Source organism: Solanum stenotomum, chromosome 2 (assembly GCF_019186545.1).
Source record: "Solanum stenotomum isolate F172 chromosome 2, ASM1918654v1, whole genome shotgun sequence".
Taxonomy (NCBI): domain Eukaryota; kingdom Viridiplantae; phylum Streptophyta; class Magnoliopsida; order Solanales; family Solanaceae; genus Solanum; species Solanum stenotomum.
Window position 1 is genome coordinate 10,493,769 of NC_064283.1, and position 72,089 is coordinate 10,565,857.

The 72,089-nt window shown below is 30.7% G+C and overlaps 5 protein-coding genes across 6 annotated transcripts; all 5 read right to left on the minus strand.

Moving 5' to 3' along the window:
- Positions 1-6,703: 6,703 nt before the first annotated feature.
- LOC125855544 (peroxidase 12-like) lies at positions 6,704-10,372 on the minus strand. The gene is made up of 3 exons (XM_049535274.1): positions 10,083-10,372; positions 8,717-8,911; positions 6,704-7,517 (listed from the first exon to the last, which is right to left on the minus strand). The coding sequence occupies exons 1-3, from the start codon at positions 10,335-10,337 to the stop codon at positions 6,888-6,890; spliced, it is 1,080 nt and encodes a 359-aa protein (XP_049391231.1). The 5' UTR covers positions 10,338-10,372; the 3' UTR covers positions 6,704-6,887.
- A 7,144-nt stretch (positions 10,373-17,516) lies between these two features.
- Positions 17,517-19,323, minus strand: LOC125855109 (peroxidase 12-like). The gene is made up of 3 exons (XM_049534781.1): positions 19,050-19,323; positions 18,679-18,873; positions 17,517-18,302 (listed from the first exon to the last, which is right to left on the minus strand). The coding sequence occupies exons 1-3, from the start codon at positions 19,275-19,277 to the stop codon at positions 17,679-17,681; spliced, it is 1,047 nt and encodes a 348-aa protein (XP_049390738.1). The 5' UTR covers positions 19,278-19,323; the 3' UTR covers positions 17,517-17,678.
- Positions 19,324-26,757: 7,434 nt separating this feature from the next.
- Positions 26,758-29,290, minus strand: LOC125855188 (peroxidase 12-like). Its single transcript, XM_049534873.1, has 3 exons — positions 29,009-29,290; positions 28,409-28,603; positions 26,758-27,552 (listed from the first exon to the last, which is right to left on the minus strand). Exons 1-3 carry the CDS (start codon positions 29,264-29,266, stop codon positions 26,935-26,937), a joined length of 1,071 nt encoding a protein of 356 aa, XP_049390830.1. The 5' UTR covers positions 29,267-29,290; the 3' UTR covers positions 26,758-26,934.
- A 5,174-nt stretch (positions 29,291-34,464) lies between these two features.
- On the minus strand, positions 34,465-44,534 carry LOC125854572 (pyrophosphate-energized membrane proton pump 3). 2 transcript variants are annotated; one of them, XM_049534154.1, is made up of 15 exons: positions 44,327-44,534; positions 43,442-43,734; positions 41,777-41,980; positions 40,853-41,004; positions 40,619-40,766; positions 40,395-40,527; positions 40,108-40,280; positions 39,448-39,568; positions 38,191-38,378; positions 37,637-38,074; positions 37,373-37,537; positions 37,123-37,278; positions 36,919-37,030; positions 35,073-35,292; positions 34,465-34,773 (listed from the first exon to the last, which is right to left on the minus strand). In XM_049534154.1, exons 2-15 carry the CDS (start codon positions 43,532-43,534, stop codon positions 34,674-34,676), a joined length of 2,403 nt encoding a protein of 800 aa, XP_049390111.1. In that variant the 5' UTR covers positions 43,535-43,734; positions 44,327-44,534; the 3' UTR covers positions 34,465-34,673. The 2 variants fall into 2 exon arrangements, with proteins under 2 accessions (XP_049390111.1, XP_049390112.1); XM_049534155.1 differs by lacking the exons at positions 43,442-43,734; positions 44,327-44,534 and having other exon boundaries at positions 40,853-40,997.
- Positions 44,535-50,459: 5,925 nt separating this feature from the next.
- On the minus strand, positions 50,460-52,021 carry LOC125856601 (leucine-rich repeat receptor protein kinase EMS1). Its single transcript, XM_049536190.1, has one exon. It carries the CDS (start codon positions 51,829-51,831, stop codon positions 50,686-50,688), a length of 1,146 nt encoding a protein of 381 aa, XP_049392147.1. The 5' UTR covers positions 51,832-52,021; the 3' UTR covers positions 50,460-50,685.
- Positions 52,022-72,089: the final 20,068 nt, after the last annotated feature.

The following is a 72,089-nucleotide window of genomic DNA, read 5'->3' on the forward strand; positions in this document are numbered from 1 at the left end:
ATATTGCTTTGACTAAGATAGATTATTAGTATCTTTGCTACATTTATTACTGGCTAAAATTTCATACTATGTAATTTTCAACAACTTTCCAAACCTCTTTCAAAAAAGGATGTAGACTTAAATGCATTTTACATCAATTGGTATTCAATTATGGTAAGAGTACAATAATGTTTGGCTAATATAGAATATTAGTATCTTTGCTATATTTAACTACTTGCTAAGATTTCATATTTATGTAATTTTGAACAACTTTCCAAACCACTTTCATAAAAGAATCTAAATTTAAATTCATTTTTCATCAATTGGCATTCAACTATGATGAGAGTATAGTATTGTTTAGCTAAGATAGATTATTAGTCTTTGCTACATTTAACTACTTGCTAAAATTCACTTTATTTGCTTCTTAATTAGGCAAATCATCGATCATTGCCACAAGAATTACTTTAATATAGATAAAATTCACATTTGATTTCTTGTCTTGCTAATTATTTGAATAAAAGATGCACAACTTATTTCTACTTTGTCCAGTTCACATGGTAAAATAATACATGAATTATAAAATCATTCATGCTTATTATTAAAAAAAAGGGAAAGGGTCTAAATTGCTCCTAAACTATGCGAAATAGATCATTGATACCCTTCATTATATTTTAGGATAAAAAATGTCCTCGCCGTTATCCTAAGAGACCATAAATTCCCTCAAGAGTTAATAACTCAAATTTTTAGTGACGTGGCAAGCCACGTGGGGCTAATCCCTCCACCTAAACGTTGCTAACTAGGATTCGCTTAAAAAATTTAGACCTTTAGTTTGCGATAAAAGTCGCCACAAAAGCCAGAATATCGCCAATAAAACTTTTCATACAATTTTTTAGCATTAAATTATGATTTTGTGTTTTTTTTTTCATTGTTTTTGAAAAAATAACAAATGATATCGATCAAGGAGGAGTTTGAATACATTATATGTTTTATTTCTATGTCATATGTAAGTACGTAAAATGTACAATAACACATTATGTAGTAGGAGATTTGCATCGAGAAGTAATTTTGATGATTTTCGTAATAATATTGGATGTTCTTAATATTGATAGTAATTAATTATCATATTTTTTTGTTGAAAAAATAGGTTTTACTAGAGAATGGCTATTGCAGCCTTAGTCGCCGCAAAAAATCACTCAAAATCTTTAGAGGCAATATTTTAGGATTTTGTGGCAACTTTAATTTGTCGCCGCTAAACGTCTAGTTTTTTTTTTTTTGTGAATCCTAGTTGGCAACGCTTAGGTGGAAGGATTAGGCTCATGTGGCTTGCCACATCACTAGAAATTTTGGTAGTTAACTCTTGAGGCGTATTTCTGGTCTCTTGGGATAACAACAGAGGTATTTTTTTATCCCAAAATATAATGAAGGGTATAAGTGGTCTATTTCGCATAGTTTAGTGTAATTTTGACCCTTTTCTGTTAAAAAAACTTTTGAAAATATGTAGATTTGCCAATGTGAAGCAATCACTAATTCTCAACAAATCTAGTTGTGAGAATTGCTCGATGGCAGAAGTTGAGAGAAATTGGGGATAATTCATGTTGTATTAAATCGTAAAATATTTTTTTTATGTTAATTTATATGACTTATTTTTTTAGTTAATTGTAAAAAAAAGGACAAATATTTTTATTGGATAAATATCTGATGACACTATCAATATTTTATGTTGGTTCCCACTTATCGGCAAAAATCCGTAAGTGTACTTTTTATATAAGAAAAATATTTATTTTAATAAAAGGGTAATTTTGAAAGTTTGCAAAGTTTTTTCATATTAATTCTTAAACCCCGTCTATTACAATGGGTTAAAAAGTCTCACGTTGGTTGGAGAATAAATTGGTTNAATATAATGAAGGGTATAAGTGGTCTATTTCGCATAGTTTTAGTGTAATTTTGACCCTTTTCCGTTAAAAATACTGTTGAAAATATGTAGATTTGCCAATGTGAAGCAATCACTAATTCTCAACAAATCTAGTTGTGAAAATTGCTTGATGGCAGAAGTTGAGAGAAATTGGGGATAATTCATGTTGTATTAAATCGTAAAATATTTTTTTTTATGTTAATTTATATGACTTATTTTTTTAGTTAATTGTAAAAAAAAGGACAAATATTTTTATTGGATAAATATCTGAAGACACTATCAATATTTTATGTTGGTTCCCACTTATCGGCAAAAATCCGTAGGTGTACTTTTTATATAAGAAAAATATTTATTTTAATTAAAGGGTAATTTTGAAAGTTTGCAAAAGTTTTTCCATATTAATTCTTAAACCCCGTCTATTACAATGTGTTAAAAAGTCTCACGTTGGTTGGAGAATGAATTGGTTGTCTACTTATATGGACTTGTACAATCCTCCCCTCAAAAGCTAACGTGCATCCGTTTACTTGCTAAAATTTCATAATATGTAATTTTCAACAACTTTCCAAACCTCTTTCAAAAAAGGATGTAGACTTAAATGCATTTTACATCAATTGGTATTCAACTATGGTAAGAGTACAATAATGTTTGGCTAATATAGATTATAGTATCTCTGCTATATTTAACTACTTGCTAAGATTTCATATTTATGTAATTTTGAACAACTTTCCAAACCACTTTCATAAAAGAATCTAAATTTAAATTCATTTTTCATCAATTGGCATTCAACTATGATGAGAGTATAGTATTGTTTAGCTAATTAAGATAGATTATTAATGTCTTTGCTACATTTAACTACTTGCTAAAATTCACTTTATTTGCTTCTTAATTTGGCAAATCATCGATCATTGCCACAAGAATTACTTTAATATGGATAAAATTCACATTTGATTTCTTGTCTTGCTAATTATTTGAATAAAAGATGGACAACTTATTTCTACTTTGTCCAGTTCACATGGTAAAATAATGCATGAATTATAAAATCATTCGTGCTTGTTATTAAAAAAAGGGAAAAAGGTCAAAATTGCTCCTAAACTATGCAAAATAGACCATTTATACCCTTTGTTACATTTTAGGATAAAAAATGCCCTCGTCGTTATCCTAAGAGACCACAAATTCCCTCAAGAGTTAACTTAACAACCCAAATTTTTAGTGATGTGGCAAGCCACGTGGGACTAACCCTCCACCTCAGCGTTGCTAACTAGAATTCACTTAAAAAATTTAGACCTTTAGCTTGATAAAAGTCGCCACAAAAGCCTAGCTAGAATATCGCCAATAAAAGTTTTCACAGTTTTTTAGCATTAAATTATGATTTTATGTTTTTTTCTTCATTGTTTTAAAAAAAAAATTACAAATGACATCGATAAAGGCGAGTTTGAATAAATTATATCTTTTATTTTTATGTCATATGTAAATATGTAAAATGTACAATAACTAATTATGTAGTTGGAGATTTGAACCGAGAAGTAATGTTGATGATTTTCGTAATAATATTGGATGTTCTTAATATTGATAGTACATATTATTAATTTTAGAAAATTAGGTTGAAACCAAAAATTAATTATCATATTTTCTTTTGAGAAAAAAATATGTTTTACTAGCGAATGGCTATTGCAACCTTAGTCGCCGCTAAAAATCACTCAAAATCTTTAGTGGCAACGTTTTGGGATTTTATGGCGGCTTTTGTCGCCGCTAAACGTCTAGCTTTTTTTCTTTTCTGAATCCTAGTTTGTAACGCTTAGGTGGAGGGATTAGTCTCATGTGGCTTGCCACATCATTAAAAATTTTAATAGTTAACTCTTGAGGGTATTTGTTGTCTCTTGGGATAACGGGAGTATTTTTTTTATCCCAAAATATAATGGAAGGTATAACTGGTGTATTTCACATAGTTTTAATGTAATTTTGACCCTTTTCCGTTAAAAAACTGTTGAAAATATGTAGATTTGCCAATGTGAAGCAATCACTAATTCTCAACAAATCTAGTTGTGAAAATTGCTCAATGGTAGAAGTTGAGAGAAATTGGGGATAATTCATGTTGTATTAAATCGTAAAATATTTTTTTATGTTAATTTATATGACATATATTTTTTTAGTTAGTTGTAAAAAAAAAGGACATATATTTTTATTGGATAAATATCTAATGACACTATCAATATTTTATGTTGGTTCCCACTTATTGGCAAAAATCCATAAAGTGTACTTTTTATATAAAAAATAATATTTATTTTAATTTAAGAGTATTTTGAAAGTTTGGAAAGTTTTTCCATATTAATTCTTAAACCCATCTATTACAATGGGTTAAAAAGTCTCACGTTAGTTGGAGAATAAATTGGTTGTCTACTTATATGGACTTCTGTAATCCTCCCCTCAAGAGCTAATATTTTGGGGTTGAGTTAGGCCCAAGTGTAGAGATGAACCCACCTAATTTATTAGCGGGGTGCACGTGCATCCGTTTACTTTGAAGTTATAAGTATTTTTTTTTACAAAAATCTTGAATATTATTTGTAGAAAATATAAATTTTTCATATAAGAGGAAAGAGTTATTAGAACTTAGAAGTTTGACAAATCTAAAAAACTATATCTCAATAAAGATCAAATGAATTGGTTATAATAATCTTTAATAAATAAAATAATTGAAAATTAAGGTCTCCATTTGAATTTGGTTGTAGACAACTGATGTGCTAAGCCGCTTCTGATGGGAGTATATACATGTCTAGTTTAACAAAAAGACTAAATTATTCATTAGAGACAGAATTTATGATATACATTAAAAAAAACAGTTTGAAAGTATATAATGAAAATATTAAGGAAAAGAAACATATTGAATGCAGATTTTTCATTCTTTCAAAGCAAATCTACAAGGCAAGGCGTTTAGAACTAGATTTTTATTAATAAATAATAAAGGATCTCAAAGAGAAAAGTACAGGTAATGGGGCTAGGTCTTACCTTACTAATCAAAGAGATTTAATTTTTTCACGAAAAGTAAAACTATTAATATTTCACATTAAGACGATACAAGGTGATAACTTAAATAGATTTCATCATCTTAAAGAAATATAAGCTTTGATGAAGTTGAACTCATGGGGACTCTTAGGTGAAAATATCCTTTATTACCAAGCTCAAATAATTCTCAAAATCCACCTCACTCTCTTTGTCTACACAAAATTCAGGATCCTCCCAAAGTTCCATTATGAGAGACTCCATCTTTGTGACTTTGTTCTCCAACCCCATCTTTGTCAATTCTTCTTTGTTATTGGCAACACTAGCTAAAATACGTTTCAAAAGCTCAAGTTTTGTAGTCATTCTCTTATTATTGTAGACTTAGTACTCAATAATATTTCACCATTTGACATCTCCAAAATAGCATTATTTATAGGTAGACAAAGGCATTCAACAATGGTAGGAAAATAATTTTGCTTATCTAAGATAGATTATTAGTATCTTGCTACATTTACTTACTTGCCAAGTTTACATCAACTTACCAAACTTGTTTCAAAAAAGGATCTAGATAGATTTAAATCAATTGGCATTCAACTATGGTAAGAGTATTAATTATAATGTTGTTTGACTAAGATTATTAGTATCTTTGCTACATTTGACTTCTTTACTTAAGATTTTGTGTAATGTATTTTTCAACAACTTTCCAAACCTCTTTCAAAAAAGGATCTAGATTTAAATTCATTTTACATCAATTGGCATTCAACTATGGTAAGAGTATAATATTGTTTGACTAAGATAGACTATTAGTGTCTTTGCTACATTGAACTACTTGCTATAAAATTGCATATTATGTAATTTTCAACAACTTTCCTTACTATATTAAAAAGAAGTATATAATTTTTTAAGTTCATTCTATATCAATTAGCATTCAACTATATATGGTAACCAAAGGTCACATGTTTAACTTCATTTCTGAAATTTAACTAAGTGGGTTGACAAATTTGCAACCGAGTTAATTAATCATTTGAAAAATAATTATTACAATACCGAAACTAGAAAGAAATCAAATCAAAAGTTTACTTTATAATGGAAAACAAATTAATAAAGGGAACGAAAATTATGGAGAATGAAATGAATGTTTTTTTTTTGTTTTTAAGATCTATTGGATTTAATTATATGATGAATGGTGATGCGATAGGTTTCTACTATGACGATGGTTGGTGGTGACTGTTGGTAGTGGTTGTGGGTAGTACGTAGCTTGTGTTGATGATTGATAGTAGTAGTTAGTAGTGATAACTGATAATTGTGAAGGATGATAGTGATTGCTGATAAAGTGATCGTGATTGATAATAATGGTTATTGACATATAATTATGATTGAAGGCGGTAAATATTGTTAATAAAAATTGTGGTGATAATTATAATTGATGGCTACTGATAGTGTTATGAGGATTGACATGTCTATTGGTTGTGACTTGTGATTGAGGATGATAGTAGTCGTCGGTGATGGTGGTGCTTAGCCGTAGATATAGATGTGGTGAAATATTATTTTTTTAGAAAATTCTTGAATCGATAACATCTTATGATATTAAATTTTCTTGTTAAAGGTATTAATCATTCGTATACAAATTGTTAAAAAAAATACACACTTCAAATGTGACCATTTGAATAATTAAAATTCAAACCGAAAATAAACTCCTTAATTATTGAGGCCTCAAGGATTAAAATTAAAATCTTCATCAAAGTAAACAAATAAAGCTTAAGATTAATAGAGGAATAACATAGGTTTATTCATTATTCACCAACAGACACACATTTCAAACAAAACACTTATGTGTCTACACATACTTGCACAACAAGACGTACACATAAAATTATTAGCTTTTCGATGGGGCCTTTCTATTGCTATAGCCATAAGCTACGATAACTACAAGGGCCCACCACCCTTATATTTTGCTCCAAAAACACAACAAACATATGTAGAAATAACCACAAAAGGGCTATATTTCTGACCAAGTTCCTTGTTTCTCTTGATCTCCAAGAGAAGAAGGAAGTATCAAATTATAATTATTTGAATTCCTGACCGAACAATTTGCCCTAATTTGACCTTGTGTTCCAGTCAACACATTCAATTGTCCCATCTTGATCATGGAATTCACAAATTCCTGAAAGAAAAGAGACTCATTGATAGCAAAACTCGTAACAATCCCTCGAGTCCTTCTATCTGTATACAAATCTTGATCCGATGTGAAAAGCCCTTGTCGATTCATGAGATCAACATAGTACTTGTTATCGAACTTGTTAGGTGATCGTATGTCTAGGACAGTAGTGTTCGTGGAGTTTGTAGTGGGACATGTTATTTTAAGGTTTTTGGCAAAGGTTTTATCCATGGATGGATCTTGATTAGGGTAAAGTCTCTCTGTGAAAGAAGTACAATGACTAATACCAATAGTGTGACCACCAGAAAGTGCAACAACATCTGTTGGGGTGAAGTTTTTAGTAGCAAGTGAAGCTAGAATTAAAGTTGTATTGAATGAAGGTGGTGGAAGATTGGCTAGGGTTTCATTTAATGTTGCAAAAGTGAGTCCATCTCTTCTTCCTAATGGTAGATCATAGTCCGGGCCACCCGACTGCATTTAATTATTTACATAATCAGATCACTTGTAAAATGATATTCAGTATAATTTATTAGTAACCTAATAAAAATAATAACTAATCCTCTATGATAGGTTAAACTACATTCACATAGAAAGTAAAATTATGATGTATTGAATTACTTAATATATATTGGGTTCTAACTTGTTGATAATAATCAAAACTTTGCTTTACTACATTTGTTAGGGAAATCAATAATGTTAGTATTACATTTGACCAAATGGTTGGACAAGAAAACGATTACTCCCTCCCCTCTATCCCAATTTATATGACTCACTTTTCTTTATAGTTAATATCAAAATAAAATGACACGTTTTTATATTCAGTAACACACTTTCTTTTTTAGTTTGTCCCAAAAAGAAGGACACATTTCTATATCCAGTAACAATTTTAACTTTAAAATACTTGTTTTTACCCTAAATGAAATAATTTATAGTCACACAACATCTATTACTTATTTTAAAGCACAAGTTTAAACCATTTTTTTTCTTTTATTCTAACTTTTCATATGACATATTTATCACCAAAAGATTAAAGAACATTTTGACATATTTTATATAAATCAATTTTTTTAAAAAAATTTAAAAAATTCCTTATTTTTAATTTTTTTTATGTCACGAAATACTCCCTCTGTCCCTAATTACTTGTTCACTTTTAAATTGACACACCAATTAAAAAACAATAATTGATATACTGAATTTACCATTTTACCCCTATTAATTATGAAGTAGATGAATTAAAAACTTAAAATTTTCAAAAAGTTCTACCTTTTTCAAAGTAATTAATTGAGGGTATGATAGGTAAAAAAATAATTGTCATTTTCTTGATTTGTCAAAATGGACAAATACAACTAAAAAGAGAAAACAGAGAGTATTTAGAAAATTAAATTAAAACGGACACAATAAGAAAGGACATGTTATTAATTATGGTGTGACAGTTTAGCAAAAACTTGTGGACGTGGTACACTTGAATGCGAACATTATTGAGAAGTGAAAACTTGTTCAATTATTTGAGGCTTTTGTATTATTGCGCACTGAATTATTTGTCATAAATTTGACTTGAAGTAGCCGTTGTTACAGAAAATATGTAAATTAAATCAAGAAAAAGCAGTTATTATAGAAAATATGTGAATTAAATCAATAAATGCATGATATACTAATAAACATAAACTTACAAAGAAAACAGAGTCACGAGCAGCAATAGCAGTAATATCAGCACAAGAAACGACTCTACCGCAGGCCCGGTGGACACGGCGGCGAAGGTCTTCGATGATTCGAAAAGCCTGTTGTCTTAAAGACAAGTTGGGGGGTGCATCTTTCTCACTTGGTCCACTGGCTGAACCATCTAATAGTACTGATCCATCACAACCCTGTGCACATATATATATTAGGCTAGCGTTTGATCATAGATTTCAAAATATTTTTGGCAAATATTATTTGAGTGAAATTTCATCATATGTTTGGTCATAATATTTGAGAACTATATTTCAATTTTTAATAAATATGATTTATATCTATTATGTTTTAAAAACTATCAAAATTAACAATATGTTTGTAATACATAACAAGATAGAAACGTCGTACAAGATTAATGACTTCCGCAAAGAGTCAATTGGATCTTTGTTGCAGCAAATAACAAGTAGCGTCCATGATATTGGAGCAATGTGACAGTTCAGAGTGAGTGCACCAAGCATCATTTCATATACCGTGAAGTAGACGAAGCACATGATTTTATTACCCTAAGCCAATTGTTCGTCATTTTTATCAACAACCATATCATCACTTTCATAGTCACTGAATATTTTATCACTACTTTGATATTCATGTAAAAAATTATGTTATACAGCGCAAATAAATACTATAGAGGACGTTTTTGCAAAAGATAAAAATTTGGTGTAGAATTTGAATTTTTAAAAGCTCCAAATAATAAGATTTGCCCCAAATATTTAGTTTTTTCTAGTATTTGAGAATTTGGGTAATTTATTAAAATATTTGTCAAATAATGACAAATTATATGAATAAACACTGTTTGTCAAATTGTTCCCCAAATTTTACTTGAGAATCTATGGCTCCTAATTGTTTTGTAACAATTTCTTTTTTAAAAAGATGAAATTAAAATTTATTGTTCAAGAAATCAGGATAGTGAATAACATGAATAATAGGATTTGCATCTTATAGTTACTTATAAGTTTATTATTTCTTTTCATTTTACCTTTGCAAAATATATTTTTTGAAAGCCTAAGCAAGTCTATAAGTTCCATATATTTTCTTTTTCAACAGAGTCGATAAAGGATAAATTAGTAAAACTGTCCATTTAATGTATGATTCTTAAGGAGTGTGTAAAGGAGAAAGTGGACAACTGATATGAAACAGATGAAAATACTTGTAATTAGTATTATGGCGCCTAGTATTATTTATCAGTAACGTAATCATTTGATGTTCAGATCTAGCGATAATATCTTGATCATTCATTTATGTTTACTCAAATTCAAATATCTTAATCTTAACGAAAACAAATAAGGCCTTAACTCAGGTCAATACCTGAACAAAGCAATCATGGAAGTGAAGACGAAGAAGGCCGGCGGCCTGACCGATATCCTGCCGGAAAACATTCTGGAGCCGGCTCCTGATGATGGATTCAGCATTGGGACAAATGGAGTCATAAAAAGTCCACGAAAGACCTTTCACAATTGGTTGAGTACCTTGAGCTTTTGTTACTTGAAAATGGATTGAAACAAAAATAGAAAGGATTAGTACAAGTGAAGAAGCCAAAGTATAAAGGGTAGTTGAAGCCATTATGATTAATTGATGAAGGTTCACATTAACTTGCCTCTACATTTATAGCGGGAAGGATGTAATAATTGTTCCATCCGTTCACTTTTATTTGTTCATTTTAAATTTCGTACATATTAGTCGATCATAATGGCTTCAACTACCTTTTCTCCGCCTTATATTAGTTGATTAGTATATTAAATATAGTTGTCATATATTAGTTTATCACCTTACTAAATCAAAAAAGTGTTAATTAATTTTTTTTCCTATATTATCATTATAATTAATTCTTTTTTCAAGTGTTCAGATTTGTTTGTAAAATTTTCAAAAAGTTTTTTAAGGAATAAATTAGTAAAATCATCTTTTTATTTATGATTTTTTAAGCACTGACTAAAATGAAAAGTGATCAACTAATATGAGACGAAGGGAGTATTAATGATTTAGGGACTAAGCAATGAATATACTAAGGGTAAATATGAAAAAAAAAAATCTTCTCTTAAAATGTTAAAAATGAAAATTCATTTTTAACATCAACACTAAGGGATGATTTGGCAGGGGTATATATATAAGAATTCATAACACTGAATCAGATGCATTAGTAATGTTCAAATTGATAATGTTGAATTTATTTATTATCCACTATATGATTTTATGTAGTTAAGGATAATTTTGTTTAATTTTAGCCATAGTTATTCAATGGTATATTAGTAATAATAACTATGATATTACTAATATCATGAATTGTTGTGTATCAATTATACACTCTGTGATACCTAATAGGATGTACACACTCTACTTATTAAGCAATTAATATACAGATTAGTTATAGGTAAATTGAAAATACTATCAAAAAAATATTAAATAATATCAAATTAATATATATTATTATTTTCTCTAATACATCCCATCAAACAATCGGTCAAAGATGTGTTGCGATAGTTCATCACCCTTAAATGGAGGCGTCTAAGTTCTACCTTCTGACAAGTGGCCTTTATTTCTCCAATGGGCATCACGAAAGAGACAAATGAGTCATTGCACTTTTGTTCTTAGTGTTGGTCTTTAATTTTTCTTCCTCGAAATAAATAAAAGAAATTATAAGTAATAATATATATTTTTACGTCATAATATTTCATAAGTTAAATCTCACATTTTTTTAAGAGAAATAAAATTTAAAAATTCAATCAATTTAAAGGGTAAATTGTGCAGTTAAAATGGAGACAAATTCATATACTATAAATAAAGCCTGCCAATTACCGAATGATAACACACTAACGGATTAACTACAAAATCCTTTAATTACTTTGTCCCTTTTAAGTACAAGAGGCTATGAAAAAGATGGCTCATAAAATTACTTTTCTCCTTAATAATAATTTCATTTTTCATTTATTCTGGAGTAGGTTAGCTAATTCTACCAGAACCAGTTGAAAAAATAATTTCATTTAATTTTCGTTAATTTATAATGTTTTTTGAGTCATATATGGGAGGGGTCTCATTTGGTTGAGTCAAAATTTTATGTGAATTAATAAATAAAGGTCGCGTACGTATTTAATTAAATGTCATATAATTGTATCATTAGTAAAGGGCAAGTTTAAGCCTAAAATAATGTTAGAGGCAATTTGATTCATAGGTGGAAAAAAAATATTTTTAACCGTCTTACTTAATAATGATAATTTAAAGTATTTTGATCCACGTACCTCGTTTTCAAAAAAAAATATTGAGAAACATATTCGAAGAAGAACAAGCTAACGAAGGAATTGTAATCTTTTTCATTTTATTTCGTTAATTTTGGCAAAGAACTTAGCCGTTTAAAATTCACACAAATAATTTAATTTACAATCTAGAGATGCCCATTTTTTTACTTCAATTAGAGAAATAATAAGAAAAATATCAAAGAAAATAGTATTAATTAATGCTCGCATGATCTCAACAGAGAACCGTCATGAATCGTGATTTCTAAAAATAGTATATCAAATTATTTATTATTTTAAAAGTTCAAAATAAAATTAACTAATAGTTTCTTATTTTTCTTTAGTAATAATTATTTTTTAAAGACTATAAACACATAAATAAAGTAAATATTTAACTATGAGAGATTACATTTTTAAATATTAATGAAGATAATTAAAAAGAACTTCTTAATAAATATTTTTTTAAGAAATCTTAAGAAAATATAAAAATAAGCACGACAGGGTATTTGGGAGGAGGGGAGGATATGTCAAAGTTAAAGATCGTGAAAGAAGGAACAACTCTTTAGAAAGTTAGCAACTATATTACACCAACCACATCTTTGTTGTCTTTGATTAATTTAATTAATTTTACGTATTCCTAAAGGTCATCGATTTCAAGTTGTAATCTAGTAGTATTTACACTTGCATGTTAGTTAAGGATATTGTATATGAACAAATTAAGTATTACTAATATGAACCAAACTACATAATAGACTTATTATCTTGTGTTTAATTTGAATTTAATATAGAGTAAATGTTGTATTTTGTGTTTTCGTAATGCATGTGGACGGAATTAAGGTTTAACTTGTAATTTTTAGTATTGAATTTATTACTTATATACTAAAAGTTATGGCTTCAGCCTTCATATTTATTCTTATAATAACTTTAATAAATTCTTACATATAAATTTATAATTCACGTCGAAAATTATGAATTCAACTGAACGCATTATAAATATCCATAAAGGCTACGTATGGTACTGATACAAATTATTTAAAATAATGATAACTTGATAGCTATACCTTCTTAAATATAACGAAGATATAATTAACTAATTAATTATTTGACTATCATAATGTCGTGTGGAGACCCAACTCTTCAACAAACACTTCTTTTTTTCTTCTATAGAATCTACGAATTAATCGATGGTGTGATAATTAGCAAAATTAATGCTAGTTTGAACCTCCTGCCTCTGCTATTTTTAATTAATTTTGCTCATTTTTTAATTTTCAAGACAAATACTTGCAATTAAAAGACTACGATCGAGTCAATTAATTAATATTGACTTACAGAAAATAACACTATAAGTAATTAATTTGTACGTATATCATGAGCGTCTTTTAACATATTGTAATGTTTAATTAATTTATTTTTATGAGTAATATTAATTATTTATTATTATACTAATTAAGTGATTAGATAACATTTAGGTAAGCTTTTTCAGTATGGATCGCACTAACTCATAGTAAAATCTATGTCCTTTTCACCATCTTTCTTCCCTCACTTGATTACCTTTTTTTAAAAAAAATTGATCAAATCTTGTCATAAAAAATAAAATAAAGTATTATGTTGATAGATCTAGGAGCCAAATATTCCAAGTATTAGGTTAGAAAACAATGAGCAAATTAAAGAAGCCGACAACAAAGTAATACGAGGAAAGTAGAAAAAAATATTAAACAAAACTGAGGGTAAAACTTTTCCCAAAAAGGGGAAATTATATTTTTATCTCAACCATATTATATTCCCTCATTTATTCTTTCGTAGCAATTTACCAAGACATGTAAAGACAAGAAAGAAAAAGAAAAACGATATGAAATTAGTGAGACAAAAATCTTATACCCCAACAACTCCATAAAAAATATTACATAAAAAAGTACCATGAGTTCTAGGACACTTATATGCTATTCATAAATACACGATTAATTATATTCTAGTTTCTATCAATTATTCAATATATATGTGTATGTATAATTTTTTCTAAAGATGCATGTGCACCCGGGGCAGCTCAAAGTAATTAGAGGCCTAAAACGAAATTTCAATTAGAGGCCTAAAATCTAAATAAACTTCATATATATTTATTTAAAAATTATTTTTCTAACTTTTAGATTTCAATTAGAAGCCTAAAATCTAAATAAACTTCATATGTATTTATTTAAAAATTATTTTTCTAACTTTTTAGATGTAAATTTTGCTTAAAATTTATTTATATATGATTTCTTCAAATATATTTTTTATTATTATTAGTTTTAGGTATTTTATCAATTCAACATTAGAAAACACTCTTTTACTGGGGGCATTGATTTTATCAATTCAACATTAGAAAACACTTTTTTACTGGGGGCATTACTATATGAATTGTTAACATAATTCTTAGTAATAAGTTGACAAATTCTAAATAAAAACAAGAGTTAAATCATAGAATTTGATTCAAGAAGTTGATAACTTGGTATATCCTACTTTAATATGTTTGTTGTATTGCTTGAAAAATTAAGAAGAAATAAAAAAAAGAATTTGTAACTTACTTTGTTCAACATTTTTCGACTATTGATTCATATTTTTGACAGATTATTACTCTACCTTATTAAAGATTTGAAAAAAAAGAGTTCAAACAAATAAATAATATAAGTGTTAGCGAAAAATAATTATTTTTTTCTATTTGAATGGAGTAAAGGAGAACAAAATAATATAATTTTATGTAAAAAAGTTAACAAAAAATTTATGAGGCCCCAATTTTGCTGTATGCAAGAGCCGCCCCTGACCCCATTTATAGGTGGTGTGCATCCGCCTCTGCCCAAGCTAAGGTGATAAAGACAACACCAATTTTTATTTTATTTTTTAATTCTGTTTTTAAAATAAAAATAAAAAAAGTGATAAAGAAACTGAGACGTTATTACAAGTGTGTCTGGTGCTATAAAGGAAAATATCATTTTCTTAATTATTTTGGTATTTAGTAAGCAACTAAAAAAAACTAATTTTAAGAACATTTATATATTAGAAATTAGACATCTAGATGAGAACATCTTTGAGAAAGGTGAGGAGGAGGCTATATATAGGAATTAGGATCATTATTTTGCTAATGTGGTTCTGAAATGTTAATATTTTTTCTAGGCAATACAACACAAACAAAATCATATATATGATAGCGTTAACAATTTAAAATTCAATATTAAAAAGAACTGATGATCTATCACCTATGAAACAATATTGAATAAATTTCAAAAAGAAAACAAGAGAAAATTACTTCGAGTTAATTTGGACGAATAGTCTATCCTTTTTAGTTCATATATTTATTTTGAGAACTTTTATATTCTTACATTATTTAAGCATACTCATTTATAATATCATCATAGATATATTATAAACCATATATATATATATATATATATATATATATATAGAAGAGAACCATAAGACCGCCAATGTGGCGCCACCACAAATTCAGATTCCCTTTTATTTTATTTATTTTCAAAAATAGTTTTTCCTTTCATGAAAAGTTGTGACTTTTATGAAAAATTGTGACTTTTATGAAAAATTATATTTTTTATGAAAAGTTGCGACTTCAATGAATAGTTGCGACTTTTATGAAAAGTTATGATTTTTATGAAAGGTTGTGACCTCTCTGAACGGTTGCAAATTTTTCAAATAGTTGTGACATTTTCGATAAGGCACAACAAACATATGAACTTCTTATTCTTCTTCTNAAAGATATGTTTCATTTCTACCCTCAATCTTATCGCTACATTTATTTGCTATTTGAAATTGAAATTAAAAAGACAAATGACAAATAAGTTTTTATATTAGCTCACTTATGAGCAAAATATATTATAACAATCTTTACTAATTTTATAACAATACATAAACTATACTCCCTCCGTCCCATATTAGATGGACACTTTCAACTTTACACGGTGATTAAGAAATCATTAATACATTGGAAGACTTCACCATTTTGCCTTTTGTTTATATCAATTCACATTGAAATGAGTTACAAAAAATACACATACAATATAGGAATGGTCATATTAATTGTAGGGGTAAAATGGAAAAGAATTAATTAATTTTATCCTAATTTAATAAGTGCTCAAATAATATGAAAAAAATATTTTTAGTAAGATTCTCATCTAATATGGGACGGAGAGAGTAACAATATAACTTTATTAATGTTGGGCCCGGGCAGCGCCCGGGCTTTCTTTACTAGTATATATATATATATACCACCACATATCAAGATTCCCTTTTAATTTATTTATTTCCAAAAATAGTTTTTCCTTTCATAAAATGTTGTGACTTTTATGAAAAATTATATTTTTTATGAAGAGTTGCGACTTTTATGAATAGTTGCGACTTCAATGAATAGTTGCGACTTTTATGAAAAGTTATAATTTTTTGAAAGGTTGTGACCTCTCTGAAGGGTTGCAAATTTTTCAAATAGTTATAGCATTTCCGATAAGGCACAACAAACATCTGAACTTCTTATTCTTCTTCTTCTGCACAATTAAATATTCGTGTATTATGTTCCTGAAAGTCTTTCTTTTATTACTATATTATATTATAGTTGAGTGGGAATAAAACGTTTTTCTATTTATGCTTTGTCCAATTGTGAACATGATCATCAATCTTAATATAATCTTTCATTAGCTCAAAGAAAAGTAGAAAAAAGAGCATCAATCAATCTCAGACCTTAAATAAACTAGCAACTTGCAAATTAATTAATTATATCAACACTATGATCAGAACTAAAGTCTAAAGTTCCACAGCCAAGCAAATCTAGTTAACAATAATGACATCTAGTGGTGCCTATGTACTATAAGCAAAAGGAAACACAGTCTATTTCAAAATATTTCTCATAATTTTCTTTTTGACACGTCAAACAATATGAATTTTGACAAGTTTTTTAGGATTTATCCTTTAATTCGTATTGATATAAAAAAAATTGTAATCTCTACTCCTTTTTTTTTTAATTAATTTATGTTGCACCCTTTTTTTTTAGTTCGTCGCAAAAAGAATATTAACTCATTATAATTAGAAACAATTTAACTTTAAAATATTTATTTTAACCTTTAATGAAAAGATTTTCAATCACACAAATATCTAATGATTATTTTAGACACAAGTTTCAAAAGTCTTCATATTTTTCTTAAATATCATGTTAAGTCAAATAGTGTCACATAAAATGACATAGAGGGGTAATATTTTTCATATAGTTTTTTATATCTAAATTATAATCTTAAAAATTTGAATTGATCTAATCTAGTTTAAATTTGATAATTATTCAAATTGAATCTCGAAAAAAAAAACATGAGAACTGTTTACTTTTGAAAATAAGGAAAAAATGACTGTAGTACTTATTCATTTGTCCAGTTACCAAATCATTACAAGTAATTTAAATTTAAATCTCTAAAGTATCATTAATTAATAATAAGACTAATTTAGAAACATAGAGAGAGAGAGGTTATACTAGTAACACAATTTTCACATCATCATGGAGCTAGAAAACATTTTGAGAAGAGATCCAAAACACCATCTTCTTACATTACATTACATCACAAAACAAAATGTGATTATTATACTATAAGCTAATTAAAACACTCATTATTATTACAACAAAACCAAAACCAAAACACTAATTAATTAAAACTTAGAACAAAGCAGAGAAGGTTTCCTCCAATTCTTCAACAACAGTAGCAATATCAACCTTTTTATCCTTGTTCCTCCTATCACACCTATTCCTAATTTCGCCATTTCCACCAGTCAACACGTTCATTTGTCCCATTTTAATCATACCAATAACAAATTTCTCATAAAACAACGATTGATTCACCGCAAAGCTCGTAACAATCCCTCGAGTTCTTCGATCCGTATACAAATCTTGATCGGACGTAAAAAGTCCTTGTCTATTCATGAGATCAACGTAGTACTTGTTGTCGAAAACATTAGGGCTACGAATGTCCATGTTGACTGTGTTGTTCGAGTCAGCTGTGGGACAACTACCTTTGAGGTTGTTAGCAAATGTCTTGTCCATAGTGGAATCTTGGTTCGGGTAGAGACGGTCGGTGAAGGAAGGACAGTGGCTGATTCCGATAGTGTGGGCCCCGGACAACGCGACCGCATCGGTCGCGTCGAGGCCTTTGGTTGCAAGGAGAGAGAGGACGGTTGTCGTGTTGGCAAAGGGTGCGACTAGGTTGTCTATCGTCGCTTGCTCCGTTGCAAAGTTGACTCCGTCCTTTCTTCCTAAGGGTACATCGTAGTTGGGCCCACCCGTCTGAAATTACCATAAGCATATATTACGTTTAACTTACTGACGGTATAATATTAATATGCATTACTATACATACGATGAAGGTAGAGAAATTTAATTTAATTTTACCTAACTATCAGTCACGAGGTGGGGCCTAAGTGGTGTGAAAAGTAATGACATAAACCAACTACTCTTCAGTCTTTAATATTTACTAGTATGACATTTTCCCACCATGAAAGTCCTTTTTTCTATAAATAGTTGAACTATATAATAATGATCTATCAAAATATCCTATTATAATATATTCTGACAACAGACATGTGTTATTCTTTTTTAATTGGACTAAAAAAAAGTATGTCATATAAATTAGGACGGAAATAAGACTTGTGATCTTACTTACCAAGACAACAGAGTCCCTAGCAGCAATGGCAGTAATATCAGAGCAAGACACAACTTGACCACACTCATCTTGGATCCTTTTTCTAAGATCATCAATTATCTTGAATGACCTCTTTCTTAGGGTCAAATTTGGAACTGCAGTTTGCTCACTTGGCCCTCCTGCTGATCCATCTAGCAACACTGAACCATCACACCCCTGCATCATAAAAAAAAACATTATTTTTTTTCATTTGATTTTCCCTTGAAAAATGTTCCAATCTGTTCCCACCATGCATTTTCCTAGTCAGCTGATTCAGTGAAAAATCATATTCTATAGTTCGCGATAGAAAAAACCTTTGTTTCAAGTAATGTAAGTACACAAAAAATAATAACCTGAACAAAGCAATCGTGGAAATGAAGACGAAGTAAGCCAGCAGCTTGGCCAACATCATCCTTAATTTGTTTTTGAAGCCTCTTTCTAATAATGGATTCAAGTTGAGGACAACTAGATTGATAAAATGACCATGAAAGACCTTTGGTTAAAGCAGGCCTCTGAGCTTCTGTGACAAAGAAAGAAACAAGAAGAACAAGTAGAAAACTTGATAGAGTAGTTGGCACCATGGCTATAGCTAGATAGTTTGATTTAGCTAATTAATTGGTACAATGATAGTAAGAAGAATGGGTTAAATTTATAGGCATATAAAGTTATCCACTTGGATATTTTAAATTTTTCTTCTACTATATTTGTTTAGACTTTTTTAAAATGAGGCATCTCGGGTTTTTTCTAACAAATAGCCGTGTGGTCGTCACACTGCGATCCATCTTTTGATGTTGATAGTTTTATCTACTATTTTCGTTCTTTTTTAATTGTTATAATTTGTTTAGAGTCAATCGATAAGAATTTGATTAATATTTTATATTTTTATTATATTAATATATAAAAATTGCAGTTAATCATATTTTCGTATATTTTTTAAATATCTAAAATTTTATTTTAAAATATCAAATTAATACAATCTAATTTAATTTTAAAGATTAATTAAATTGATTTTAAAAAATGAAACATAACAATTAAAAAGGAACTGATGGAGTATTATTCTCTCCCTTGTCTAAAATAAAAATAATTTTTTGGAATGTGGCACACGACCCTTAGAAAAATTAGCTAATTTCATTAATTAAAAGATAGTTGGACAATATTGTCCTTTTGTTTCTTCTCGAACTTATCTTAAAAACTAGAGATAGTTGAATTATAGCTAGATAATTTTGAAGAAAACAAATTACTAACATATTTTTGAACTTTTGAGAAACTCATTCATTTTTTTAGCATAAAAGGTGTCAAAAATTTATTTATCTGGAACCAAAGAGTGAACTTTCTTCATTTAATTTTTACACACTTTAAAAAAATAATTTATTATTATATTCATACTAATTAATGTTTAATATTAAATTTTAAAAAATGAATAATTAACAAAAATAAGATATTAAAATGAATATATCAACTTATTTTCTTAATATACTAAAAATAAAAATAAAAATAAAAATACATTTTTAATAAAACGAACACCGAGTGAGTAATTTATATTACATAGGATAATGAATCCAAGAAAGACACATATCTATGTTCTTTTGTGCAACGTGCAAAATTTCGTGCATAGTGTAATTTACCTTTCCAATTATTAACATCCAATAGAAAAGCAAAATATACTAGCCGCCAATAAAGAATGCCTATTTTTCACTCCAACTCCATATTTACTCGATGCATGAATCTTGATGTTTATGTTCCGTATTTGCATTAAAATTTCACCGCATAAAATTTAATGTTCAATATTCGCATTAAAATTTTGTCGCATAAAATTCATTTAAAGGGTAGCGCTTCATTTGTTCTAAATTTAAAGAATTTTATCTTATTAAACTACATCAATATGGTATATATATTTTATATAAGTAGATAGAGAAAATGGCCAAACCGCCTAATCTATTACCGAATTTTCAATTACACACTTAAATTTTACGGGAGTCTTATCATCTCCCTGAACTGTTTAAAATCAAAATTATTGTACCCCTAAAAAATCATAACCACATTTATGATGATGGATGAAACTCACGCGTTTAACACGTGGAAATTCCATTAAAAAAAGTTTTTCTTCAATTTTTTCATTATTCTTTACTCTTTTCTTCTATTTTTCCACCATCTTTCCAAACCCAAAAATATTTTCACCATTTTCTCCATTACTATAAACACCAAAAGTCTACCAATCACTACAATCTTGAAAAGGAGAAGGTCGGCAATGATTTTGATTCCCATTTGTCATTTTGTCCACTACTTGATTGGTATTAAGATCATTTCCATGAATGCATATGTCAAATTTCTCAAATTGGAGTTAATGAATACATAACAATGGAGGAAGGTTGAATGTGGGTTTCATCGAAAATTCAAAATTCTTCGTTGGTATGGATTAAAATTACAATTTGGAGTTCCGAAGAACCAAAATAAGAATTTACCAACGAATTAACTTTGTGGATTGATCATGTACAAGGATGATTAACAACTCCAATAATATCGATAAAGAGTTGATTTTCAAAAATTCCTAATTTCATACACAAATTAGAATCAAGAGGAATACAAAAATTCTATGGTACATCCAGTGAAGATAGCAGTGGCGGCAACGACATAAAAATGACGGGAGATGGACAGATCTGGTCACAAAGAAGGAAGAGATTTCTATGAAGAAGAAAGAAAAGAATAAGGAAAAATTACTGAAATATACGTTTTATGTTTTCCTTATTTCTAATATTCCTTTCTATTTCTAAAACCTCTAAATTTCCTTATTTCTCTCCTAATTCTAAATTATTTTATAATGTATTTGAGCTAGTTTTTAATGTATCCGAGCTCTATATTATGTATTCGAGCTAATTTTTAATGTATCCGAGCTACTTATTATGTATCCGGTTTGTTTTACTTTTTCAAGAATTAATGTAATTACAAACTAAATAGGGATAGATTGTAATTTGATATTAAAACTATGTGATTCCTAAAATTTATACAAAAAATAAAAGATATATATATATATATATATACTAAAAAAAAGTTTTAATATTTTTTTCGGTGCTCACTCTCTTAGGGAGAGTGAAATACACTCACTTCGCCACATAAGCATTTAGAGAGATGATAATTTCTGTTTTAAACAATTCAGGGGGGTGATAGGACCCCCGTAAAATTTAAGTATGTAGTTGAAAATCCGATAATAGATTCGGGGGAATTTGACCATTTTGTCTAAGTAGATATAAATATCTTATGTGGATAAGTATTAGCTTCTTTTTTTTTTACCAAACATTTCCACTAATTATCAAGTAATCGGTAAAAAAATCATAGCTTAGCCGACTATCTCGATTATATCTATACACTAATTTAATTTGTCTATCAAAACCAAAATTACTCTAGTCAAAACTTTAAAGAATGCAGTTTGACTTGAGATTTGTTAGGTTCCTTCACAATGTAAGTATAAGATATTTCTCTAATTATGTTGTTACAATTTACAGTCTCTAATCTTGATATTATTGAACACCAGCCAAAAAAATATCCATAAAGTTTTAGGGGAATTATTTTCTTAAAATTAATTCCTCGATCCGTATTTGCTCTTTCCTTTAATGAAGTTTGATATTTTTTAACAGATAAATTACATTATTTACAAAGTTATACTCTATTAAGATTTTACAAAAGTTAATAATGAAAAGTATGATTTAAATTATGTCCTTGAATATTTTTCTTAATAAGTGTTTGACATGAGTACTTTCTATTTATATACATATTAATTGATGTTAAATTTGAAAAATAATTTAGGAATAAGTAATTAGTATTAAAATAATAAATACTATCTTTATATTTTTCTCTTAATATACTAAAAATAACAAATAAAAAAAGAGAAAGTGTATTTATCATTTTCGTCTAACAATGGAGAAAGAGCCACGTAGTCGTCGCACTTGGTTAACATTTTTGCCTCTTTCTAGATAAAGCTATGCTTGATGAAGAGAAAGCCGTGAGGGTTAATTTTAGTTTGCTTTAATTTATTTATTTTTGATAATTTTTAAAGTTTAATTTTTCATATGATATATTTTAATCATAAAATTAAAAGATATTTTGGCATCTTTTACATTTTCTTATTTAAAATTATCGTAACGATAAAAATAATAATATAATCACTAAAATTTTATTAAGTAGATTTTAAAGAAGATAAAATATGCACAGACTTTATTACTCTATCGTGAAGGTAGAGAGACTATTATTATTATTTTTAGAAAATATTTTAGAGATTACTTCATCTGTTCAATAATATTTGTCTACTAATTTCGCATATTTCTTAAGAAACTATAAATAAAATGGTAATTTTACTATATCACTCTTTGAATATAATAAATACATTGTTTTGAAAAATGTAATAGGAAAAAAGATTATAATTACTAATTAGGAACTAAATATAAAATTATTTATTGATTTCATTATTGAATATTTTAAAATAATAAAGTGAACAACTATTGTTAAATAGAGGAAGTACGGGGCATCATGGACTTTTCTATTAAAGAGCCACGTGGTCGTCACACTGCTCTGGTCTCTGGGCCTTTTGATTTTAATAGTTCAAATTGTAGAGTAGAGTATTATATATAGTACTACTAATTATTTATTACACCAAGAAACCATGAAAAGTTATTACTCCAAAAGAAAAAGGCATTACCGATCCTTTTAAGGGGTTGTTTGGCGTGAGGAATAAAAATAAATAGTTTTGAATAAAAAAATAGTTCAGGAATAAAAATTTGATGTCTTGTTTGATTATCATATTTAGAATAACTTATCTCACCATTTATATCATAATGATTGAATAAGTTATCTCATATACATGGTGAATAAGTTATCTCAGGATAATTAATCCTGAGATAACTTGTTTCCAACCAAACGACCCCTAACATTATGTACGCATATCATACGTGCAGAGTTTGATATGCGTACCGTTAAAAAATAATAAAAGTTTCGCATTAATACTTAATGAGATGCGTGAAATTATTGTAAGGCTTAAGCAATTTTTATTTTTTTTAACTATCTTTTTAAATATAAGTTAGATTCAAAATCTAATTTAACACCGACCATCTTTGTACGTTCAATTAAAAAAAAGTGTAAAATACTCCTGGTTAACAAACAACACCATTAACATTTAATAACATAGTATTAATCATCACATTTAGATTAATCTTATAATAAGTGGAGCGGGGTACTACTCCAACTTAATAGCGGCGCTGATTATTGTTTTTTTAACTCTAATATGAGCTTATGGATTTGTCCATTGGAGCTGTGATTTTTACTTTTGTAAATTCTTTGTTCTCGTATTATTCCAACTCTAGTGCAAATGTTATTTTAATTAGTTATATGACCTTTTTTATTAAGAAATCGTAAAAATTAACACAAGAAATTTGCAATTAATTAAAACAAAGAAAAACTTGTATGATAATTTTATTTTATTTTATTTAAAAGCTAGTATGAGTCATGTTTGTAATGCAGAAAATCTGGTAAGTTATTTAAGAGCAAATTAGGTGAAGTCATTTATTTTCCCAAAAAAAAAAGAAAAGAGGAGCTTCAAAGAGTTGACTGAATATTTGCCTAAACCTGTGGTTTTGGCCCCTAGAATGTACTACTGTATAATATACTCCTCTCATCTCAATTTATGTGACGTAATTTAATTTGACATAAAAATTATAAAAGATAAAGACAATTAAGTTTATGATCTAAATAAATCATATATATCTATATGATTATAAATCATTTTATCAACAATAGATATTTATAAGGGTCAACTAAAAAAGAGTGAATTAAATTGGTGTAGAAGAAGTATCATTTTCAAGTCTACATTGTCGATCTCTTCTAACATATACCTCTTTGGTTAAATTAACTTTAAAATGCATGTTGTAAAATAATATTCAAAAGAAAATCTACGTTCATACTCTAACTTCCTTTCAATTATTCTCTTTATATATTCCACCTTTTTTTTCTTTTTTCTTTTGGTGACTTATAAAGCGAGTTTTAGTTGTTGATAGTTGCATTTTATTTCTCTTGTTTTTAATAGAGGCCGCCCACGTGCAGGATAGCATCAAGACTTTGGAGGTTTTCCAAAGGACAAAAGCAGCCTACAACAAAGATATCATCACAAGGTTACTATAAAACGATAAATATTTCTTCATATTTAGTAAGATTGAAATTTTTGTATTCAAGATTTTTGAGAATTTTATTGTTATTGATAAAGAATATTTCACTCATAAAATAAAATTTCATAGTACAAATTCAAAATAATCAAATCTCAAAACAGATATCAAATACTGAAAAAAAAAAAAGAGAGACACACGCCTCAGTAATAAAGTAAATACACATAAAAGTCTATGTATATGACCAAGAAACTTTTAGTTCACCTAATATTTTTCCTAGCTACTTGCTCGTGGTACGCTCTATATATTATTCAATGAATCATTATATTATGTTTGAAAGAAGAAACAAAAGTCTTTTCATTTGTTCAAAATTTAGATGTACTATTGAGCATCTTTGATTTTTCAACAGTCGCAATTTGATGAAATGTAGTAGAATATAATTATGTTAGGACTCATTTGATACGAGGGATAAGAAATAGATTAATTAATTTCAGAATTAACTTTAAAATGAATTTATCTCATGTTTGATTGGAATAAAATTGCAGAATAATTTATCTTGAAATTAGTTATATCTCGGAATTATAGTGTTATTTTTATTTCACATTAGGTTGAAACAATATTCTGAAATAACTAATCCCCGAAATAGTTAATCCTGAAATACTTATCATTCAAATAAAAAAATTAATAAAGAGGGAAGTCGAATATTAAACTAAGAAGATGCTTTCTCACATTCCCTTTATACTTTCACTTTTTTTCTACGCTGACTTTCAGATTTAGTTTTTCTCCAAATATAAAATTTATAAATAAAAATACTAAGTGTGGATGAGGATTAAATCAAAGTAAAAATTTATTCATTTATACCTAGCGAATACATGTATTTGTACAAGCTTTGAATTACTAATTTTGATAATTAACATGTATTCTCACTTTGTTAAATTACTTGGTCATAACAATATAAGTTTATATGATTTAATATAAAGATTTAATATGACTAAAATAGTAAAATTTAATAATCAAAGTAGAGAAAAAAAAGGGCGTGTCCTCAACTCTTTTTATGTTTTAAACATATTAAATATGCAAAATAGATTTGTAAGACTGTAAGAGTAAGATACCTAACTCACTCCTTTTTAGTTATAAATAGGGATGACAATATAGTAGGTGGAATAAGTATTTTTCAGCCAAAGTTTATCTAATTATTTGAATTCAATCATGTCATGTTTAACCCTGCACTGTTTAGCTTCTATTATATAATTCTGTTTTCGTTATCAAAATTTAATGTTACTCCAATGATTATGACAAATATTGTAAAAAAAAAATCATGTAGTCACAATCATTAATATTCTTTTTATTCGATTTTGTTTCTTTTCTTATATGGTGCAAAGACACTAATTCCTTTTAATCAAGAACAAACAAGAAAATTCAATTTTTTCTAATTTTTATTTATTTAATATGTTGTCAGAATTAATAAAGACATTTTTAAAGCACAAGTGGTAGGTCGTGAGAATAACTACATTAACTTTGAAAAGGAGTATCGCGTGATTTTTAATCAAAATAATTTCTAGTTAACTATAGTTTAGTCAAATTAATTCTATCAAAATTAAAGAAATAAAGCACAATAATTTTATATATATTAGTTATTTATTATTATATTTACAACATCCTAATTTTTTTTTATTATGTTTACAACTAAAACAATAAAAAGACTTGAGCTAAGATCTGTCTTACCACCTGCCCTGGCCCGCCCCTCCCCGTTTAATTATTGCCCTACCCTGTCTATATGTATTTGGTAATTTAATTTGTCATACAACATGTGTTCTTGAACTTGCAAATCTAACAGCACTATGTATAAAAAAAAATTATCCTTAGAGAAAGTAGACATTAAAACATACATGCCTGTAGACCGTACTAATATTAATCACTTCCAACGTTGGACCGTAGGTGCGATGATTTACTTGACGGAAAAAAAAAACATAGAAAGCCAACAGTCATGCCACATTTGGCCTCTGATTATTACAACAAACACATATAGTTAACAAAAGACTTACATTAAACAAATTATTATATATTGTACACCCAATAAGTTAAGTTAAACTTAAAATGCAGCAGCCAATGTTTTCTCCAATCCTTCAACAACATCAACCAACAACTTTTTCTTATTCCTCACAGAACACTTAGCCCTAATTTCACCTTGTCCACCAGTAGACACGTTCAATTGTCCCATTTTAATCATGGCTATCACAAACTTGTCAAAGAAAACCTTTTGGTCCGTACCAAAACTCGTAACGATCCCTCGAGTTCTTTGATCCGTGAACAAATCTTGATCGGACGTAAAAAGCCCTTGCCTATTCATTAGATCAACGTAGTACTTGTTGTCGAAAATATTAGGAGTGCGAACGTCTATGTTGACTGTATTGTTCGAGTCAGCTTTAGGGCAACTACGTTTGAGGTTGTTGGCAAATGTTTGGTCCATAGTGGAGTCTTGGTTCGGGTAGAGACGTTCCGTGAAGGAACCACAGTGGCTGATACCGATGGTGTGGGCCCCGGACAGCGCGACCACGTCCGTGGCATCGAACCCTTTAGTTGCGAGACGAGTGAGGAGGGTTGTGGTGTTGGCGGTTGGTGCAACGAGGTTGTCTATGGTTGCGGTTTCTGTTGCAAAGTTAAGTCCATCTCTTCTTCCCAAAGGTACAACATAATTTGGTCCACCAGTCTGAAATAACGAAAAATAATAACGCATTTCTATATTTTGTAATAATGCAACTGTAAACTTTTGTATATTATACTTATTGAAATGAGTTATCATCATACAAATATTTAAGATTTGTTTTAGATCACAAGTTAAAATTTTTTTTATTCTTAATTAAACTTTGTGTCAAACACTTTCGAATAAATTAAAACAGAAGGAGCTACTTTTTCTTGTTGTAATTATGATAGTATTTTTGGGTTAAAATATGGGGGCTGATGCCTTCCCAGTGCCGAGGAAGTTGGTGACCTAATGACAGGGGAGCCGGCTACTGAAGCCCTAATGAACGGCGGCCGTAACTATAAAGGTCATAAGTAGAGAAATTCCTTTATCGGGTAAGTTCCAACTAGCACGATAGCGTAACGATCTTGGCACAATGGGTTCGATTCCGCTATCCGCCCAAGATCCAAGATAAAGTAATTTTTTTACTACTCTTTCGTTCCTTTTTAGTTGTCACAGTTCCTTTTTGAGAGTCAAACGATGTAATTTTGACTAACATTCTAACATGTATTTTTCCATCTAATATGAAAAATGTTGTAATTTATAGTAATTTCTGTATAGTTTTTGAATATCTAAAATTTTATTTTAAAATATCAAATTAATGTACGTAATCTAATTTAGCTTTGAAAATTAGTCAAATTGACTCTCGAAAAATGCAACATGACAACTAAAAAGGGACAGAAGAATGTTTAATTAATTAGTTGGCCGTGATAGTGTATAGGTCTATAATTAGTAATTGACATGTAAAATAAAAAATTTAATTACTAGTATTTCAATTAAGCACTACTATACTATATTAATAATTATAAGGAGGTATATTTACCAAGACAACAGCATCCCTAGCAGCAAGAGCAGCAATATCAGAGCAAGAAACAATTCTTCCACACTCCTTGTGAACTCTTTCTCTAAGATCTTCAATGATCTTAAATGACTCTTTTCTTAGTGTCTGATTTGGTATTGCAGTCTTCTCACTTGGACCCCCTGCTGATCCATCTAGCATTACTGATCCATCACATCCCTACATCCATCATTTGTACAATATTCACAAATAAATAAATAAAATGTTAGATTATACACACGTCCTGCCCTCGTAAGTTAGAGGTAAGACTACGTACACACCATCTTCATCATACTTTACTTATGAAATTTTGCTCGATATATCATTGTTGTAGCTAGATACATGTCTCCCTCTTATAAAAAGATCATAGTAAAAGTTACATTGTGGATAAGTCAAGTAATCCATTTAAAAAAGAATGTCTCTTTCAGTTTTTTGATGATTCTTTAATTCTAACTTTTCACGCGACATATTTAGTATTATAAGATTAAAGAATATTTTAGTATCTTTAATTTAAGATTACAAGATTCAAAAGTTACTTTTACTTAATTCTTAAATTTTGTGTCAAATTAGGTTGTACTAGTTTACCTGAACAAAACAATCATGGAAATGAAGGCGAAGCAAGCCAGCAGCTTGACCAATATCATCCTTAAAAACTTTCTCAAGTCTCTTTCTAACAATTGATTGTAATTTTGGACAACTTGAATCAAAGAATGTCCATGAAAGCCCTTTCACTATAGGAGGAAGACCTTGACCTTTTGATGAGACAATGAAATATTGAGAAAAAAATAAAAGTGAATAGACAAACAAGAGTTTAAAGCTTGATGAGACACAAGTAGAAGCCATGAGTATTGTCACTTTGTCTTGATGCAAAAACATAGCAAAAAATGGTCAAATTTATAGCCATGTAGTACTAGTTCTTTAAAGTAATTATTTTTCTAATAGCCAAGTGTGAGATTTTTTAGACTTGATAAGAGCCATTGGATTTCCTAGAAAAAGGTCATTAGTGCATGTGGCCATCACAAGCTGCCATCTTCCATTTTCTAAATTAAGATTAATATATTTGGAGGTGCAATGATTAATTCCAACAGGCTGCTTTTACATGTTTGGAATGACTGCTCCACTCTCAACCAGTGGTCTCGAATTCAAGTTTTGGATATAGAAAAAATTATGTTGAGAGCGTCAATCCATGATGGATTCTGCAGTGCATGACCATATTCAGTCGGGGCTTCAATACGAGCATCGAACACTAGTGAAAAAAAAAGTATATGTGAACATCATCTATTTATATGCAGTGTATACCAACTGTATAATATAAATAGTATACGTGAACATCATCGATGTAACCAAGCCCAACCCATCGCATAGAAGGAAACTTTGTAAAAAAACAAATATAAAAAATCCTTCGCTTCTTGCCTTGTTATGTTCATTTCCCTCTCAGACACTTCCTAATAGGGTAATAGGGGTGTGCGTTGATTCGAGTTTTTCAAATATCAAACCAAATTATTTGTACGATTTTTAAATCTATAAACCAAATCAAACCAATAAAACTTGGGTTTTTCAACCTCGGGTTTTTGGGTTTTTTTGGGTTTTTCTGCTAAAGTATTCATACAAACTTATAATTTACTTGTACTTCAAATATTTCTTTAGTCCTACTAAAATACAACTATCTAAGGTGTTTCTTAAGAATACAACACAAACAATGATATGATTAATGACACTAAAATATCCAAAAATAATAATAATAATGAAATCGCATAAAACAAATATTGCAAATTAACAAGTCATAATGAAAATGATCATAATTTAAAAGTACTAAATCATGCTAAAATAAGTTTAATAAGTATTAGTTATATGACTAAATATTAAAGGAAATTAAAATTAGATTATGTACTTTAATTGTCTAAACCAATGAAAAACCAAAGAACAAATATTCAATATTATTGTCATTCTTAGTGTTAAATTGATTTTCTTTTTGTATTAGTATTAATTTGATTTAAGTTTTATTATAATTACCAACATCTATGGACTATAATCTTTATGGAACCACTCAAAATTCTAAGTTTCAAACTTGAAATAATATATTAAAAGATAAAAACTATGAAAAAGTATAAGAAATATTTAAAAATTATATCAAAGTAAATATTTTTATGTATAAAATAAAATTTTAAAATTATATATATAATGTCGGGTTGGTTTGGTCTCGGGTTGACTTTTTTTAGTTAAAACCAAACCAACCCAAATATAGTCGGCTTTTTTTTTCAACACCAAACCAAGTCAAACCAACCACTAATCGGATTTTTTTTGCCGGTTTGACTCGGTTTGCGGTTTGGTTCGGTTTTGTACACCCCTACTTCCTAACATATTTAATCTCTCCAAAAGAAAATAAGTGCCCGTTTGGATGGGCTTTTAAGTTGGTCAAACTGACTTAAAAGTCAGTTTTTGACTTATTAGACCGTTTGGCAATTATCAAAGTGACTTAAAATAAGTCACTTTTGGCTTATTTTAAGTCAAAAGTTAAAAGTAGAGTGAGGGCTACCTTTTTTTTATTTAACTTAAAAAACCATTTTATGTTGACCAAGTATATTACCTTTTTGCCCTTAATTCTTTTACACAATTCCCAAATCCCCCCTTAAAACCCTAACATTTCTTTACCTCAATTTTCTTTTTCACGTTTGTGTGGCTGGAAGCGGGAAGCGTTCTTCCTTTTCTCTCGATTTGAAGGGTGAAGATCTAAAGCGTGAAGTAAGTTATATTTCGATTAGCTTTCTTCCTTTTCTCTCGATTGATAGCAGTGGTATCAGATGTAGGAAAATAATGAATAGTTTTATGTTTTTTCTTGATTATCTTTCGATTTTTGTTTTTTTTTATTTTTATGTTTTTTTTTTTGTCTTCTGTCGCTGATCCTGTTTTGTGTATTTTCTGTTTTGTGTTTTTTTTTTTGGATCATGTTTAACAACTTTAAGGGTATTTCAGACATTTTGATAAAAAAAAAAGTGTTTACCTACACTTATTTGTCAAACACATCAACAACTTTTTTTTCAACTGCAACACTTTTATCCAAACACGTAACTACTTATTTTAAAAATAAGTTTCAACACTTTGAAAAGTTACTCTTTTTAAGTCAATTCAAACGGGCTCTAAGAACTAAAGTTCAGAAATTATATTTAAAATTTTGAGAATAAATAATTGAGACTTTGGTCAGTTGGGTAAGTGTTATAATTCATCATTATGTATTGTATGCAACTTTACTTGTGTCTTGAAAGGATAGATGGGATGTTTTCAATAGAACTTCGACTAGAGTAAGTATATTATAAATCAAGTATGTAAAGTAAATATAATAGCGAAGAGGTCATGTTACATTTGTAAACCAGTAAGAAGAGAACAGATAGCAATAACAAATAATTTGTTAATTGCTGCAAATATACTAATAAGAGAACTAGACAACATTCGACTACCTATTAAGAGTTTTTTGGCAAAAAACATCCTTAAACTATACCCTCAACTTAAACTACATTCTTAAATTATTTTTCTTAACAGAAAACATCCCTCAATTATTTAAAATTTGACAACTTTCATCCTTTTGTTAAAATTTGTCAAAAACTAACAGATTCTTCACAACATGTACGGTGCACACTACTCTCAACAACTTAAACTCCCTAAATCACCCCAATAAATCAATTTTGTTCATTCGACATACATCTAAAATAATATTATAATTTTTTTTAGTAACAACGTTTTGCATTGTCTTCCTTTTAATTAGCAATTTTTTTTTATTTATTTTTCATTTGATTTGATATCAAAGAATTATCAATGGAATTGTTTTTTTCATTTAATCTACAAAAAGTGGTGTTGATCGAAGACTTTTACTTCTAATAATGGAAAACGAAACTTGAGTACTAGAGATCAAAATTAGCTGAATCTTGATCACTTCAATTATTAATTTGCCCAAAAAATTATTGATCTAACGACATTTTGACTTTGCAAGGTGAAGATGGTGTGAAATTAAGCTTCAACTTCATTTAGTTGGTAAAGGAGAAGTAAATATCATATCTCCTCATAGACTTACACCGTTCCTAACATTGTTATTTTAACAACAAACATGAGTCTCAATCTTTTTTAATTTTTTTGGATACTTTTTCCAACTAGTAATAATATTGTAGATTTTTTTTTTTATGAGAATAGTATGAATTGAATATGTTTGTGTGGAATTCGCTAAATTTTTGATAAATTTAAATAGAGGGATGAAAGTTGTTAAGTTTTAAATACTTGGAGGATGTTTTTTGTTAAGAAGAATAATTTAAGGATGTAGTTTAAATTGGAGGTATAGTTTAAGGATGTTTTTAGCCAAAAACTCTTCTAGTAATATCTTCTAGCCTATTCTTCGACCTCCAAGTTTTTCTATCTAAAGTCATGTCTTCGATAAGTTGCAGGTGTGTCATGTCATGTCTAATCATCTCTCTCAAAGACCTCTCTGCTTCAGTCTACTTCTACCTCTTCTTATACCCATTATCCACTATATATAATCAACCTCACACACCTTCTCACTGAGAAATCCGTACATCTTCTCTTCACATATCTAAATCATCTCAATCTTACCTCTTTGTCCGCCACACGAAGGCCTCACCAGCCACCTCATTCATATATTATACTTCCATGCAATATAATGATGGTCCATGGAATGATGGAATTAGTATGAATGCAATAGTATAAATCGTGTTGATTTCTTTTTAGACAACTTGTCTAGGTGTCTAGGAGTAAATATTTTGGCCGCCCGCGTGCGATTGACAGTAAAAATATGTACTTTCTTGGTCTTCTATTATTTGTCCACGTAATTATTTATTTAAAATTAGTTATTAATTTATAAAATCAAAATATAATTAATTAATTATTTTTATTTTGCTCTTAAAATTATTTCTTGTTGGAATAAATATTGTTATTGTTATCTTTTAAAAAAGTAATACCATTATTAAGATACTGATGAATAAGACACATAAATAAGTGTACTAAAAGCTTTAAAGATAAATAAGTAATTAATTTATAATTACTTTGAGAACCGCATAAATATTAAATAGACAGGTACTCCCTTCGTCCCATTTTACATGTCACATTTCTACTTTGCACTTGCATTAAGAAATTATGTGACTTCACCTTCTACCCTTATTTAATGTTTTCTTAAGTAACTCTTTAATGAATGATAAATACATTTTCAAGATTAATAAACTACTCTATCAAGGGTATAATAGGCAAAATATGGTAATTTATGCATAAATTTTATAAAATGACAAGTATTGTAATCCAACTATTTATAGAAAGGGATGACATATAAAATGAGAGGAGGGAGTAATAGAAAACGAGGGAATGAATGAAGCCAACGACCACAATTAAAGGTCTTCCCCACCTAATCCTATATTCCACTTTAACTTTTGTTATTTATTTTTTTTGTTCATAAAGCTTAATCTAATTGGATTCCTTCAACCAAGGAAATAATTATATCAGTGCATCCATCAATTTATTATGCGCTAGCTCCACATTTAAAATATGTAATGGGTCATCATTAGACCCAAAGTCTTTCTTTAACTTTTGCAGTCATGTAAATCTTTATAAAGCATACTTTTCTTTGTATGTGTTACTTTATATATGGTCACTTAATATTTATTATATGAAATTAAAATTACTTAATGCAATTTAACTATTACAATAGCCGCTATATCAAAAGAACTAGAATTTTCCTCCCTTAACAAGAAATTTCAAGTTCAAACACTGAATATGAAAAAAAAAAAATCCTTAGGAGAAAGAGCTTCCCCCAAATGAACAGGGGCAGAGCTACGGGTGGTGTGTGGCAATAAGGTTCAGAAGTGCAGGGCATTCAAGATCAAATCAGGGTAACTTATCCTAGGATAGTTTAATCCTAAGATAACTTATTCCCAACCAAACACTATAGTTGTATCATATTCAAAGACCTTACTCTAGTACCATTAGGAAAAAATATGTAAAAGGAAACGAAAAACAACCCATGAAAGAACATAGCAACCAAGTACAAGTATGGGAAGCTAAAGAAAGCTCAAAATTGAGAATTCAGAAATCTATAACTAAAAAGAGAGTTGCCTGTATAGTTAGAAATTCATGTACCCAAAAAATGTGGTTGCCGTTATGTAAACCAGAAAGTACATCTCTCCTCATATATCCAGTGAACACAGAAAAGTTCCTAGAGACTTGTGCCGTATATTTAAAAATCTCTTAAATTTAACTCTCACAGAAAGATGGGAGCCATCACAAGAGTTATTGTTGCAAGCATTTTGATTAGTACATGGAGAGAAGGTCCGGCTGTATCTTTGAATGGATCTCCTACCCTGAAACAGAAGAAATTGTAAGAAATCTGCAACGCGATACGTGTAGTTTTGCTTTCTAAGAAGATATATTGTTATGACTAGATGAGTATTTAGAACAATCAAGCAGGCACTAGTAAAACAATGAATGCACTTGGCAAAGCTTGCATGAAATGACCTATGAGTAACACGATTCTACCAACACTTGAGAACTATTTTTGCTAAGATCCTTCAAAAATGCCGCCACTGGAAGATACGGTCACATTTTTGAAGAATACAAGCAACACAGCTTGAGAACATGTGAATCATTTAAGAACACTTACGTGTCTCCAGTAACTGCTGCTTTGTGGGTTTCACTCCCCTTGCCTCCAAGAGCACCTGTTTCTATGTATTTCTTTGCATTATCCCAGGCTCCACCAGCAGTGTTGAGGAAAAGAGCCATAAGGATACCAGAAACCGTGGCAAACATCAACATGGAAGCTACAACTTTAGCCCCAAGAAGAGGATGCCCCGTGTAGTAGCCCAAAATGCGGAAAAGAACACCTATACGGAGATCAAGATGATATAATAAACTCAATATTTAAAACTGAGATCAAGAAGATATGAAACAGAGACTTAAAGACATCTATTAAGAATTAGAATTTTCCTGCACAACTGAACTGATGGAAATAAACAGATTGCAAAGTATTCTCCTCAGATTTTACTTGTAATGTTTGGTGAAGAAGAGATCACCACTCACCAAAGAGATAAACTACAGAGTGTGCACACACAGACAATACCAAGTAAACTAACAGGAAGGATGACAAAATAATTGATGTGTACTATATTCAGACGAACATACAGTACAAACACTGCTGCGGTAAATAATCAAACAGAAAATCACACAACGTGGTGAATGGATAGAATTTGGATGAGTGTCAGATGTTTCATGGTTCAGCAGAAAAAGATGCAGGGTGGATTTGCACAGATGTAGTCTAAGTGATACCTCACCTCACGACACATTTTGCAATTCTAAGCAAGTTGTTACTTTGCAATATCAAGTGCTAAACTTTACCACAAAGGACCATGTGGAATCTATTTAAACCACGAACAAAATATTAAAAAAGGTAGAAAAAAAAAAGATAGACCTGATATGTGAGGTTCTTATCAGTTAAAGTAGATATAAATTACCGAGACATTACACAGAAAATGCAAGCAGATGCAGATGAGAGCAAATATGTGACAAGATCAACAAACTCATTGAATAAATCCACAACAAAGATTATTTCAGGAAGATAGATATTAGGGATAATACACATTTTACCCCGACTTTTCCGGATTTTTCAGCGGCACACTTAAACTTTGCCGGGGTGGGGGTCATATGTTCCATGTCACTTGAAATAAAAAAAAAAAAAAAAGAGATGGCAGAAGCGCGGATGGTTGGCTGGCACTATGGCTGAGTTTTGGAGATGAAATTTGGAAAAAGAAGGGAAGGGCAAAAGGGGCAAGAGAAAATCATTTATTAATCAATTAAGTATAATTAATTATATAAGTATTGAATTAAAATCGACACTTGTACACATAAGTTAATCTTAACTTCTTTTTTGCCTCAAACCTCTCACAGTGTGAGGCTCACTTTTTGTGCCACATCATCACTGACGGGGATATTTATTCCATTTCAGAAGGTGTCCAAGGGGATAATAGGACCCCCTGCAAAGTTTGGGTGTGCATCTGAAAAACTGGACAATCCAGGGAGGAACATGTGTATTATAACTAAATATTATACAAGACTACAAAGTTCAAAGAAGAGTTCTCAAGGACCCAAACTAAGTTGACCTGGTAGCGATACATATCGCCTGAACACCAGTGATAGCTACAGATTTATGCTTCCAGATTACAGAAAACATGCAGTTAATTTTATTTTTTGTGACATAGGAACCCGCAGTTGCTACCCTTTTGGATGCGCACAAGGTAAACCTCACTCTAGTCTAATAGCTCGCAAACCATACAGAAAAGGTAAATCGCACTAGGCAAGTCCTGTGTGACGAGCTCGATTGAGAAAGCACGCAAGGTTCAAACCTGAGACCCCCCGCCATTTGGGAGATCCCCTGCTCAACAAGCTCGGTCACCCTTGCAGGTCAGTTCTATGGGATTTTGTAGCAGGAAAACCGTTCTAAGTGCAAGACTCACCAACAACTGTGGGGGATATGATAGCTAGGGCTCCAGGTTTAATCATCTCCTTCAAAGACGCAGACGCAACAATGGACACACATCGACCATAATCTGGCTTCTCCTTATAATCCTGCCACCAGTAAAAGTAACATGCATTAACTTCAGCCTTGCCATGAGCATTCTGCAACACAAGGCAACCTTCTGAAAGGTAATCCTACTAACCATGATACCAGGCCTCTCAATAAACTGTCTTCTTACTTCATTGACTACTTCCTGAGCAGTTCGACCAACAGCTGCACACGCCCAGGCACTGAACAGAAAGATGAGCATAGAACCCAGTAAACCACCAACAAATACTTCAGGTATCGCTATGTCAACCTGCATATTAATAAAAAGTCTTGGTACTGCAACTGTATAGTTAACGTAGTTAAAATTTAAAAAGGCCAGATAGAAAGTCATAGCAATTCCATACCTGCTTGAAGGGTTCTTGAGCAAATGCAGCTACCTCATCCATATAGGCACTGAACAGAAGAAATGATGCAAGAGCTGCAGATCCAATTGCAAATCCCTTGGTTGTAGCTTTGGTAGTATTTCCAACAGCATCAAGAACATCAGTTATCTCACGAACACTTTCAGGCTGTACATGAAAAGGCTTATTGAGCTAACCAAGCTAACAAAAATTTACAAGAAAAAGAAGTCACGACCTCATGCTTTTGCTCAGAAACATTAGCCTCACCTGTTGGCTCATCTCAACAATCCCACCAGCATTATCAGCTATTGGACCAAACATATCCATGGTGAGAACATACGCAGCCGTACTAAGCATTCCCATAGTTGCTACAGCAGTGCCAAACAACCCCCCCGTTGGATTTCCAGCTTCGTCTGTCAATCCTGATGTGCGACCAAGCCAGAAAGCAGAAACAATAGCCAAGCTTATGACAAGGACAGGTAGAGCTGTGGATTCCAGACCCAAACTAACACCCGCAATTATGTTTGTTCCATGACCAGTAGAGCTAGCAAGGGCTAAAGTACGCACAGGCTCGTATTTGTAGTCAGTGTAGTACTTTGATATCCAAACAAAGACATAGGCAGTAACAATTCCAACCAGACCACATAAAGCAAAATTCAACCAAGCAGTAGGAGCCTGTTCAGTATATAGTAACCACCGTGTTGACTGCAAATGGAATGCAATGCAAACAATAAGCAGAGAGAACAGAGACAGGAAGTCAAATAACCAATAACGGTAGAAATGGTGGATAATTTTCTAACTTCAAGGCAAATAAAACTTACCAAACCAAATGTCAGAACAGCTAAAAATATTGTCACTGAGTAACCCTTTTCAAGAGTTTTCATGGGATCCTCTATAGTTCCAATTACTCCAGAATCCCTTTTGTTCCGAATAGAGAATATGCCAACTGATGATATAACCAGGTCAAATGAATGAACAACTAGAGGAAACAGAATAAAGCCGGATGGATCTGCAGAAGAAATCAATCTAAATTAGATAAAACATATAACTTTAAGGAAACAGCAGATCACATGGGAGGAATTTGAAATAATTTCTAGGAACAAAAGTTCAGTATTTAGCCACATTATAGGAAGGGTGATCATTCTGTACACATATATTTCTAGTAACTAATCAAGCAAATATATGAAAAGCATAGCTAAGAATCACGTTTTGGGTAAAATTCTCTACTTTCTGTAAAGGTCTTGCGTAGCACATTAATAAGTTAATTATTTCATTGAGAAATATCTAAAGTAGGGCTTTAGAGGTGAGAAATTGTTACAGTTTCATTCTATCTAGTGTATACCATACAACTAGAGTGACAAAGCCTCAACCCCGAGCTAGTTCATGTCGCCTTCATGAATTCTCATCAACCTTCTCCCTCCATTTGGACACAAACCCTCACTGTTTATTATAGCTAAACAAATTAAGAGCTCGTTTTATGGCACCAGGGTAGTTTCAATCCACAACACACACGAGTAATAACAGACTATTAGGCTAAGCTGCAACTGTTATCCAAATTTAAGAAGACAACTTAAGTATGGGATGAACAAAATGTAAGACAAATATCATTATGAGACTTCTTCCCCCTCGCATTATAAACAGCAGCATCTAAAACAGCTTTGCCAAAGGCATGCTTTTGCCCAGCTTAACCACTGCTTCAGTGAAGGAACTAAGTTGATGAAATGTCCCCATCTTACAAAACACAAGACAACCAACAGCTCTGTGCTCACTAAATCACGTGTTTTAATTGTATTTGCTCAAACACTTACAACTCCACTGACTTCAGCGTTTTGTTAGGCATTTTCAACTTTGACAACACTGGTCTACAAACACTTGCTGTCCTTCATTTGCAGATATGCAGTTCCATCCTCACAGTTGACAGTACATATACATATGTTGAACAATTCCCTTTTCTGTAATACTTGGATTCAAATGCATCGGTTGGTATAGAACAATTAAAGTGGCCTTTTTGATACACTTCCACCAAGATTACGACCTAAATTATAATTTAGTCAACTCAAGTGTGAGTGTCATCCTACCTTCAATTTTGCAGCGTTGAGCCATGGTTCCTCCAAGTATCATTGCACTAATAATCTCCGCAGCTATACTTTCGAAAAGATCTGCACCTCGAGCAGCACAGTCGCCAACATTGTCTCCTACCTTAAATTTGGGAATTTATAAGGTTAGCATTAGGCACATCAACACAACGTATAGGTAGTCGCAGTTACGGTCAAATAATTGACGGAGCAGATGTCAATACTCTATAATTCCTTTTCTATGTTTAATTTAAAATAGCAAACTTTACTTTCTTTTATGTTATATTTGTTTTTATTTGTTGCTAAATATAAGCAAGCACTAAAGCTAGGATGTGAAACAGTTGATCATACCGACCTCAGTGAAGACAAAGTACTTCTTTAAACTCCAAGAATTTATCAAAGGAGATAACTTTCATCTAGAAAAATGAGAATCATTGGTGCTACTCAAGCACCAAAAAATGTTTCTAATCTCAAAGTTAAAGTACAATTGAAACAGAAACTTGAAATTCCACTGCACTAGCAAGGTGTATGGGGCAAAAAGTAAAACTTAATGAGATCATTCATAACACATCCAGCTAGAATACATGACTAAAATGCATGATTGAACACAGAAGTCACAGAAGAAAAATGAAAGAAGACAAATAAAAAAGAGTAGATAAATACCAGATCTGCAATTACAGCAGGGTTTCGTGGGTCATCTTCAGGTATACCCTGCTCTACTTTTCCAACAAGATCAGCTCCAACATCAGCAGCCTTCGTGAATATTCCACCACCCAACTGAGCAAAAAGGGCAACAAATGAAGCTCCAAAACCATACCCAACTAGTAGAAGAGGCACTGTGCAAAGATGAAGTAGAAGTCATAATTGTGAACTAGAAAACAGACATTCAAAAGTCAAAAGTGCATCTAAATGAAATAAAACAATGTGAAAAATTAGCAGATTTTACTCACAATCGGTTGCCTTCATTGTACCGGTTGAATCCACACCAAACCACACATACAAAATTGCATACAGGATAGCAACACCCATTACAGCCATACCAACAACCACCAATGCTGAAAATCCACCAGCACGAACAGCTATCTACATCAGAAAGATCTCAAGTCAATTTCCACAAGAAAGGACCTTAGCATTGTTCTTGTCGAACATTCTTATGAAGAGTAATAAAAAGAACCTGCAATGCCTCGCGAGCTGACCGTCTTGCTGCACTAGATACTCGAACATTTGCACGTACTGACACCCACATGCCAACATACCCAGCAACACCAGAACATAGAGCCCCAAAAAGAAATGCAGCGACCGTAATATAAGCAGATGTTACCCTATATCACAGCATGGGAAGTATCATAAAGTGAACTCAAACTTCTCTGAAAGAAGAGCAATTATCCAACTCAAAACCTGTCATCACCTGCCTAAGCCAGACAATTCTTGCTGAGGAGTTATATTACGAAATAAATAGATGCCTAGTATAACCAGTCCAAGCAATAGTGCCATCTTGGAGATGGTCCCATACTGAGTTCTGAAGAAACCTTCAGCTCCATCACGTATTGCATCTGATATCTAGCAAGTTAAATAATGAGCTCAAGACTTTAAGACAATATACATGTTCCAATGAAACAGGAGCAAAATCATGACTGCAAATCCAAGTTTCTGTAGATTAGGGGCTGCCATGAATATCATCAAGCTTTTTAACCAATTTCTTTACATTAAATTTCTCATAATGGAAAAAGATAATTTTTCCTTTCAATCGACTTCTCTCTGAAAATCTTATGTCTATGAAGGGCACTAAGGTCGGGTGGCATGTAAACTAGGAGCATGGAGGAGAGATATGAAAATGGAAGGAACAGATCATTTTTGTGGTTGGCAGGTGAAGGTGGCAGAAGCAAAAGCAGAGGCCATCCCATGCTGAATCTCCATAGCATCTTCTGCAGATGAAACTCTAGCATACAACTTTAACCCTTGGAACAACCACTCATACATGATGATCAAGAGTTAGCTCAAACAATAGGAGCCCCTTAACCAAGACAAAGGTTTTGGATACAATGCCATTCCTGCCTCCCTTACGACCTAACCCAATTCCAACATCCACCTCTATCTTCCACCAATAAATTAATAAATGAAAAAAATAGAAAAGAACTATAAGAATAATAAGATCTAGACTCATGTAGTTTACTGCATAGACCTTGAGACCCATATCAAAAGAAAAATATATGATCTAGTATGAGAAAACGTTGTCCAAACTCTCTGATCCACAAGTTATAAACACAGACAAGAACAGAAGGACCAGGAAAACTTTGAAAGACAACTTAAAAACTGATCAAGAAGATTGTACCTCGGACATCTCAGGTGGTCCCTCATCCTTTGCCAGCACCCACTTAGTAAGATAAATCGATACGAAAAAGCTGATGATACAAACTGAAAACACAAACACAAGGATGGGCGAGGTACTTGCACCAATGTAAAAGATAGCTCCAAAACAAACAAGCAGGAGCGCCAAAAGAACGCGCGAGTTTATCCTCATGAGAACACGAAATATCTGCATGAAACAGTTGTGACAACATTAAAACAAATACTTAGAAAGTAATAACGCAAACCACGAAAGAAAGAAAATTAAATAATGCTGCTAAAAACAGCTTTTCATTCAACAATTTTATTAGAGCAAAAGTGAACAACTAGAACATCTAACTGTTTTTTAATCAGAGTGTATTATTATAAACAAGCAACTGAATGAATAATTGATTTCTATACAGATAGAGAGAGGCACACACAATATTGGTGCTAGAAGAAAAATCAAGTTTTTGTATACTTTCAGAATGTTGGTCCTCTTCATTCACTTTGCATTACAAAATTGTAACGAGCTTTCCTGCATAAAACTACAATCATCTTTAATTTTCATCATATTCTGACTTGATGTGGCACAACTTCTTGGGCAAGATTCAAAAGCAGAGATGTTTATTACTCATAGATAATAGATACCAAAGAGATTCAAAACAGGCACTTCATTTATGTTTATCTACTAATTTAGAAGTACAGACAGGAGTAAATGAATGGTGAATAAATTTTAGGAAAATTAACAACTATAACCATGAATTTCAAGAGAACTAGGAACTTGGTTCTTCTGCGACTAACAATAAAGATCATTCATTCTTCCGCAGAAAAAATTTAACGAAACATATTTCTCTTCAGAGGAGGCCAGGGTATGTAGAATGTACAACATTGTGAGGCAAACGCCTGACAATAATTGATTCTTTTAACAAACATGTAAATTGTAATAGAGGTTTTCGAGAAATTAAACAAAGAAAGAAAAGCATTCAAATAGCATAAAAAATGAAATAGCCCACCTTATTCATCCCCAAAGCAAGAAAGAGTGAATGTATCTATGCTGAATCACCAGTAAGTAGGAGAACGAGAAACTTGGGTGATATAATTATAAGGTGATTTGGAAGACAACCCCTTCTTCATTTTGGGTAAATACACACAACAACAACAACAATATACCCAGTGTAATCCCACAAAGTAGGGTATGGGAAGGTAGAGTTTACCAAAACCTTACCACTACCTTAAGAGGTAGAGAGGTTGTTTCCTCTAGACTCTCTGCTCAAGAAAAAACAATCCAAAATAGTAGAGAAAGAAATAATAGAAATGAAGACAATCATAGCAAAATACTCGAGTCAAACTAACAAATCATCCTAAACAATAGTCATAAAATTTAGTTTACATTTTGGGAGAATATGGGAATGAAGAAAATTTAGTCTATTTTTAAAGAGTTGAAAAACCATAATTCCTTCAGATATCTCTAAGTGGAACATAGTGCACTGGCTAATCTCTGAAAACTATCTGGTTAGGAAATAAGCCTAGTATAATCTCCATGTTTATATTGTTAGTCCTTGCATAGTCTAGGAAGATAGATTAAAAAGAGCAAATTAGAGAAACATGAGCAAAATAGAGAAACATGAACAAAATAGAGAAACAAGTGCACCTAAATAATGTAACCTACCCATGGTGCATAAGCCTTGCTCTTCATGCTAGGAAATGTCCTTGGTCTATCTTGGTAAGGGCCCAAGTTCCCTCCTTCCATTTCATCATCCATTGCAACGGTTTGAAAAGAATTTACCCTCCGTGCTACTGGGAAAGAGCTGAACTCACTTTGGGGCAAATCGCCCCCTGAACCTGGTCGCTGTATTTTGAATTTCTTTTGTTAATCACTTCCACTAATTCCTTCGCTCGTGTTGAAGCAGTTGTGACGTTTACTTCTCCACAATTAAATCCACTCACATAAATTCTTCAGGTCTTGGGGGGAAAAAGAAACCAAAAACATTCTATCAGATAATTACATGTTCATAAGACAGAGAAAGGAGACATTACATGTCCATAAATCAATAAACTTGCAAAGAAAGCCCATTTGAAACTGATCAAAGCTGAAGCATCTAGTCTACATAGAAAAACTCGTGAAACACAATCTAAACCTAGAAATGCCCGTAGAGCAGTTACAACTTACAGCTAATTCTCAAGTGTATATAAGTTGAAAATCAAATGTAATGTCCAAACTTATTTTAGACTAACAGAAACACGAATAATCAAACAAAATAGAGCTAAAAAAACAGCCAAGTTGAACAGAAGAAGACAAAACGAAACAACTGAACAGAGGAGATCAAAATGAACCATTTCAAACTATAAACCTACCAAATAAAATCAACGAATTTGCAATTTAACACATTTGAAACTGATCAATGTTATATCACTTAAAATTAAAAAAAAATCACGAAACACAATTGCTTATCCTAAAATACCAGTACAAGCAGTTACAACTACTTTAAATCCAATAAAACTGATAATTAAACTGTAAAATCCCAAATAAAGCAAAGAATGCAGAAATTCTTACGAACAGCAATCGCAGATCGGGATCCGATCAACTCCGCCGGAGAAAAGGATATATCCACCTCCACAACCCGATCGGAGTCGAGAACTTCCTAAACCCTTGCAGATCTCAATTGACAGATGCGAAGACTAAAGATTCGAAGCGAAATGTTGAAACGGAACTTGGGCTGCAACTGCCGAAAAAGAGTGAAACTGGAAAAGCTATTTTTCTCTCTGTGTGTTTTTGTGAAGTATTTAAGATTAGGTGAAAATGAAATACGTAGCAAATTGTTGACTTATGTGCATAATCCAATAACTGATTGCCACATGCGCAATCCAACGTGTTGTTGCTTGCGTGTCATTATGTGGGCTTTCTCCCTAAAACTGACAGAATTTCGGATATGCTGCTACTTTATGATAAGAAAAGAAAATATAATAAAGATTTTTACAGTTTTTTTAATTTCTATTTTCCCTTGGTAAAACATATGCCTAATTGGAAAATTAACACTGATCGCTAATCTTTTCATTTAAATTCTATTTTTTTTCTCTTTTTGGATAATAGTTTAGATTATTTAGATCCAAAAAAACTTTGCTAAGATTAGAACTTATTATTAAGGAAAGAAAATAAAAGGGAACGAATTTAGTGTTGGTCCATAAGGTTGCGGAAATAAGAATGACAGATATACTAGGAAAGGTAGGGTAATAATGAAGATATTTGGGAGAAGATGGGAGTACTTTTGATGGAAACAAGATACAGAAACCAAAAAGCAAGATTGAGATGATTCTGGCATGGGAAAAAGAGATATACAAATGTCGAGTGCGGAGGTGTGAGAGATTGACTATGAACGATTTTAGGAGAGGTAGAGGTATACTGGAGAAGTATTAAGGAGAGGTGATTAGACAGGATATGACACAGTTTTAGCTTACCGATGATATGATCTTAGATAGAAGGGTATGGAAGACACGAATTAAGGCAAAAGGTTAATAGGTTGTATTGTGTTGTCTTGTTGTCCATTCATATTAGTAGTTGTAGTATTGCTTCTATAGTTTCTTGTTCTTTGATCTCTTTTATTATCTATTGATTTGTTGTACTTGATTATTTGTCACGATCCAAAAAATGGATGTGATGGCACTCGTCTTATCCCGCCAAGACAAGTCAACCTAAAACTCAACCATTACAATAAAATGCGAAAATTTCATAATCAACTCAAATTAACCCCAAAATCTGGTTGTCACGTGTACAAGTCTCTAAAGTATTACAATTGATTCAAAAGAAAACACAAGTCTCAAATGACCTTGTGTCTAGAATAGAACAAGGTCATAATTAAGGAGAAAGAAGGTCTACTGAAATGACAAGCAGCATCCTCACAAACCTCCACAAGAAGCCTCAGACAAGGAGAAGAGAAAATATCACCAAGGTCCGGGCTAGTAACCTACAAAAAAATGTAGAAGCAAGGGGTGAGTACCAAACCACACGGTACTCAGCAAGTAAACCTCTAAACACAAGCTAAAGAGATATAATACGGATACTCCTTACACCCTAACCGAACCTCCACAACTACAACCTACATAAAACCAGCCCAACCTAATAGTTCATAATTCACATAGCACACAGCTCAACAACAACACTCTAACAATTACATATCCTCAACAACAAGCTCAATGTTCATCAATCAAAGTTTCACAGAAAGGCACTCACAAGATCAGCAAAACACAATATCAAGTTCACTAATGATAAATATGTGCAATGCAATGTCAAGTATAGTGATGCATGTTTGACCTAGTGATACACACCCGATGTCTCTCAGTCCGGGACCCATGGGGGAATATCTGTCCATGCATCTATCGGGGCACGCGACATGACCCTCGATAATAGTAACCATTTCGGCGCGCGATACGACCCTCGATAATAGTAACCATCGCTGCGCGTGATACGTCCCTCGAAATATAGTATCCATCGCGGCGCGCGATACGTCCCTCGAAATGGTACATCCTATTTAATTTCTTATTCTTTCTCAATGCACATAACACTTGTCACAACCATATCTCAGAACAATGCAAATGACATGTTCACACAAATAATAAGGAGATGACCATTTTCATAACATTACACAATTCACAACAACACAATCATATGATTAAACATCAACAATGATTCAAAGAGCCTTTCAAACCATTCTCAACACATCACACACAACAATTAATCACATTGCCTTTTTTTTACCCCTTTTTCATCATTAGAATTAATCAATGTGGACAAGTCAACCCATCACCAATTTCCATTACTCCCAAACACATATTACAAGGAAATACACGAATTCCATACACTTAACAAGGGTTTAGAAATCCACTTGCCTTAAATAATCGGACAATCGTTCTGGGACTTGAGGCTTCCCTTTTCGTTGTAATTCCAACTCAAAGCAATCTATTCACATTAATAATCACTATAAGATTTCGAAACTAACAACACTCATTACTATGATCCCAAAATTCACTTCAAAGTTGAATCTATGCCCACAAGGACATAACTGAAATTTTATTAAAACTATATTACTCATATCGTAGACCCCAAATTTATAACACGTAAACAAATTATAGGAGCAACATTGCTGGACCATTGCCTTGAAAACATACGGACATTAAGCATGGGGATTTCCAGATTCTAGCTTTAACCCATTAAATAAGCAGTGTACTACAATTTATTAGAAAAAGATCACAAATAAAATGAACGAATCTGCCATGTATTTCTTAAAATTATAAAATATCTACTCCTTAATATACAAAAATCTTTATAATACAATTAAATATTAAAGTAACCACCACAAAATCCTATAGTATCTAGCTCTTAAACAAATCCAACACTGTCATCTAACATATCTTTTAATTATTTATTTATTTTTTTACATAATTACTTTTGATGTTAGCCTCAATTTACCAATCAAAACAAAATTATCCAAGTATTAGAAAGGTAATGATTATAACAAACCCGTGATTCCTCTTCAATTTGTAAGTCCGCCGCAGGTAAGTTCTTTCGAGTTCCGTCTATTCTCTCCTTTTCTCTTTTTTTTTTCTTTTCTTTTCTAAAATAAACCCTACTAATTTATTTTAATATTAAATAAGTTATTGACTTGACTCATTAATCACCAACTAATAAAATTTAATTATTTAATAAATATCCACCAACTAAATAACCGTAGTTATTGAATAGTTCAAATTCCCAAAAATTACATTCTAGGTCATTACATTATTGTATTTTTTTTATAGTTTGTGTTTGGTTACTACGTGTTCTTTTTTATTAGTTGCTTTTTGTATTTATGTTATTTTTTTTAGCTTTAACTGGTTTGAATTGTTTTTTATCACGATTTATCGATTACGGTTTATCAGAAACAATCTCTCTATCTCTGAGATATGAATAAAATCTGTAGATTACACTAGATATATTGTTGTAAAATAATTTAAGGCACGTTTGGAACATCATCTTTGTAATCGAACAAGGGGTTATTACATTATTGGCATAATTATTTAGTCAGATAATTATTTTGCCAGTATGGAATTCGATGTAATTAAAGGGAAATATTCAATTACACTATAATACTCAAGAGGGGAGAAAACTTGGTGATAGACGATTTTTCAATACTTTATGTTTTTTTTTCATTTTAGTATTTTGTAAATATGTGTCACACATTAAAACTTATTTGTAAGTTTATTTGAAAAAAAATGTTTATGCATTTTTTATAATGAATTTTTATTTTAAAAAAATTAAAAAGTATCAAACTACATCATACTTATTGTTCAACTTCTCTTAATACTACTAAGAACATGCTTATAAAGACAATTTTTTAAAAAAATACAATAGAGTAAAGAGTAAGTGTATTTTGTTCTAAGTGGAATTTTTAGGTAGTGTAATCAAGAAAAATATCGCTCGCTTGTTATTATTTTGAAAATTTATGCAATTGTAATTATACAAATTAGATGGGGTACAAGTGAGGATAAGGATGTGTTTATAACTTAACGCTAAAGTTTTTTTTTTTGTGTATTAAACAATATGTTGTGAGCACTATTTGTACATCGTTGAGTCAGTTATATATGTCATTATGTAATCGCGGTAGTGAATTCCAAATTTTTCAGAAATAATTGATCTTTGAAGCTTATTGTAATCAGACACTAATGACATATCAGTCACTTTACTCTTGATTAAGGCCACTTGTCACTAATATATCGAGCTTGGAACGAACTAAAAACATGCTTAAAGGATGTTATCCAAGCATAATCTAAGATTTTGACTGAAACTGCCTTAATTGGGATAGATCTAATTAGAATCGTTCTTCCACACATCATCTTTTGCATTCTTCATCTGTCAGAATCATTATTAAATTTAGTAAATATAACAACGTAACATGACACAAATAATTACATTGTAATTACTGAATAAACATACCATTTTAATTATTGTATAGTATAGTTACTTGATTGTAATTACCATAACTTAGTAATTATACATTGTTTTTCAAGCATAGTTGTAATAAAATCAATGGTAAGGCCAATTTGTAAGTCAATGTTCTAATCCTTTTTCAAGACCAATCTACTGTATAAGGCCTCACATAGTGTCCTTTGAATCGAATGTTGGATTGCTAATTGTTATACACGAACTCATCAAAGGTAATTGGTCATCCCAATAACCCCGAAAGACCATGGTACATGCTCTCTAAGAGTATAACCGCTCAGACTAATTATCGATCTACAAGTAAGACGTTGTGTTGAGTTCAACCCAACTACCCAATGCCTTATGAAAAACTATCAAAATTGAGCGAGAACTGCGACCCTCTCTCAGAAATTATGGAAACAGGTACCATGTGCAGTCGAACTATCTCACAAGTGTAGATTTATACTAACTATTTGTTGTAGTTTGTACCGGTCAAAAATGTGCAGGCTTTGCGAGTCGGTCCATAATATCCAAACTGGCTCATGCTTCCTTGCAATATATTGCAAGCCCTCCATGAAGTTTATAGTGATAACTTCTCATTTCCACTTGGGAATAACAAAAATCAGAGCCAATCCACTATATTTCATGTTCACGCTTGACTTGTTGATAGTTCAAGCAACGAGTTATATGGTCAAATATGTTTCTTTTCATGTGCCTCAAATCTTTGCGTCGGATACACATAACGGTATAACCAAGTTTTCGACGTTTTCTCTCCAATTTTTCATGTTCCATCCAATTTTTCATGTTCCAAACTTTTCTACGTTTTTCTAGAAAAATCGTGGCAACCGAACCAATTTTCGCACACCTTAACTAATTTACCTCATTTACCTTTCATCAACACAGATCACAAAACCAAAGTTTTTCGAAGTTATATGCAATAATCTCTTATTGAAAGTACATTTGCTTTGGTGCAAATGTATTTTAATTTCTCAAACATTTAAAACAAGAACCTACTAGCTTAATACATTTGTACGTTTGATCGATGATCAATGATTAATGAGAGTACATTTGACACAACAAGGCCATGTGATGCTAAAAGAGGTCAAACAATTTGGTAGTCCAAACTCCGAACTATGTTGCCATGAATCATGATGCAACAATATTGCCATATTCAGCCAAAAAACACGGCAACTTTTCAACCACCAAAGTATTCTCTAACTAAACACGCCCATATGCCATTGGCCCATTACCCATATGTCGGTCTTGAAAAAAAATACAAATTAAGGCGTTTATGCACTTGTTACATATGATTTATAAATAACAATAAAATAATATCTTGACCGGCCAACTTAAAGGAACTTTGACCGTTAATAATGCTCATATATGATATGCCTCTACTCATATGTCATTCTTGCTAAAAGGACTATTCAAGGTGTGCACTTACATTTTTTCAATAACAATTGGTATTTGAATCGACTTGATCGTTAGGTTAAGTACATAATATTATCTTCATCAGCATAACTATCAAATAAGGTTATCCACTAGATAAGATATAAGACTATACACAGTACTGTATACAAAACTTGGATTAATGCAAGTACTTAAATAAGATGAAATGGGAAGACATGATAAGGCAGAATTGAAGGTCAATGAGCTATACCCACAAGCTTGCTTACAACTTTATTAGGACATAAGAATCTTAATTCGTGCAATTGTTACATGAAATATTTACATAACCTTTATCTCATTTCTCAATCAATTAAAAACAACAATTTGCCCTACTTTTTACAATTTATATATAAACTAGTACTAAGTACAAACTTAAAATAACACATATTACCTTATAGTAATTGGGTACATTAGAGATGAACAACCAAAGGCCTCTTCAAATTACAAAGACAACGCTCATTTTTTTTATAGAATCATTTAGGAATACTTACGAAGAAATGAATGTCGATCCTTTAACATGTTGAAATTCCATCCAGAATCTTAACGACTTCATTCATGGGCGGCCTAGCGTGATAATTTTCATTAGCACACATCATAGCAATCCTAAAATACTCAACAATTGCACTTTCTTTTAACTCATCCTTTGAAAGATTGGCATCAACCATTTCCATGTACCTTCCTTGCTCTACCATACCACTAATCCAATTGACAAGCCTAATTTCACGACCATCTTCTCCTGTAAATGGGAAATTAGGGCGCCTCCCGGTGACAATCTCTAACATTAACACACCAAAACTATAAACATCTCCATTTGTTTTTGCCATTGGTGCACCATTTATGTACTCTGGTGGCATGTACCCCATTGTTCCTGCTACTTGTGTTGATACATGTAAATGTGATCCTTGAATTCTTCTAGCTAATCCAAAATCAGCAATATAAGCATCGAAATTTGCATCTAATAAGATGTTACTGGCTTTGATATCTCTATGAATAATTGCAGTAACCAAATTATGCATATAAGCAAGTCCTTCAGCTACTCCTTTAACAATTTTTATCCTTGTTTCCCAATTTAGTGGCATCCATGGCATTGATTCCAACATATCGGAAGTCGATGACGTGTCGTAAAGCCATTGGTCAAGGCTACCTTTTTCGATGAACTCGTAAATTAGTACCCGGTCACAACCCGTGGAGCAATACCCGAGCATTTTGACTATATTCTTGTGTTTGATATTACCTAGGGTTTCCATCTCCGCTCGATATTCTCGGAACCCTTGAAAAGCATCGGCGGAGAGCTTCTTCACGGCGACGGTCTTACCGCAGGTGAGCGTTGCCTTGTATACCATCCCGAAACTCCCGTCGCCGATGATGAGTTCCGGTGAGAAATCTCGGGTCGCGTCGGCGAGCTGCTTCATGGAGAGTTGATCCAGATTCGGGTCAAATGTTGCACTTTCAGTAACGGTGATGGATGAAAGCTCTGTATTGCTACTAGCTATAGCCCGAATGTTCCGATTCCGGGTCCGGGGATTATTCCGGGTCTCCTCTTCAATTTGACGACGTTTGATGGGGTCTCTGCAGAAAACATAGAGAGAAGCAAAGATCAAGAGGACTGCAACGAAACTGGAAGCCGCAGCTATAAAAGCTTGGAGTGGAGGATCCATGGAAGTAATAAAGTGAAATTAAAAGTAAAACTGAGTTTTTCTTTTTCCGATTGGTTGATGAGAATGAAATTGAAGATGGAAATAGGTGGAAGAGAGAGAGGAGGAAAAGGAGAAGCCGCCATTAACGGGTGAAGAAGATGGGGTTTTGAATGAAAGAGAAGATGTTGGGTTGTCTGAAAGGGCGGACTGGGATTGGGGGTCAACGGTCCATACAGTAGAATTTCATTATACTTCTAGTTAGGTTTAGGGGTGTTCACGGGTCGGTTTTGATCGATTATTGATAAAAAATTAAATTAATTTAATTTAATTGGTTTTAAAATTATCAAAATCAAACCAAACCAAATATAGTATATATTTATCGGTTTGGTTGTTATCGATTTTGGTTCGGTTTGATTATTCGGTTATTAACCATAGATAAAAATAAAAGAAACAATTTATTCAAAACGTGAAAAAAAGTGACAACAATCCATTTAAAACGAAAATAATTACAATGACTAACATTACAAAACTTTCTATCATTGAATTTACTATGAATAAAGCTTCAAAATCCATTATCTTGGCCTAGAAGAAAGAGAAAGTGATATTTTCAATCTTATAAAGAATTGTTATAGACACACTCAATACATAAAACCAATAAGATAAATATTTTCACCTTGGACATTTTTTCTTTGATAAGTAAATTATAAATAAATTTTGATGAAAACACATATAAGATCTTTAAAATTGTTTATAAAATAATATATTATGTATGTATATCAATAATATATATATATAATTTGTCGGTTCGGTTCAATTATTTCTTCGAATTTTTTCGAACAAAATCATAACCAACCCATATACTATCGGTTTTTAAAAATCTAAAACCAAATCACACCTAACCCAAATAAAAAACGATTTATTTAATCGATTTGGTTCAATTTTTTGATTTGGATCGATTTTTATCCAAACCGTGAACACCCCTACTTCTAGTAACAGTAGTACCAGTAAATTCACTCTAGTGTGATAGCTCACAAATCACTAAGACCATCTCCAACCCAACACCAAATTTGGTGTGTGAATAGTGTTACACCTAATTTGGTGTAACACTATTCATCACACTAATTCACTTTTTGAATATTATTTCATTATGTAAACTTTTAATTAAACATTATATAAATTGTATGTTTTAATTAAATCTCTTGTATATTTAATTATTTTTTATGTAATATTTTTATAATATTCATTTTAGATATAAAATTTAGCTTTTCTATAAATTAATTTTTCTATATATGACTTTAAAAAAAAATTAAATTTATGTTAATTCTCTATAAATTATAATTGGATATAACTACAATTAACCTTCACAAAAATTAAAAATACAAACATATAAATTTTTAAACAAATAATATAATGTACTTAAAAATAATCGATAATAATAAACATTCAACAAAGTAGTAATTGACATACATCAAAATTGAAATAAGTAAATAAATGAAATAGAAATAATAATAATATAATAATATATTAATGAAGAGAGAGAAAATATTTCTTTTTGGTGTAAAATTTGGTGCAGTAGGTTGGAGTTGAATACACCAAAAATAGTGTTGAAAATTTGGTGTTTGAGTTGGAGATGCCTTAAGGCCCGTTTGGCCATGCGATATGAAATCATAATATTATAATATGAAATCATGAGATGAAATTGAAGTTTTGTTTGGACATACGATGTGGAATCAACGTTCATGCTGATTCCATCTCATTATTTCATATAATGAGATGAAATACTATATTCTCCAAAAACCATAATATGGGAATTCCATATCATGATTTGGGATTTTTAAATACAAAAATTGACCCACAAATTTATATTTTGTTAAAACAACCTACATTTATATCTACTAACCATTTATTTCATATGTAAACAAAATTTATAATCACATCATTACTTTTTAAAATTTATTATTCTCACCAACATAAAGTTTATCATTACTTTAAATTTGGTGAATAGAAATGATAAAGTAGAAATTGATTTGGTGAATATAAATAAAAACGGAGGCAGTAATGCTTTTTTGATTTTTCATAATAGGAAAAAACGTCTCTTTCAACTACATATGAAAATGTTTAAAGCAATTTAATATGAAAAAAGACAAAATTGGTGATGTATGTTTGATTATCACTACTTCCAATATGTTTGATTTTTAGCACGAAATTAATGCACTGGAAATGTGCAATTGCATACAAGTGAAACAAGGCATGAATCATTATGATATTGACACACAAGTAAAAATTGTCATAGTTTGTGCAGTGTTACATAATTATTTGTGAGAATACCAAATAAATGATAAAATATTTATGGCCTATGAGTATGAAAATTAGTTGCGGATGATATTGACCAACAAATGACTCAAAGTAACAATGTTGGTTCGTCTTCTCGGTCATATGATCGAAAATGCAAGTTCAATGCGAGGAGATTGTTTGTACTATGTGGAAAAATTATATTAAAGACTAGTACATTATAATTTATGTTCAATGTTTTTTACTGAATTAAAGTTTGATCTATTAAAGTTAGATGAAACAGTTACTTAAGTGGAGAATAAATAACTTTGTAATAATTTATTATGTGATGTTATAATTTTTTATTTATTTGGTAAAATTGAATAAACAATTAGGGTTATTTTAATAGTTTTACAACTTATGAGATTCTTATATTTATGTGAAAATATACGATACAAAAATTTAACATCGCATATCTAAACAAAACTTCAATTTTATCTCATTATTTTATATTATGATATCATATCATGATTGGTCAAACGGACAAATAAGTTTGATACAACAAAAATCAACTAAAAAGTAATCATAAAAGATGTAAATTACTAGGTAAGTTTGATACGACGAAATCGACTAAAAGGTATAGGAGAAAAATGGTCTCAGGTCTCACTGGGAATAGTAGTAATACTTGTTTTTCTTATTTTTGTTGGGAGGTTCATTGCTTCTAGAGCCTACTAGCTATACTTGACTGAAGACTTTCGGATGGAACGAAATTTGGCCCTCTCTTCATTTTTTTAAGTTCGGTTTTTATATTTTATTTAAATCTGTTGAATTGAATTGAAAATTAAGAAAGAAAAAATGTTTTTTTTTTGTTTTAATCTTATAATTTTTTTATGTGATTATGAAAATTTTGAAATTTATAATTTCAAAATTATCATAATCTTTGTATATAATTCATGATTGTCTTGATATTTGAAATTTAGTTAATTATAAAGAATATGCCAATTTCACTTTAATACAAGATTGTTACATAATATGTGATTTGATCAAATGCAGATAAAAAGTTCAATTGTAAATTATTTGAAAAGTTTGAGCATTGAATCCTTTTTCATAAAGTAATATAACTGGGTTACCACATTAAGAGTGAGTAATTCAAGAGTTGATACAAAAAATAAAAAGAATTAATATTTATTCATGACTTAATATCAATTTATTTGACAAAATTTTAACTTTCAAAGAAAATCTTCAACAATTGAAGAAGGAAATTAATTTAATTTTTTTGTGAAAACTTCGTTAAAGATAGTAATGATATTTCGTAATGTTAAAGTTAGAATCTTTTATTTAATGACTATAGAATATAACAATCAATGAAGTTTGGTAGTGAAATTAATTATAAGCCCTAAATAGCTAAAGGAGACTTTGACGGAGGAGTTGAGTTGAATGAATTAATTTAGCTAATGATTTTACTCGCTTAAATTGTAGATTTTGGAGGATTGACTGTGTGAGCTTGTTGAAACAAGACTTAGAATAACTAAATCAAATTAAAATGAGATTATTTTTTTCTAAATAAAAAATTAGAATGAAATGTGCATATTAAGTGTTTGTTCATCACTCAAAATGACAGAAAATGATTAATTTTTATGATGTGATTTAATTACTCGACAGGTGCATAATTACTGAATTATTTAAATTAGGAGTGTCAAATGAACACGTTGGATTGAATTTATATGTTAAAATAGACTATGTTAATAAATGAATTGGTCATTGACCAGTCTAAAAGTTATTTAGGTTAAAACAGGTTAAAGCTCAAATAAACTAAAAGCATAGTCATCATTCAACTAATTTAATTCTTATTATATTTTAATTCTTTATCCATTTTTATAATTTGGCCAATACCTACTAATTTTTTTTGCTTATATATGATTTATATAATATATCAAATAAAAAAAATATTTGTTTAAAGCTTCTAATGAATCAATTTAGACACATATTAACCCAATTTTAAAATAAATTAATTTAAATGAATTAAAATAACCTGAGTTCATAATATAAGTGAATCATTAATTTGTCCAAATTTAAATTGATTAAATGGGTCATGATTTTATAGGCTCATTTTACCATGTCTAGTTCATACTTTTAGAAAGGAGTGCCAAAAGAATATGAAAACTGATCGAACCTAACCGAATTGAACCGATTTATGCTATTTTTTAAATAAAATTGTAGACTTTTATTTAAGTGTATAATCGTCCCGAACAATTGAGATAGTTTTTTTAATTTATGAAAAAAACTGAAAATTTTTCGAACTGAACCGAATAACCTTACATGTATGTAAATATATTCTATATATATCAACAATATGTTAAATTTAATATATAAATATATTCTATAACATTTCAAAAATATAAATATAACTTAGGTCCTAGGCCTCTGGTGACTAGATGACTTTGGGTCTTTATTCTTTAATTAGCCTTTACTTAATTAGGTTTAAAATTAAAAGATATTGTAATAGATACTCTATCAAACAATACAACAAAACCTATCCAAACACACTTATTAAATATTTAAGGTCAAACAGTACGGTAATAAGGTTTTACATTCTTGTCTTTTTAGTGAAGAATTAAAGTGCTTCTTCAAGAACATATTTGTGAAAGAAATATATTAGTGGTAGTATATTTTGAGGTGATACTTTTAAAAGTAAAATAATAAAAAATTAACCGAACCTTACCGATACCGAAGAGAAACCGATATGATTGGGATTGTTTTAAAAAAAGTCTAATTTTAATTATATATTATAAAATATCCGAAAAATTGAGGTGATATAATTTAAAAAAATAATCGATCGAACCGTACCATTGACACCCCTACTTTCAGCTAGATGATACAGGGTTCGCTCAGTAATTGAGTGTCAATCATGTTTCATTCCAATTTGGGACATGACAAAGTATTTTTGACAATTGATCTATTATATATGAAAAGAAAAACATAATTTTCTGACATACCAAATACACCCTAAATAAAAAGTTAAATTTCAAATATAGAAAACGATCATTCCCTTTTAAATAACATAAAAAGAGAAATAATATCGTATAAAATAAAATAAAGATCAATATATATCCTTTTATTTAATTATTAGATTACTACTTTGTTTACATTATTATCAGGGGCGGAGCTACAGTTGCTCCAAGGTGTCCAATTCGTCGAAATTTTTTGTTATATATATAGGCCAAATCTTACTTCATTGTAACATCCCGGAAAGTTCTTAGGCTAAACTAGATCTTATTGAGAGGGTTGGAGTCAAGGAGGTGGACAAGGGCTAATGGAGGGGACCTAGGTAGTCTACCCTCCCATAGACACTGCCTAATGACCATGACCACCCCCATGACTCGTAGAGGGGACCATGGATCGTGGTGTGGTAGCTTAGGCAGTGAAATAGGCTCTCCTTCACGAGCCACTTCATGGCTCATGGAAAGGCTCATGGCGAAGAGTTGGGTGAGTGAAGGTGGCAAGCAAGTGGCCTAGCCACTGCCTCAAGGTCCACGAGAGGGACCACGACTCGTGGCCTTGACCACGGCTTGTGGAGCCCTTCGTGGAGTTGCCTTGGGCATGTAAGCTTAAGGCATAAACTGCCTAGCTACTGCCTCAAGACCACGAGAGGGACCACGGTTCGTGGGGCTCGTGGCACCTGGGCACTCACTTAAAGTGAGGGTTATTTTGGGATTTTCACGTTTAAGTCCAATTGAAGTGGAGTCATTTTGGGTGAATTTAGGGGTACTATATAAGTCTTTTTAAGTCAAAATACACCCAATGACTTCATATTTTCCAAACATCCAAATCAAATTCCAAAAGTTCATCTTCCCTCAAAATTTCTCTCTTTCGAACTCAAGGAAGAAGAAGAGTAGATTTGGAGCTAGGGCTTGAAGAATCAAGGTGTTTTTACTCAATTTCTTTGGAGAATCATAACTAAGGTATGGTAGTCCTCCATCCTTGGACAATTTCCATCCAAGGAGTCCCTTCAAATTCAATTTCAAACTTATGATTTTCCCAAAGTTAGGGTTTGACTTCAATCTTATGGGTTCTTTTCAAAAACGTTTTCAGTGGTTGATTTATGATGAATTATGATTGAATTGATGATTTATGATGAAATCCCCCCAAGAACCTATGAAATCCCTAATTTCCCCAATTATGAACTATGATGTGGGTTTGATTATTATATATGAGATTATGCTTGTTATAGTTGGGTTACTTGAATTATGCTATAATCTGTGTCTAATGTAGTAGTTCTAGATGTGTTGATGGAAATATGGTTCATGATCCTTGAAGGACAAAGTATGGGAATTATGCATGCTTATGATAGTTATGTATGTGATTTATGCACACTTTGAGGGTGAAGTGATTATGATTATGATCTAATTGTTGTGTTGTTGGAGGTTGTTCTCTTGTACACACTCATGCATGAATATGATATTATGTGAAAGGTTGGTCAGATGCAATGATTCTAAGGTTGGAAGACTAGTCTCACCTAATGAATCTAGGAGTTATAGTATGATTATGTTGGATTGAGTGTCAAGACATTCTTCCATGATTATGAACTTAAGTCAAGACTTAATATGTAAAATGTGGGAATCAATGCTTAGCACCGAGTAAATTTGAATATGAGATGGAAGCTTATATGATAGTTTATTCCGGCTTTTCAAAGTATATCTCATGGGATGAAAACCTTTTACCTTAGTTGAGTTGGGGTTTCCAATAGCAATCTCCCTATCTCGTAACTATGTGCCCACATAGGTCTTTAGCTAGTGGATCCACCTAAGCTAAGAGTATGTTTTACCTTAGGCAGTAGGACAACTCCTTTTCGGTGTGGGGTAGACACCGGATTCTACATTTAGCTCACATGGTCTATGTCGGTTGAGGCTTATTCCCTAGTATGTTAATATGGACAGGAATATGATTTATGAACCACAACTACTCAAGAAACTTTACTTAGTATGGGTAGGAGTATGAGATCTTACTCATGCATTGCACAAGTAAACTTTGAAGGTACTTATGACATGTCATTATGAGATGATGATTTATGCATTATAATATGGTTTATGACTTATGCTTTTCCAATGTATTCGTGATGAGTTTAAACTTGGCAAAGTGCATGGTTTTCAACCAAAATGTCCTTTTAGCATGTTTTCAATGATTTCTTGCATGGCTATCATACTTAGTGCATTTTTGTACTAATCCACATATTCTACATTTTCTCAAAAGTGTAGGTTCCGATTCTTAAGATAGTGATCCTTTNCTCTTTCGAACTCAAGGAAGAAGAAGAGTAGATTTGGAGCTAGGGCTTGAAGAATCAAGGTGTTTTTACTCAATTTCTTTGGAGAATCATAACTAAGGTATGGTAGTCCTCCATCCTTGGACAATTTCCATCCAAGGAGTCCCTTCAAATTCAATTTCAAACTTATGATTTTCCCAAAGTTAGGGTTTGACTTCAATCTTATGGGTTCTTTTCAAAAACGTTTTCAGTGGTTGATTTATGATGAATTATGATTGAATTGATGATTTATGATGAAATCCCCCCAAGAACCCATGAAATCCCTAATTTCCCCAATTATGAACTATGATGTGGGTTTGATGATTATATATGAGATTATGCTTGTTATAGTTGGGTTACTTGAATTATGCTATAATCTGTGTCTAATGTAGTAGTTCTAGATGTGTTGATAGAAATATGGTTTATGATCCTTGAAGGACAAAGTATGGAAATTATGCATGCTTATGATAGTTATGTATGTGATTTATGCACACTTTGAGGGTGGAGTGATTATGTTATGATCTAATTGTTGTGTTGTTGGAGGTTGTTCTCTTGTACACACTCATGCATGAATATGATATTATGTGAAAGGTTGGTCAGATGCAATGATTCTAAGGTTGGAAGACTAGTCTCACCTAATAAATCTAGAAGTTATAGTATGATTATGTTGGATTGCGTGTCAAGACATTCTTCTATGATTATGAACTTAAGTCAAGACTTAATATGTAAAATGTGGGAATCAATGCTTAGCACCGAGTAAATTGAATATGAGATGGAAGCTCATATGATAGTTGAGTCCGGCTTTTCAAAGTATATCTCATGGGATGAAAACCTTTTACCTTAGTTGAGTTCGGGTTTCCAATAACAATCTCCCTATCACATAACTATGTGCCCACATAAGTCTTTAACTAGTGGATCCACCTAAGCTAAGAGTATGATTCTACCTTAGGCAGTAGGACAACTCCTTTTCGGTGTGGGATAGACACCGGATTCTACGTTTAGCTCACATGGTCTATGTCGGTTGAGGCTTATTCCCCAATATGTTAATATGGACAAGAATATGATTTATGAACCACAGCTACTCAAGAAGCTTTACTTAGTATGGGTAGGAGTATGAGATCTTACTCATGCATTGCACAAGTAGACTTTGAGGGTACTTATGACATGTCATTATGAGATGATGATTTATGCATTATAATATGATTTATGACTTATGCTTTTCCAATGTATTCGTGATGAGTTTAAACTTGGCAAAGTGCATGGTTTTCAACCAAAATGTCCTTTTGGCATGCTTTCAATGATTTCTTGCATGACTATCATACTTGGTGCATTTTTGTACTAATCCATATTTTCTACATTTTCTCAAAAGTGTAGGTTTCGGTTCTTAAGGCAGTGATCCTTTGTTTCAAGCTAGGATTGACTATTCTCTTTGCTTGTGGTGAGTCCTCATGATTCGAAGATGGGACATATCATTTTGAGTTTCCTTTTTTGTACTTTCTATTTCGGATTATGTTGTTGGGGCTGTGACCCTATTTTGGCTCATGAATTGTAATAGATGGCTAAATGAAACAAATTAGACTTTCGCTTTTCTTTTATAAAGACATTTGGACTTAAATGTGTTTTTACTCTTATTGTTCTAATACTTTATGTCATGATATGCCAAGGATTTGTATGAGACACCTTCGGGGTCAAGTACTCCATGTTACGTCTAGGGGGTACCCTTGGGTCGTGACATTCATATTGATATATTAAGTATTTTGGACACCCTCAAAAATAGTAATGAGATGTAGCTCAGTGGTAAATGTAGCTTAGTGGCAATAGTATGCAAAAGTTTGTTTCCCATTGAGGCTCAATTCCCCAAGGTTACATTTTTTTTCTATTTTGGCATTACTTTGGACACCCTTCACAAATTTTCTGCCTACGCCACTGATTATTTTGACTTTCAAACCATTGTTAATTTTTTCAAATCCTACTTCTCATGTTAATATGAAAAGTTTAGCATAGACCTTTAGCCGATTAAACGGAGAAAACACATAAAAATCACCTTTGAACTTGGTTGGATAACTTACTTTAGCACGTAAACTATACAGGCGTTTAAATACCCCCCTTAACATATTTGAAGTGAATTAAATGCAACCCTAAGGGATGATGTGGCAAAGAGAGTGAATTCACTCACCTAATAACGTGTGAAAGAGTTAAAAAAGGAAAAAAAAATATAAAATCATACACATGTCATTTTTTATAGGTCAATATATAATTAATATTTTAAATATTATTTTCTTAATATATTAATTACTTTTATTAAACTATATGAATTTTCTTGTTGGCCCACAAAACTTTTAATTTTTTTTCTCTTCATTTTATTGTCTTCCCCAATAAGCTTCTTCTCCATTGAAACATCTTATTTTCCTCCATCTTCATCTTCAACTCTATCAACTACTTCAATTTCACCATCTTTTTAGTAATCCACAAAATCCAACACCAACATCTTATTATTGACTTCAATTTCACACATATAAATTTTATCGATTTTCATCGGAGCTAAAAAAACTTGTTGATTCACCGAATATGACGAAGAAAGGAAGATAAAAGGAGGTGTGGTGGAGCTCATTGAAAATATGAAGAGGAAAAAAATGAACAGTTAAGAGCTAGAAATTGTGAAGAAGAAGGAATAAGAAAGAAGAGAAGGGGTGGGTGGGTGGGTGGGAATAAAAAAAGGGTGGGTGGGTGGGGGATGGGTATGGTGGGAATAAAAATGAACCACATTTTAAATTTTAATTTTAGAAAATGCATTTGTAATTAATTACTTAGTGTAAATTAATTTTAAGAAGTGTTAAAGAAAAAATTGTGTAAATAATTAATAAAAAAATTAATTAATGACGTGGTGCTAACATGGCTATGTTGTGGTACTTGCATGGCTATGATGTGATCAGTGAGAGTGGTATGATAATCTCAGGGTGATTTTCTTCAAAGATGTTAAAGGGATATTTAAAGACCCGTGTAGTTTAAGTGTTAAAATAAGTTATCCGACCAAGTTCAGGGGAGTTTTATGTGTTTTCTCAATCCTACTTCTCATGTTAATATGAAAAGTTTAGCATAGACCTTTAGCCGATTAAGGGGAGAAAACACATAACCCCTCCCCTTAAATTTGGCAGCATAACTTACATTAGCAGTTAAACTATACAGGTGTTTAAATACCCCTTAACATCTTTGAAGCGAATTCAATACAACCCTCAGGGTAGAATACCACTCTCACCCGCCACATCATAGTCATGTAAACACCACGTCATTAATTTTCAATCTTTTTTTGCTTATTCACTTTTTTCTTATACATTTTTTAAAATTCAGTACACTAATCATTAATCAATTAATCAATTAATTAAAAATGTATCCCCCCCCCTCCCCTCCCCTCCCCTATTTCTTCTTTCTTGATTTTCACCATTTTCAGCCTTCACTGACTTCTTTTTTTCCCGACCATTTCCAGCCTTCAATAGTTGTTTTCTTCTTCAACATTGATCAATTTTTTTTAAAAAAATAGCATACTCACATTTTCTTCTTCGAACCCTCTCCCTCTCCCACAAATCTGCCCCTCAGAGAATGATATATTTTTAAAGTTAATTTTATCTTAACAACTCAAACGAAAAGTGAAGGTGGTATAAGAAAGTTGGTAGATTCACATTTTTTGCATCACAACTAATAGAAATCCAAAATGGGTCACTTAAAATTCAAGAAAGTTTACATTCAATAATATGAATTAGGTGTTGAATTTTGTGGATTAATGAAGGGCTGGTGAGGTGAGGGATGAAGATGAAGATGAAGAAAAAATGATTAGTATGGAAAAAGAAAGGTATAAGGAGTGGAAGAAGACATTTGGGGAAGACAACAAAATAAAGAGAGAACAAAAAGATTAAATATATTTTTTTTAAAATCGAACCCACAAATTTCATTTACTTCTAAACAAGAAATTTCACTTTTTTTAAAAAAAAATTAACTTATATAAAAAAAAACTATTAGTTATATATTGGCCAATAAAAAAATGTCATGTTTATGATTTTACCCTTCAGTTTATTTTATTTTTATTATTTCACACACTTTTTGGAGAGTGAGTACACTCATTTTGCCACGTCAACTCGTAGGGTGCTATTTAATCACTTCAAATTGTTAAGGGAATATTTAAACATCCGTATAATTAAACTACTTAAATAAATTTTGTTGTCAAGTTCAGAGGGAATTTGATGTATTTACTCGATTAATTGTCATAAGTAAAAAGAAGTATCCTAATTTAAGTTGAGTCCTACTCTCTCTCTCTCTATATATATATATTTTAGTAGTCAAATAAGAATAATATAAAATTCTTTTTTTAATCCTTTGCTATAAGTTTCTATTAATTATTCCCTCAGTGATTTGAATATACAATTTTAAAATTAGAGATAAAACTACTATTTGTCTGAGCAATCTTCTCTTATAGTTGATAGATGAATCTTTTTTCTTCCTTCCCAAATTTTTTTCTCTTACACTAAAAATAGAAAAGAAATATCAATAAGCATAAAATTTGATAGGTTAAGCAATGATAACATAATTAGTAAGGAGCATTTGAAGTTTAAGTTGGAAACCTAATGAATTAATGACCAAACACTCCACTAGGATAAATTAAGTTGGAGTTCTATCTTTTAGGATCAATAAAGTGATCAAATTTTGTGGTATAACATAAATAAGGAAAAAAATATATGTATTCTTTAAAATTCTATTGAAGTTTTAGGGTTACAAGCAATATGAGGGTTTTATTATTTTCCAACATTTTTTCTTATTTTGTTGCACCTTGCTGATGTGGAGCTAAATGTGAGAATATCTCCCTCAAGCATGAGAACCTTAAAAAAGGACTCTAATTAATATAAAATGGCTATGTGTCTGTCTTGTAACTCTCGAGAACTCTTTGTTCAAATACAACTCTTCATTCTCATTTTATCACCCATTTTTCAAGAGTTCGAACTTTAAAAAGAACTTCACCATATATGTATCAATCAAGCTCAAATTTCAAGCACAAATTCACAATATTATTGGAGCAAAAAACTTACGTATACAACTTAATAACTTTAATTACACGAATAAAGCAATACTTTTTTTTCAAATTGAATAGCAATATTTTTTTTTCAAAACTGGAATTCTTATTAAAAAAAAATAAAAAAAACGTTTTCAGCCACAATTATCCATATCCCTTAAATTTCTCCAATTATTTTACCTTTTCTGATTTACTTCAATTTGTTATATATCATATCCCATAAAGAAAGGTTTCCTACAAAAATAAAACTTCTCTTTCAAACAAAGATCAATGATCAAATATGCAGACCAATAATTTTTCAATTTTAATTCATCATAGCGGGCATTGGGACTCATCAGGTAATCTTTTTGGTAGTAATTCCTTTGATTTTGTCGAATTTGGTGGAATACACATTCATAAGATTTTGGTTAATGTTCTGGTGCAACTGTAAGAGGTTTAATTATTAAATAGATATTAAGATTTAGCAATTGTTTGTGGAATATTATTAGGATTTTCACATAATTTGCGTTTTTATTCTTTTTGGTATTTATTCGTTGTTTTATATTAACGTTTTTGGTGTAATACAATAACATCATATGATTTTGGTTGTAATATGATGCGTCAAATAAGTTTTTTACAAAATTTTTTAGGTTAATTGATATGTTGTACGTCGAATGTTGACAAATTTTATCAATAGTTTCTTTTGGTATGTGATATGGTGTACACATGCCAACTTAAAGTTAAATTTCAGGTACATATTTTTGTGTATTTAGTTGAATTATTTGGTATATAAAATATAACTTAAAAAAAAATGGTTAGTTTTTTGGTGTATTTTATTTCTCTGAATTGGTGTAGATAATAATTTGAAAATTGGTCATATGTGATTTGGTACTTAATCTGGTATATTTGTTTCTATAAATTGGTGGTAATTAATACTCTGATCAATGTGTTGGTGTATTTTTGGGTTAAATGTCAAATTACTTTTGGTACGTCGATTGGTGTAATACATTGTATGGTTTAACTGATTGTGTGAATTACTACAAATTGATTTAAGTATGTGATGTGGTAAATGACACCAAAATAATACTCTGATATATGAGTTGGTATATTTATTGGTCTAATAGATAATACCATAGTTTCAAAATGGGTTGTTGTTGTTATTCAACAATTCAGAGTTTTTTTTTTTTGTTTCTGGGGTATTTTTTCTTTGGTTTGTTTTATATGGTTTGTAAGTTAGGAGTAGAAATTAATTTTATTGATTATGATTTTTGGTAAGTTAATTGGTAAAAATTATCGTAAAGTTATTTGGTTAAAATGATAGTTTTTAATTTGTGAACATAATGGTCTGCCAGTTTAGTGTAATTCGGATATTATTGGTGTTATTCAGAGTGGTGTTTTTTGGTACATAATGATGGTTTGCAAATTAATTCTATGTTGGTTGAATGTTTTAGATTGGTAAGGTATTTGGTGTAATGTATTGTTACTCTTTGGTGTGATTCTGGTTTTTTTGGTGTCATTCATAGTGGTGTTTTTAGTACATAATGATGGTGTGCAAATAAATTCTATGAAACCAGTTTTATTGATTATGTTTTTTTTGTAAGTTAATTGGTAAAAATGATCGTTTTTTAATAGTGAACATGTTAGTCTTACAGTGTGGTGTAATTATGTTTTTTTTGGTATCATTCAAAATGGTGTATTTTAGAAAATAATGATGGTGTGCATATTGATAGTAATTTTGGTAGATAATCTGGATTGTTAAGTTATTTGGTGAAAATGATAGTTTTTAATTGGTGAACGTAGTGGTCTGTCAGTTTGGGGTAATTCGGGTATTATTGGTGTCATTCAGAGTGATGCTTTTTAGTACATAATGATGGTTTGCAAATTAATTCTATGTTGGTTGAATATTTTAGATTGGTAAGTTACTTGGTGTAATGAATCATTTTTATTCGGTGTGATTCTGATTTTTTTGATGTCATTCACAATGGTGTTTTTTTTTAGTACATAATGATGGTGTACATATGCAGTTGCAACTATCAAATACAGAAACAAACATCACGAAGATTATTGATCCTCCTATTATAGTAACAAGAATTTTCAAGATACTTATGCAATTCGAATAGAACCATTGCCTTGCGAAAGCACTTGGAATATTTCATCGCATATTTTGGAAGAGGTAATGCTACCACCAATTGCAAGAAAACAACTAGGCAGACCACCAAGTAACGATCGTAAGAAGGGATTTAACGAAGGAAAATACAAGAGGAGTAAAGTCACTTGTTGTATATATGGTACATCGGGGCATAACAAAAAGACTTTCCTCAAATTCGCTTATCAGAATTAACATTGCTGTATTTATTTTCAATTATTATTGTTGATGTTTTCTTCCAACAGTTCAGAATTTTTTAAAACTGATTAACTGATAAATGCACTTTTGTCCAACTTTGGTTACTCTTGAATTGACATTTCTTTGGTATTCTCTTGTTTGACATACATGTTTGGTATTCTTGTGTTTGTCATACAATGTTGCATTCTAGGTGACTTAGATAATTGACAACATGTTAAAAAAATATGCTTTAACTCATGAGTGAATATTAGTGTAACATACAAATAAATCTAGCACAATTGGTGTACTTATTGTGAAAAAATAACATTGAATAACAATTAAAGCTAGTCAAAGTGAGTGTTTGATTTATAATAGACATCATTAATGTAATAATTTGATATGATATTTGAATAATGCTAAAAAATGTTTAAAATGCTGGTTGGTTGTACTATATAATACCCAGAACGTACACAATTGGTATTGTTGTTTAAACACAAATAATGGTAAAAATGGATAAATATATTGGCTGATATTCTGGTAATATATACCAAAACATTGAAAATGCTAAAAAATGTTAAAAATAATGATTGGTTGTACTATATAATACCCAGAACATACACAATTGGTATAGTTGTTTAAACACAAATAATGATAAAAATGGGTAAATATACTGGCTGATATTCTGGTAACATATACCAACCTAAAACATTGAATTTGAAAACCACTACTTAAAGTAAAAGTTTTTGGTTTGAATGAAATGTTGGAATTATATACCAACAATATACATCGAATCTTTTAACAACTACTTAAGATATAATATGTAATAATGCTGGTATATAGTGTCTGACATGTTGGTATTACATATCAATCTCACACATTGTTATACAATCTATACCAATCACACACAAATTCTGTTGAAATGTTCTATTATAAATCAAACTCGGAGTCCTATTCATGGCGAAACTATGGTGAATCGAATGGTATAGATATGAACTATAGTGAAAATTGTTCAACAAAGAATGTGGAAAGAAGAAGATGGAAGGGTTAAATTTTTTGAACAAAAGAATATGGAAGGACTTAGACGTTTGGCAGAAAAGAAAAATGGTAAAACTTTCCTAGGAACTATAACTCTCCTATTGATAACAACACCAATTTTATTGGTAAAATNATTTTTACATTGATTGTTCTCCTCGCACTGCAATACACCCCATCTCCACCACCTATTAACAAGAAATGTATGTTATAAAACATGAGTTTTCAACTTCATTCCATCGAACCAATTCACTAGGAAAACTCATGGTGAGAAATGATTCTCTTTGAACTATAGGGAAGCTTCCTAATTTTCGTTTTCTCCCTAATTCAATCAAAATATTTGTGTGAATATCAGTGAAAAATTTCACTAGTACTCTATCTGTACATGATATATATTATTGTTGATATCATAAAGAATTGAACTCTTTCTTGAAGGAATGGATCAGTCTTTTGTAATACACCGTATATATAATATATGTCAAGTGGTACCATTTTACAATAATTGATGGTACTAGGTTTTATTGAAGGAATATGAAATAATTGCCAAACATGGTACAATAATTGATTTTGATGAACGAACAAGATATCAAATTGACATTTAATTGGTACAACTTAAAAGAATTGATTTTGATGGCCAAAATATGGATTTGATGTTATTTGCCTAACAAATGGGAGGAAAAATCAGCCATGCTACAACGGTTCATTCAATTTTTTAAGAGAGGTGAATAAGATATTTTGATTTCAAAATGAAGCAGAAAATTAAATATTTTATTTGTGTGCATAATAATTGTATAATATACTTAGGGCAAAAAACTTAAGTATACAACTTAATAACTTTAATTACACAAATAAAGCAATACTTTTTTTTTCAAAACTGGAATTCTTATTTTAAAAAAATAAAAAAACGTTTTCAGCCACAATTATCCATATCCCTTAAATTTCTCCAATTATTTTACCTTTCCTGATTTACTTCAATTTGTTATATATCATATCCCATAAAGAAAGGTTTCCTACAAAAATAAAACTTCTCTTTCAAACAAAGATCGACGATCCAATATGCAGACCAATAACTTTTCAATTTTAATTCCTCACAGCGGGCATTGGGACTCATCAGGTAATCTTTTTGGTAGTAATTCCTTTGATTTTGTCGAATTTGGTGGAATATACATTCATAAGATTTTGGTTAATGTTCTGGTGCAACTGTAAAAGGTTCAATTATTAACTAGATATTAAGATTTAGCAATTGTTTGTGGTATATTATTAGGATTTTCACATAATCTGTGTTTTAATTCATTTTGGTATTTATTCGTTGTTTTATATTAACCTTTTTGGCGTAATACAACAACATCATATGATTTAGGTTGTAATATGATGCGTCGAATAAGTTTTTTACAAAATTTTTAGGTTAATTGGTATGTTGCATGTCGAATGTTGACAAATTTTATCAATAGTTTCTTTTGGTATGTGATATGGTGTACACATATCAACTTAAAGTTAAATTTCAGGTACATATTTTGTGTATTTAGTTGAATTATTTGGTATATAAAATATAACTTCAAAAAAAAAAAAGTTAGTTTTTTGGTGTATTTTATTTATCCGAATTGGTGTAGATAATAATTTGAAAATTGGTCATATGTAATTTGGTACTTAATCTGGTATATTTGTTTCTATAAATTGGTGGTAAATTAATACTCTGATCAATGTGTTGGTGTATTTTTGGGTTAAATGTCAGATTAATTTTGGTACGTCGATTGATGTATTACATTGTATGGTTTAACTGATTGTGTGAATTACCACAAATTGGTTTAAGTATGTGATGTGGTAAATGACACCAAAATAATACTCTGATGTATGAGTTGGTATATTTATTGGTCTAATATATAATACCATAATTTCAAAATAGGTTGTTGTTGTTATTCAACAATTTAGAGTTTTTTTTTTTGTTTCTGTGGTATTTTTTCTTTGATTTGTTTTATATGGTTTGTAAGTTAGGAGTAGAAATCAGTTTTATTGATTATGATTTTTGGTAAGTTAATTGGTAAAAATTATTGTTAAGTTATTTAGTTAAAATGATAGTTTTTAATTTGTGAACATAATGGTCTGCCAGTATGGTGTAATTCGGATATTATTGGTGTCATTCAGAGTGGTGTTTTTTGGTACATAATGATGGTTTGCAAATTAATTCTATGTTGGTTGAATATTTTAGATTGGTAAGCTATTTGGTGTAATGTATTGTTTTTATTTGGTGTGATTCTGATTTTTTTGGTGTCATTCATAGTGGTGTATTTTTAGTACATAATGATGGTGTGCAAATAAATTCTATGAAACCAGTTTTATTGAATATGTTTTTTGATAAGTTAATTGGTAAAAATGATCGTTTTTTAATAGTGAACATGTTAGTCTTACAGTGTGGTGTAATTATGATTTTTTTGGTATCATTCAAAATGGTGTATTTTAGAAAATAATGATGGTGTGCATATTGATAGTAATTTTGGTTGATAATCTGGATTGTTAAGTTATTTGGTGAAAATGATAGTTTTTAATTGGTGAACATAGTGGTCAGTCAGTTTGGTGTAATTCGGGTATTATTGGTGTCATTCATAGTGGTGTTTTTTAGTACATAATGATGGTTTGCAAATTATTCTATGTTGGTTGAATATTTTATATTGGTAAGTTATTTAGTGTAATGTATCATTTTTATTCGGTGTGATTCTGATTTTTTTGATGTCATTCATAATGGTGTTTTTTTTAGTACATAATGATGGTGTACATATGCAGTTGCAGCTATCAGATACTGAAACAAACATCGCGAAGATTATTGTTCCTCCTATTATAGTAATAAGAATTTTCAAGATACTTATGCAATTTGAATAAAACCATTGCCTTGCGAAAGCACTTGGAATATTTCATCGCATATTTGTAATGCTACCACCAATTGCAAGAAAACAACCAGGCAGGCCACCAAGTAACGACCGTAAGAAGGGATTCAACGAAGGAAAATACAAGAGGAGTAAAGTCACTTGTTGTAAATGTGGTACATCGGGGCATAACAAAAAGACTTGCCTCAAATTTGATTATCAGAATTAACATTGTTGTATTTATTTTCAATTATTATTGTTGATGTTTTCTTCCAACAGTTCAGAATTTTTTAAAACTGATAAATGCACTTTTATCCAACTTTGGTTACTCTTGAATTGACATTTCTTTGGTATTGACATACATGTTTGGTATTCTCGTGTTTGTCATACAATGTTGCATTCTGGGTGACTTAGATAATTGACAACATGTTAAAAAAAATATGCTATAACTTATGAGTGAATATTAGTGTAACATACAAATAAATCTAGCACAATTGGTGTACTTATGGTGAAAAAAGAACATTGAATAACAATTAAAGCTAGTCAAAGTGAGTGTTCGATTTATAATAGACATCATTAACGTAATAATTTGATATGATATTTGAATAATGCTAAAAAAAATGTTTAAAATACTGATTGGTTGTACTATATAATACCCATGTACACAATTGGTATTGTTGTTTAAACACAAATAATGATAAAAATGGATAAATATATTGGCTAATATTTTGGTAATATATACCAAAACATTGAAAATGCTAAAAACAATGATTGGTTGTACTATATAATACCCAAAACATACACAATTGGTATAGTTGTTTAAACACAAATAATGATAAAAATGGGTAAATATACTGGCTGATATTCTGGTAACATATACCAACAAAACATTGAATTTGAAAACCACTACTTAAAGTAAAAGTTTTTGGTTTGAATGAAATGTTGGTATTATATACCAACAACATACATCGAATCTTTTAACAACTACTTAAGATATAATATGTAGTAATGCTGGTATATAGTGTCTGACATGTTGCTATTACATATCAATCTCACACATTGTTATACAATCTATACCAATCACACACAAATTCTGTTGAAATGTTCTATTATAAACCAAACTCGGAGTCCTATTCATGGCGAAACTATGGTGAATCGAATGGTATAGATATGAACTGTAGTGAAAATTGTTCAACAAAGAATGTGGAAAGAAGAAGACGGAAGGGTTAAAATTTTTGAAAAAAAGAATATGGAAGGACTTAGATGTTTGGCAGAAAAGAAAAATGATAAAACTTTCCTAGGAACTATAACTCTCCTATTGATAACAACACCAATTTTATTGGTAAAATAAAAAGTTATGTCAAAAAAGAAAAAAGATAAATATGATCCCTATAATAATCAATGAAATGTGTAAATATGGAACGGTAATAGGAGAGATAATATTGGAAAAAATTAATA

Bases quoted from the DNA above. Each gene is read 5' to 3' on its own strand.
- LOC125855188 (XM_049534873.1), bottom strand. From the start codon at position 29,266: ATGGCTTCTACTTGTGTCTCATCAAGCTTTAAACTCTTGTTTGTCTAT. The intron at 28,604-29,008 runs GTAAACTAGTAC...TGATGGATGTAG, and splicing joins TCCATGATTGTTTTGTTCAG to GGATGTGATGGATCAGTAAT. The intron at 27,553-28,408 runs GTAAATATACCT...TCGTTATTTCAG, and splicing joins CTAGGGATGCTGTTGTCTTG to ACTGGTGGACCAAATTATGT.
- LOC125856601 (XM_049536190.1), bottom strand. From the start codon at position 51,831: ATGGATCCTCCACTCCAAGCTTTTATAGCTGCGGCTTCCAGTTTCGTT.
- LOC125855544 (XM_049535274.1), bottom strand. From the start codon at position 10,337: ATGGCTTCAACTACCCTTTATACTTTGGCTTCTTCACTTGTACTAATC. The intron at 8,912-10,082 runs GTATTGACCTGA...ATATGTGCACAG, and splicing joins TCCATGATTGCTTTGTTCAG to GGTTGTGATGGATCAGTACT. The intron at 7,518-8,716 runs GTAAGTTTATGT...AATTAAATGCAG, and splicing joins CTCGTGACTCTGTTTTCTTT to TCGGGTGGCCCGGACTATGA.
- LOC125855109 (XM_049534781.1), bottom strand. From the start codon at position 19,277: ATGGTGCCAACTACTCTATCAAGTTTTCTACTTGTTCTTCTTGTTTCT. The intron at 18,874-19,049 runs GTTATTATTTTT...TTTATGATGCAG, and splicing joins TCCACGATTGCTTTGTTCAG to GGGTGTGATGGTTCAGTGTT. The intron at 18,303-18,678 runs GTAAGTAAGATC...TGGTAATTTCAG, and splicing joins CTAGGGACTCTGTTGTCTTG to ACGGGTGGGCCCAACTACGA.
- LOC125854572 (XM_049534154.1), bottom strand. From the start codon at position 43,534: ATGGATGATGAAATGGAAGGAGGGAACTTGGGCCCTTACCAAGATAGA. The intron at 40,767-40,852 runs GTGATGACAGGT...GCTGTGATATAG, and splicing joins GAATTGTCTGGCTTAGGCAG to GGTAACATCTGCTTATATTA. The intron at 38,379-39,447 runs GTAGGATGACAC...TTTCTTCTGCAG, and splicing joins TCAACGCTGCAAAATTGAAG to ATCCATCCGGCTTTATTCTG.